Below are 72,089 nucleotides of genomic sequence, written 5' to 3' on the forward strand. Positions count from 1 at the left end.
GCAATGGCTGGATCATAGGGTAGCTCAATTTTTAACTTTTTAAGGGAACTCCACAATGTTTCCCAAAGCGGCTGTACCAACTTGCATTCCCACCAACAGTGTAAGAGGGATCCCCTTTCTCCACATCCTCTTCAACATTTGTTGTTTCCTGCCTTGTCAATTTTTGCCATTCTACCTGGTGTAAGGTGGTATCTCAAGGTGGTTTTGATTTGAATTTCCCTGATGGCTAATGATTTTGAACATTTTTTCATGTGCCTCTTAGCCATTTCTATGTCTTCACTGGAAAAGTGTCTGTTCATATCTTCTGCCCATTTTTTGATTTGATTATTTGTTTCATGTGTATTGAGTTTGAGAAGTTCTTTGTAGATCTTGGATACCAGTCTTTTATCTGTAGTGTCATTTGCAAATATCTTCTCCCATTCCATGGGCTGCCTCTTAATTTTTTTGAAGGATTCCTTGGCTGTGCAGAAGATTTTTATCTTGATGAAGGCCCACAAGTTCATTTTTTCTTTTGTTTCTCTTGCCTTTGGAGATGTGTCATGAAAAGAGTTGCTGTGGCTGATGTCAAAGAGGTTGCAGCCTATGTTCTCCTCCAGGATTTCATCTCCATCTAGGAAATCCTCCATTTCGTCTCACATCTAGGTCTTTCAGCCATTTGGAGTTTATCTTTGTGTATGGTGTGAGAGAGTGGTCAAGTTTCATTCTATTGCATATAGCTGTCCAATTTTCTCAGCACCATTTATTGAAGAGACTGTCTTTTTTCCACTGGATGTTTTTTCCTGCTTTGTCAAAGATTAGTTCCCCAAAGAGCTGATGGTCCATTTCTGGGTTCTCTATTCTGTTCCATTGGTCTATGTGTCTATTTTTGTGCCAGTACCATGCCATCTTGGTGATCACAGCTTTGTAGTACAGCTTGAAATCCGGCATTGTGATGCCCCCAGCTTTGTTTTTCCTTTTCAACAATTCCTTGGCGATTCGGGGCCTTTTCTGGTTCCACACAAATTTAAGGGCTGTTTGTTCCAGTACTTTGAAAAATGTCATTGGTATTTTGATTGGGATGGCATTGAAAGTGTAGATTGCTCGGGGTAGCATAGACATTTTAACTATGTTTATTCTGCTGATCCATGAGCATGGAATATTTTTCCATCTTTTTGTGTCTTCTTCAATGTCTTTCAAGAGTGATTTGTGGTTTTTAGAATATAGATCCTTTATGTCTCTGGTTAAGTTAATTCCGAGAGAACGTATGCGTTTTGGTGCTATTGTAAATGGAATCAATTCCCTAATTTCTCTTCTTCAGTCTCATTGTTCGTGTATAGAAATGCAACTGATTTCTGAGCATTGATTTTGTATCCTACCACATTATTGAATTGCTCTATAACTTCTAGTAGTTTGGGGGTGGATTCTTTGGGTTTTCCATATAATTATCATGATCATCTGCAGAGAGACAGTTTCTACTTCTTCTTGCTGATTTGGATACCTTTTATCCCTTTTGTTGTCTGATTGCCGTGCTGCTAGGACTTCTAGTACTATGTTGAATAATAATGGCAAGCGTGGGCATCCACTGTCGTGTTCTGATCTTAAAGGGAAAGGCTTCCAGCTTTTCCCCATTGAGAATGATATTTGCTGTAGGCTATCCATAGATGGTTTTATGAAATTGAGGAATGTACCCTCTATCCCACACTCTGGAAAGGGTTTTAATCAGGAAAGGATGCTGTATTTTTGTCAAATGCTTTTTCTGCATCAATTGAGAGGATCATATGGTTTTCTTTTTCTGTTGATTGATCTATGACACTGTTAATTGATTTGCGAATGATTGAACCAACCGCTTATACCGGTGATGAATCCACTATCTTGAGTGGATAATGCTTGTAATGTACTGTTGGATCCTATTAGCTAGGATCTTGTTGAGAATTATGGTGTCCATATTCATCAGGGAAATCGGTCTGTTATTCTCCTTTTTGTTGGGGTCTTTGCCTTGTTTAGAGATCAAGATAATACTGGCCTCATAGAATGAGTTTGGTAGTTTTCTTTCTGTTTCTATTTTTGGAAACAGCTTCAGGAAAATAGGTATTATTTCTTTTTTGAATGTTTGGTAGAATTCCCTGGGGAATCCGTCAGGCCCTGGACTCTTGGTTTTTTTTTTGGGGGGGGGGTGATCACCGCTGCAGTCACTTCATAATTAATTGGTCTGTGTAAATAATCAATTTCTTCCTGTTTCAGTCTTGGTAGTTTACAGGTTTCCAGGAAGGCATCCATTTCTTCCAGGTTGTTTAATTTATCGGCATAAATCTGTTGATAAAAGTTTCTAATGATCCTTCCTATTTCATTGGTGTTGGTTATGATCTCACCCCTTTCATTCATAAATTTATTAATTTATAATATAAAAATTAAATTAAAAAAAAAAAGTCTTGCCAGTGGCTTATCGATCTTATTTCTTCTTTCAAAGAACCAACTTCTAGTTCTGTTGATCTGGTCTACTGTGCTCCTGGCTTCTTAATTCATTGATCTCGCTCTTAATCTTGATCACCTGCCTTCTTATGCGTGGGTTAGGCCTATTCTTCTGTTCCAGCTCCAGCTTTCTTGAGGTGAGAATACTAAAAACTGCATTTTTGATTTTCTATTCTCTTGAGTGAGGACTGGATGGCTATGTATTTTCTCTTAGGACCCGCCTTGTGCTTCCCACAGATTTTGGACCAATGTGTTTTCTATTCTCATTGTTCTCCAGAAATTGTTTAAACTGATTTTTAATTTCCTAGTTTACCCAATCGTTTTTAAACTAGGATGGTTCTTAGTTTCCCAAGTGTTTGAGTTTCTTCCAAATTTTTCCTTGTGATTTTTTCAAATTTCTAGCATTGTGGTCTGAGAATATGCGAGGGGAATAATCTCAGTCTTTTGTTATGGGTTAAGACCTGTTTTGCAACTCCAAGTATATGGTCTATTCTTGGAAAAAGTTCCATGTGCATTTGAAAAGAATGTTGTTCTTTGGGGTGCAGGGTTCTATATATACCTATGAGGTTCATCTGGTCCAGTATATCATTCAAGCTCTTGTTTTCCTTGTTGATTTTCTACTTAGGTGATTTGGTTCTATTGCTGAGATCGGAGTGTTGAGGTCCCCCTGCTATTAATGTATTATTATCTATATGTCTTTTTATTTTGAGTAAGGTATTTTATGTATCTAGCTGCCTCCCTGTTGGGGGCATAGATATTTATAATTGCTCATGTCCACTTGCTTGATGCATCCTTTAAGAATAATATAGTGTCCTTCTGTATCTCTCACTACAGTCTTTAGTTTAAAATCTGTCTGATATGAGAATTGCTACCCCAGCTTTCTTTTGAGGTCCATTGGCATGAAAATGGTTTTCCATCCCCTCACTTTCAGTCTGGATGTTATCTTTCGGTTCAAAATGAGTCTCTTGTAGACAGCAAATGGATGGGTCATGTATTTTTATCTAATCCCAATCCTGTGGTGTATTATGAGGGAGCATTTATGCTGTTCACATTGAGAGAGTATTGAGAGATATGATTTTAATGTGTCATATTTCCTGTGAAGTCTTTTTTCTTTTTTCTATAAGATTGTAAGATTTCCTGTTCTGTATACTCTTTGGGCCTTTTACTTTTCATAGAACTCCCCTTAATATCTCCTGTAGGGCTGGTTTGGTGTTTATGAATTCCTTCAGTTTCTGCCGATCCTGGAAGGCCCTTTATTTCTCCATCCTTTCTGAATAAGCAGCCTTGCTGATAAAAGATCCTTGGCTCTGGAGTGCCTGGTGGCACAGCTGTTAAGCGTCTGCTTTCGGCTCAGGGCGTGATCCTGGTGTTATGTGATCGAGCCCCACATCAGGCTCCTCGCTATGAGCCTGCTTCTTCCTCTCCCCTCCCCCTGCTTGTGTTCCCTCTCTCACTGGCTGTCTCTATCTCTGTCAAATAAATAAATAAAATCTAAATAAAAAAAATCCTTGGCTGCATGTTCTTCTCAGATAGTAATTTGACACCCTGCCAACTCTTCCTAGCCTGCCAGGTCTCTGTAGACAGATCTGATGTTATTCTGATATTTTCCTCTGTACATAAGGGCTTCTTCCCCTGCCACTTTCAATACTATCCTTGGATCTACATATTTTCAAAATGCCTATGATGTGACGTGGTGTAGGTCTGTTTCCTCATTGACCTTGGGAGGGGTCCTCTCTGCTTCTTGGACACAAATGTTTGCTTCCTTTGCCAGAGTAGGATGTTCTCTGCTTTTACAATTTGTTCAAAAATATCTCTTCTGGATCTCTCTCCAATTTACCCCTAGGGATGCCAATGATTCTGACATTGGAATGTTTCATTGAGTCAGTAATCTCCTGTAATCTACCTTCCTGAGATTAGATTTTTTGAGCCAAGTTTCCATTTTTACTTTCTCTTCTACCATCCATCCTCCACACTAATTCCGGTTCTTCTGCCTCATATTTCACCCTGGCCATCAGAGCATCTAGTTTAGCCTGCATTTGATTCATACCTTTTTTAATTTCTGCCAGATTCACTCTCATTTCTGTCCTTAGAGATTCTATATTCTCTTTAATATTTTCGTGATATTTTTTCAAGCTCTACACATCATCTTGACCATTGTTACTCTGAACTCCATTTCTGACAATTTGGATTTATATCCATATCCATCAAGTTCTGTGGCAGAGGCCACAGACTCATTATCTTTTCTTTTCTGGGGTGGATTTCTCCTCCTCAACATTCCTGATGAGGAGAGGTTGTGATATGCCACTAGAGCCCAGTTATTGACCAGGACATAGGCAGTGTGCACTTGTTTATAGGGACCTTAGGGATGTCAGCTTCCTGATTTTTCAGCCTGCCTTCTGGGGAGGGTCCTGCCTTGCTGATATTCAGGCAACCCCTGTTTGGGTAGAGATTGCCCTGTCCCCTGCGAGGGGATGGGCATGGGCACAATGTGAGCTGGTATTTCCAGGCTTTTGTTCTCTGGCAGCTTTCCTGGCAGTTTTCTTGTACTCTTCTGAGAGTCAGAGCAGCATGGCCATATCCTAGTCATCTGTCTCCAAGAACCGTGAGATCACAGTTTGCTCTCCATGAGCTTCTTGGCACTTTAACTCTGATTCTTGTGGTGCTGCTAAAAACCCTGCAGCGTTCCTGGGTATGCGCCCACAGCCTGTGTCCCAGCCCTCACTTCAGGGCCAGTGCATCTCTGTCCTTTTGCTTCTAACACCGCCAGCCACCCTGGTTCCACGCAGCTCCTACTTCCCGGTTTAGTCAGGTTCCAGTGATTGCTCAGGAGCTCCGGTTTTCATTCTGGTCACCTTGTGTTCCTGGGCTCATGGTCTCAGTCTGCTCTCTCCCGGGTGCCAGTCCACGAGTCTGACAGCTCCCAGCACAAGTAGCTGACTGCTTATCGGGCGCCTGAACATGAGGCTCCCTCCCCTTCCGTTTATCTTCCTATATCTGTACAGATTCACAGCTCCCCATTTCATATCTCAATACTCAGCGCTGGAGATTTCCGGGCATAGAGATCAAGTGTATCTTTCCTGCATCTCAGGCTGATTCCAGTGGGTTTTCAGGATGGTCTGGTAGATATCCTGCCTTCGACTCAGGGGACCCACTGAGAAAGGGTCTCCTCTCCTCTGCCATCTTTTCCTCCTTGCAGAAGAGTGAGTCGCCTTGGGGCGCCTGGGTGGCACAGCAGTTACATCTACCTTCGGCTCGGGCGTGGTCCCGGGCAGCAGGATCGAGCCCCACATCAGGCTCTTCCGCTATGAGCCTGCTTCTCCTCTCCCATTCCCCTGCCTTGATGTCCCTTTTCGCTGGTGTTTCTCTGTCAAATAAATAAATAAAATCTTAAAAAAAAAAAGAAAGCGGTCAACTTTTCTATTCATATTCACAGTGTTTTGCCTCACTATTTTCTTCATTCTCCAGTTCTTACTCATAGGTATTCAGAATGGTTTGGTAGCTCTCTCACTGAATTCCTGGGACCAGATGAACTTTAGATCTCCTGCTCTCCACCAGTCTTGGACGCCGAAGCTCAGCAGTTCTGTTTTGTATTCACCTCCGTGTTCAGTAGCAAAATTGTTCTCACCCACGCTCATCTGTCTTTGTTGTGTCATGGTTGTTCTAATATCCTAACCCCACTGAAGCCTGAATCTGGCTCATTCAAGGCAGGGCTTTTTGCTCCATCTCTGTCCACCCCAGGGCCTACCACATATTCCTTGTGGTCCAATTGCTAAGACTCTCCCAAACACAAATCCCAGCTCCTGCTCCTCACAAACCTCAATTAATGATCTTAAACCACCACTTTTTTTTTCTAGGTTCATTTTTAGCCAAGCATTCCCCCATCTTGCAAAGATCTCCTAATCTGTCCCATATTTCCTATATTCCACCCCCAAAAATGAAGACTCTGTGACTATAGTTTATTCAGAAGGTGCAGAGTTGCCAGCAGAGACTAAAGTGATTCCAGAAGCAGAAAGAAGTACACTAAGTGACTCAGGTCTGCTGGCTTTTATCCTACAGAGACACTCAAAATTATAGTTAGTACATGCTTGCTAAGGCAAGGGGAGCAGAAGATATTTACATCATCACATCTGTGATTCATTGATTCAGAGCTTTCCTTAGAAGCTTTTATGTAGGTAGGACAGGTTGCAGCAACCGAAACCCTCCAACAAAGATCTTAAAGTATCAGGCTGGCGCTTTGGGCACATAAAAGTGGGCTATTATGCAGGATAGAACATGGATAGTATCCACCACAATTCATCCATAACTACATTCTTGGCTTTTTACATTATGAGTGTAAGAATATGACATCTTAGCCTCCCTTGTCTTTACATATCTCCCAGGGCATACTTTCTACTACCAATTTACTTCATTAGGTTTCAGTCAATGCAAAAATATAAAACATTACTAAAGCATGATAAGCGGAGAAAAAAGATTTTAATGTCTCCATTCTATGTTTGTATAGAGGTATTACCAACGTATATGCACACTGTTGAATTAGGGTCTTTGTTAAATGTTACTACCCATTACATATATACATATTCGAGCCTGGATGCATAAGTGGCTGAAAACAACTAAGTGTGACATCACTTCTAATTTCTAGTTCCCTTTCTTCCCTTTTATCCTTGCTTCCTAAAGCAAACTTCATTTCAATAGTGAAAAATAACCGAAAGTTCTTTGACAAAAGGGATGACAACTTAAATGTTGGAAAAATCCTTTTGTCTTTCATAATCAGATATAAAACATACTGCGGTACAAATATAAGTAGTTAGAATATAATCAGTAGAATGTGAGGTGCACTTTGGAGATGAGGGGAAGAGAATTAGACAGGAATTGGCATGTGATTAGGAATATATTAGCACATACATTATTGTCACTACAGAAAGAAAATAAAAAGACAAAATGGGAGGCAAAGTGCTCATCCTCTTCCAATCTTTAGAGACTGATCTGAGCACACAATCGTAGATGCTGGATGTTTCTGGAAAGATAAATGGCATGTGCTGGATTTTTCCTCCTTCCATGTTAGCAGAAGCTGTACTTTCCAGAGTCCACCTGAAAAAGTTCCCCAAAAAATTCTCAAGAGCTGATGTCCTTCAAAGACATCAGAGGTCTCTCGCTGAACCGTGAAAGGGTCCTTGTTCTTCCACACCTGAGACAGTTGTAGGAAATAAGGAGTCTTGTTATTGCTCCTGTAACTGTTTTGATCTTTCCATTTGTTTAACAAAACTTGTGTTATCTCTATTGTTAACCACCAGGATGGGGTTTTTTCAAGTCAGAATAAAGCTTTGGAAAAAGGCCCATATTGACTCATCCTGGTAGAAAGAGCCTTACAAATGTAGAGATAAACGTGGCTGGGTCCATCTATACACGCAGGTGATTCACCAGCGTGCTGACATTTCCCCATTCTCTTCAAAAGCATACTCTGAACTGATTCATTGACAGATGGATTTTGAAAGAGACTAATGAAATTTTAAGTTTTCCTTTCTGCGTCAAACTAGAGAGAGAGAATGTGTATATGTGTTTTGAGAAAGAAAAATCACAACACACACAAAAAGTTTTTCAATTAATGAAGTTTCTGTGAAGACTGCTTTAAAATTGCCATAGTCTAAACAAACACTCAATGATTATAATTAAAAATTTCTTCCATGGAAAGATAGAGAGACTGCTGAGTCTTTGGAAAGCATCTTCCTCAGATTAAAAGTATCCATTTTCCTTTTTTAATATTTATCCTATGTGGAAAACTAATTAGAACTAATTAAAAGTGAGTACAAGGATACCAAAGCTACGAGTGCCATATTTTGGATAATTTCTAAATGGATTGCAAAATGAGATGCTTTCAAGCTTCCTCTTTAGCAAAGGATCAATGAAATTAGAGAGGACTCAGTTCCAAAGTCAAATCCAAAATAGGTCAAATGAAATTTTGATAGAAAACTTCTTGCATATATATGTCAGTGGGTGAGTATAGATGACCAGTGATATCTTCCAAAATTAGGAGACAGGATGTCAAATTACTAAAAGTGTAGGAAAAAAATGCACACACATACACAGTTTAAATGAAACTGGGAATTTTAGAGTGAACTGCTAATCAAAAGAGTAGAAATAGGTGTATAGTGTGCAGGAAGTGGAGAGACAGTCTTAAAGAATCCATAAGCAGATCTCATCAGTAGCTAAACTAGAATTATGTTTGTTTCATATTTATTCTCAAGGGTGAGAAAAAGAACTCTACTTCGGTGTTTCTATCCATGAGGAAATGTAGGCGGCATTTTTCTGCAGTGGTATAAAGGACCAGGCTCTGTAGGCAGCTAGAGTTCCTGGTAAAGAGATCTCAAGAGACATTTTTGATGAGGATTAAAGAAAGAAAAGGTATGTAAAAGATCTGGATAATGCCCAGCACTACAGCAGGTGGTCTTATATATTTTAGCTTTCCTCCCCTTCCCATTTCTCTCAAAGGTTAGTCTATTTTCGACAGATGATCAGAAGGGATTTGAAAAGAATACCATAAATGTAAATCTTGTTTTGTTTTAATTTATTTGAAACTTAGATACAATAATGTTGTCAGCGGGATTTAACAGGTGGAAAACTAAAAGTAGAACAGCGGTTGGCATATGAAGTAGGCACACTTGCAGCACTGTGTTTCTATCTACGCAGTCATATTCAGTGAATTAATTGAAGTCCATTTGTACACTTGCACTGAACGATAAGTCTCCTAATTGAGAACATAAAGATGTCTCTTGCAGTGTATTTGTGAAGGCGGAGCACTAATATGGGTAATTACAATCATAACGGTTTTTCTTCCTGCTAAATTTAATTAATTATGAAGAATTATATATTTAGGTTTATAAATCAAAACTAGGACTAAAGTTTCAAAATGAAAAATGCAATCCTTGCCACACACTCCCATCATGCATTTATGGTCCACTCACCAAAAGGTAACCACATCCAAAATTTAATCCTATTTTCAGGCTACACCTTAATCTAGCTAGATAATACAGTTTGGATATTAGGATATTTATTGGTTTATCAGTATTAGACATCCTTAATATAGTGAGGGTTTGTTGTCTTATAGTACCATCTCTACAATGGTACTTTTCCTTAATATTGTTACATGCCAATATTTTTGTTAATGTGTCATGGTTTCTGTTGTGATTATATATAATTTATATATACTTATATGGCTTAGTCAAGAATTCTGTTAATGGATGTTTTCTATTATACACACATATAAATATTTTCTTGGCATTAATAAGAACCAATTTTAGTAATTGTTATTTGATTAGTTGTGGATCAGTAGCACTGTGCATTTTTCCCTCTCAGAGCTACACTAAGAACTTTCAAATTCATACCACTTTTTTTTTTCCCAATGTGAAAAAGGTGATCGTAATAATAATCATCAGTAGTTTCATTAACTAACTCTCTGATCCTTTACATCTTAACTGACCACCTTCCTTTTTCCACTGGACCAATAGCTTTTTCAACATACACAGCATTTATTTTTCCAGACTCTTTGCTACTCTGTTGTGTAGGATTCTTTCATTTTTTAGATCCCTATATTAACTACTTTTTAAATTTACTTTATTGTTTTGTTAAAGACAAACTTCTATTAACTTTTTGTTGTTATTTATTAGTCTTATATTTATTTATATTATGTTTAGTTAACCACCATATAGTACATCATTAGAGCTTTTTGTTGTTCTGTTTTGTTTTGTTTTATCATGGCTCAGTTAGATTACCATATAGTACTCATTAGTTTTTGATGTAGTGTTAGTAACCTTTTTAAATGGAGAATGGTATTCATATTTTTGGAAGACTTATGATTTTGAAATTATATTTAACCTTCAATATTAATAATTTGGCAAAGTGAAGAATCTGACATTCAAAATTTTTGTTAAAGTCTGTAGCTGTGGCTCCACTAGAACCCGTGATCACTGAGGAATTTGATGATATCTGATTCAGAAAAGTCTATTGATATAGGAGTACCTTACTTGTGTAACTCTATGGTTATACATGAATTTGCCTTTTGTGATATTCAGCATTGTCATTAAACAAAATTTGACATCTTCATATGTAGAAAATGGAGTCTAGAAATAAAACCCATGTAAGATTCAGAAATTTGAATGAAAAGGTGTCAGAATTGTAGGTCTTCAGAATCAATGATCACAGGGAGTAATGAGCATTATGTACCTGACTTGTGTTCTTGGTTCCATAACTTACCAGCTGTGTGACTTTAAACAAGTAGTCTCACCTTTCTGAACTTGAGTGTCATCAACTGAAAATAAAGATAGAATATCTGCATTGAAAGATTTTTATGCTAAGTGAAGATTAAAAAATCATTTATATCTTCTATTTTTAAGTAGGCGTATACACTTTTCAAATGGGTAATTTTGAATGTTTTTGCAAGATGACTGTCATAAACAATAAACTTCATTGTGATATGGAACTAGTATATTTATGCGCAGCCAATCAATTCTATGAAAAATGAGTACATAGTCAAGGATGTACAAAATGCATTATAAAAACACACAATGTTTCAGCTTAATATACAGAAATGAGTTGTTTAGAAGCTGTCCTTTAGTCTATGGGATATAAAAAAAAAAAGTCTTGCCAGTGGCTTATCGATCTTATTTCTTCTTTCAAAGAACCAACTTCTAGTTCTGTTGATCTGGTCTACTGTGCTCCTGGCTTCTAATTCATTGATCTCTGCTCTAATCTTGATCACCTGCCTTCTTATGCGTGGGTTAGGCCTATTCTTCTGTTCCAGCTCCAGCTTCTTGAGGTGAGAATATAAAAAACTGCATTTTTGATTTTTCTATTCTCTTGAGTGAGGTTTGGATGGCTATGTATTTTCCTCTTAGGACCGCCTTTGCTGTGCCCCACAGATTTTGGACCAATGTGTTTTCATTCTCATTGTTCTCCAGAAATTGTTTAAACTGATTTTTAATTTCCCTGGTTTACCCAATCGTTTTTGAGCAGGATGGTTCTTAGTTTCCAAGTGTTTGAGTTTCTTCCAAATTTTTCCTTGTGATTTTCAATTTCTAAGCATTGTGGTCTGAGAATATGCAGGGAATAATCTCAGTCTTTTGTTATGGGTTAAGACCTGTTTTGCAACCCAGTATATGGTCTATTCTGGAAAAAGTTCCATGTGCATTTGAAAAGAATGTTGTTCTGGGGTGCAGGGTTCTATATATACCTATGAGGTTCATCTGGTCCAGTATATCATTCAAAGCTCTTGTTTCCTTGTTGATTTTCTACTTAGGTGATTTGTCTATTGCTGAGATCGGAGTGTTGAGGTCCCCTGCTATTAATGTATTATTATCTATATGTCTTTTTATTTTGGTTAAGAGTTGGCTTATGTATCTAGCTGCTCCCCTGTTGGGGGCATAGATATTTATAATTGCCATGTCCACTTGTTGGATGCATCCTTTAAGAATAATATAGTGTCCTTCTGTATCTCTCACTACAGTCTTTAGTTTAAAATCTGTCTGATATGAGAATTGCTACCCCAGCTTTCTTTTGAGGTCCATTGGCATGAAAAATGGTTTTCCATCCCCTCACTTTCAGTCTGGATGTATCTTTAGGTTCAAAATGAGTCTCTTGTAGACAGCAAATGGATGGGTCATGTATTTTTATCTAATCTGCAATCCTGTGGTGTATTATGGGAGCATTTATGCTGTTCACATTGAGAGTGAGTATTGAGAGATATGATTTTAATGATGTCATGTTTCCTGTGAAGTCTTTTTTCTTTTTTCTATAGATTGTAAATTTCTGTTCTGTATCACTCTTGGGCCTTTTTACTTTTATAGAACTCCCCTTAATATCTCCTGTAGGGCTGGTTTGGTGTTTATGAATTCCTTCAGTTTCTGCCGATCCTGGAAGGCCCTTATTTCTCCATCCTTTCTGAATGGCAGCCTTGCTGGATAAAAGATCCTTGGCTTCGGGGTGCCTGGGTGGCACAGCGGTTAAGCGTCTGCTTTCGGCTCAGGGCGTGATCCTGGTGTTATGTGATCGAGCCCCACATCAGGCTCCTCCGCTATGAGCCTGCTTCTTCCTCTCCCACTCCCCCTGCTTGTGTTCCCTCTCTCACTGGCTGTCTCTATCTCTGTCAAATAAATAAATAAAATCTTAAAAAAAAAATCCTTGGCTGCATGTTCTTCTCAGATAGAGCTTTGAAAATACCCTGCCAACTCTTCCTAGCCTGCCAGGTCTCTGTAGACAGATCTGATGTTATTCTGATATTTTTCCCTCTGTACATAAGGGTTTTCTTCCCCCTGGCCACTTTCAATACTATATCCTTGGATCTAATATTTTCAAAATGCACTATGATGTGACGTGGTGTAGGTCTGTTCTCATTGACCTTGGGAGGGGTCCTCTCTGCTTCTTGGACACAAATGTTTGTTTCCTTTGCCAGATTAGGGATGTTCTCTGCTACAATTTGTTCAAATATCTCTTCTGGATCTCTCTCTTTCTCCACCCCCTCAGGGATGCCAATGATTCTGACATTGGAATGTTTCATTGAGTCAGTAATCTCCTGTAATCTACCTTCCTGAGATTGAATTTTTTTGAGCCAAGTTTCCATTTTTACTTTCTCTTCTACCATCCCATCCTCCAATTCACTAATTCGTTCTTCTGCCTCATTTACCCTGGCCATCAGAGCATCTAGTTTAGCCTGCATTTGATTCATACCTTTTTTAATTTCTGCCAGATTCACTCTCATTTCTGTCCTTAGAGATTCTATATTCTCTTTAATATTTTCGTTGATATTTTTTTCAAGCCTACACATCATCTTGACCATTGTTACTCTGAACTCCATTTCTGACAATTTGGTTATATCCATATCCATCAGTTCTGTGGCAGAGGCCACAGACTCATTATCTTTTCTTTTCTGGGGTGGATTTCTCCTCCTCAACATTCTGATGAGGAGAGGTTGTGGATATGCCCAGAGCCCAAGTTATTGACCAGGACATAGGCAGTGTGCACTTGTTTTATAGGGACCTTAGGGATGTCAGCTTCCTGATTTTTCAGCCTGCCTTCTGGGGGAGGGTCCTGCCTTGCTGATATTCAGGCAACCCTGTTTGGGTAGAGTTGCCCTGTCCCCTGCGAGGGGGGATGGGCATGGGCACAATGTGAGCTGGTATTTCCAGGCTTTTGTTCTCTGGCAGCTTTCCCTGGCAGTTTTCTGTGTCTCTTCTGAGAGTCAGAGCAGCAGTGGCCATATCCTAGTCTCTGTCTCAGAACCGTGAGATCACAGTTTGCTCTCCACTGAGCTCTCTTGGCCACTTTAACTCTGATTCTGTTGGTGCTGCTAAAAACCCTGCAGCGTCCTGGGATGTGCGCCCCACAGCCTGTGTCCCAGCCCTCACTTCCAGGGCCAGTGCATCTCTGTCCTTTGTGCTTCTAACACCGCCAGCCACCCCTGGTTCCCACGCGCGCTCCTGAGCTCCCGGTTTTAGTCAGGTTCCAGTGATTGCTCAGGAGCTCCGGTTTTCATTCTGGTCACGCGTGTTCCTGGGCTCATGGTCTCAGTCTGCTCTCTCCCGGGTGCCAGTCCACGAGTCCTGACAGCTCCCCAGCACAAGTGGCTACTGCTTACCGGCGCCCGAACGTGGAGGCTCCCTCCCCCTTCCGTTTATCTTCCTATATCTGTACACAGATTCACAGCTCCCCATTTCATATCTCAATACTCAGCGCTGGAGATTTCGCTTGTAGAGATCCAAGTGTATCTTCCTGCATCTCAGGCTGATTCCGTGGGTTTTCAGGATGGTCTGGTAGATATCCTGCTCGACTCAGGGGACCCACTGAGAAAGGGTCTCCTACTCCTCTGCCATCTTTTCTCCTCCTTGCAGAAAGTGGTCACTTGGGGCGCCTGGGTGGCACAGCAGTTAAGCATCTGCCTTCGGCTCGGGGCGTGGTCCCGGCGTTATGGGATCGAGCCCCACATCAGGCTCTTCCGCTATGAGCCTGCTTCTTCCTCTCCCATTCCCCCTGCTTGTGTCCCTTTCTCGCTGGCTGTCTCTCTCTGTCAAATAAATAAATAAAATCTTAAAAAAAAAAAAAGAAAGCGGTCACTTTTCTATTCATAGAGTTTTTGCTACTATTTTCTTCATTCTCCAGTTGCGTTCATAGGTATTCAGAATGGTTTGGTAGCTCTCTCACTGAATTCCTGGGACCAGATGAACTTTAGATCTCCTGCTCTTCCACCATCTTGGAACGCCGAGCTCACAGGTTCGTTTTGTATTCACCCTCCGTGTTCAGTAGCAAAATTGTTCTCACCCACGCTCATCTGTCTTTGTTGTGTCATGGTTGTTCTAATTATCCTAACCCCACTGAAGCCTGAATCTGGCTCATTCAAGGCAGGGCTTTTGCTCCATCTCTTGGTCCACCCCAGGGCCTACCACATATTCCTTGTGGTCCAATTGCTAAGCTCTCCCAAACACAAACCCAGCTCCTTGCTCCTCAGCAAACCTCACTTAATGATCTTAACCACCACTTTTTTTTTTCTAGGTTCATTTTTAGCCAAGCATTCCCATCTTGCAGATCTCCCTAATCTGTCCCATATTTCCCTATATTCCACCCCAAAATGAAGACTCTGTGACTATAGTTTATTCAGAAGGTGCAGAGTTGCCAGCAGAGACTAGAAAGTGATTCCAGGAAGCAAAGAGAAGCAATAATGGGTGACCTCAGGTCATGACTGAGCTTTATCCTACAGAGACACTCAAAAATTATGTTAGTACATGTCTTGCTAAGAGCAAGGAGACAGAAGTATTTACATCATCACATCTGTGATTCATTGTTCAAGGCTTTCCTTAGAAGGCTTTTATGTAGGTAGGACAGGTTGCAGCAACCAGAGGGAAACCCTCCAACAAAGATCTTAAGTATCAGGCTGGGACGTTTGGGCACATAAAAGTGGGCTAATTATGCAAGGTAGAACATGGATAGTATCCACCACAATTCATCCATAACTACATTCTTGGCTTATTTCACATTATGAGTGTAAGAATATGACATCTTAGCCTCTCCCTTGTCTTTACATATCTCCCAGGGCATACTTTCTACTACCAATTTACTTCATTAGGTTTCAGTCAATGCAAAATATAAAACATTACTAAGCATGATAAACGTAAGAAAAAAGATTTTAATGTCTCCATTCTATGTATTGCATAGAGGTATTACCAACGTTATGCTACACTGTTGAATTAGGGTCTTTTGTTATTAATGTTACTACCCATTACATATATACATAGTCTGTAGCCTGAGCTATAAGTGGCTGAAAAACAACTAAGTGTGACATCACTTCTAATTTCTAGTTCCCTTTCTTCCCTTTTATCCTTGCTTCCTAAAGCAAACTTCATTTCAATAGTGAAAAATAACTCGAAGTTCTTTGACAAAAAGGGATGACAACTTAAAATGTTGGAAAATCCTTTGTCTTTCATAATCAGATATAAAACATACTGCGAACAAATATAAGTAGTTAGAATATAATTAGAATGTGAGGTGCACTTTGGAGATGAGGGAAGAGAATTAGACAGGAATCTGGCATGTATTAGGGAATATATTAGCACATACATTAATTGTCACTACAGAAAGAATTAAAAAGTACAAAATGGGGCATAAGTGTCATCCTCTTCCAATTTTTAGAGACTGATCTGAGCACACAATCGTAGATGCTGGATGTTTCTGGAAAGATAAATGCATGTGCTGGATTTTTCCTCCTTCCATGTTAGCAGAAGCTGCATTTCAGAGTCCACCTGAAAAGTTCCCCCACAAAATTTCAGAGCTGATGTCCTTCAAAGACATCAGAGGTCTTCTCTGCTGAACCGTGAAAGGGTCCTTGTTCTTCCACACCTGAGAATGTTGTTAGGAAATAAGGAGTCTTGTTATTGCTCCTGTAACTGTTTGATCTTTCCATTTGTTTAACAAAACTTGTGTTATCTCTATTGTTAACCACAGGATGGGGTTTTTTCAGAGTCAGAATAAAGACTTTGGAAAAAAGGCCCATATTTGACTCATCCTGGTAATAGAAAAGCCTTACAAATGTAGAATAACGTGTGGGTCCCATCTATACACGCAGGTGTTCCACCAGCTGCTGACATTTCCCCCATTCTCTTCAAAAGACACTCTGAACTGATTCACTGACAGATGGATTTTGAAAGAGACAATGAAATTTTTAAGTTTTCCTTTCTGGCAAACTAGAGAGAGAGAATGTGTATATGTGTTTTGGAGAAAGAAAAATCACAACCACACACAAAAAAGTTTTTGCAATTAATGAAGCTTCTCTGTGAAGACTTGCTTTAAATTCTATAGTCTAAACAAACACTCAATGATTATAATTAAAAATTCTTCCATGGAAAGATAGAGGAGACTGCTGAGTCTTTGGAAAGCATCTTCCCTCAGATTAAAATATCCATTTTCCTTTTTTTAATATTTGTCTATGTGGAAAAACTAATTAGAACTAATTAAAGTGAGTACAAGGATACCAAAGCTTACGAGTGCCTATTTTGGATAATTTTAAAATGGATGTGCAAAATGAGATGCTTTCAAACTTCTCCTCTTTAGCAAAGGATCAATGAACAGGAGAGGACTCAGTTTCCAAAGTCAAATCCAAAATAGGTCAAATGAAATTTTGGAAGAGAAAACTCTCTGCATGATAATATGTCATGGGTGAGTATAGATGACCAGTGATATCTTCCAAACAGGAGACAGGATGTCAAATTACTATGCTAGGAAAAAAATGCACACACATACACAGTTTAAATAAACTGGTGGAATTAGATTGAACTGCTAAATCAAAAGAGGTAGTGGTGTTAGTGTGACAGGAGAGCTGGAGAGACAGTCTTAAAATAATCCATAGCAGATCTCATCAGTAGCTAAACTAAATTATGTTTAGTTTCATAATTTTTCCTCAAGGGTGAGAAAAAAGAACTCAGCTCGTGTGTTTCCTATCCATGAGGAAATGTAGGCAGGCATTTTTCAGCAGTGGTTAAAGGACCCAGGCTCTGGAGGCAGCTAGAGCTTCTGGTAAAGAGATCTCAAAGACATTTTTGATGAGGATTAAAGAAGAAAATTTATGTAAAAGATCTGCATAATGCCTAGCACACAGCAGGTGGTCTATATATTTTAGCTTCCTCTCCTTCCCATTCTCTCAAGGTTAGTCTATTCAAATTCGACAGATGATCAATGGGATGTTGAAAGAATACCGATAAAATGTAAATCTTGTTTTGTTTTAATTTTATTTGAAACTTAGATACAAATTTTGTCAGCCAGGGATTTAACAGGTGGAAAACTAAAAGTAGAACGGGTTTGTGGCATATATGAAGTAGGCACACTTGCAGCACTGTGTTTCTATCTCACGCAGTCATATTCAGTGAATTAATTGAAGTCCATTTGTACACTTGCACTGGAAGATAAGTCTCTAATTGAGAACATAAAAGATGTCTCTGGCAGGTATTTGTGAAGGGAGAAGCTACTAATATGGGTAATGTACTAATCATAACTGGGTTTTCTCTTCCTGCTAAATTTAATTTAATTATGAAGAATTATATATTTAGGTTTAAAAATCAAATAGGACTAAAGTTTCAAAATGAAAAATGCAATCCTTTGCCCAACCTCCCCCATCATGCATTTCATGGTCCACTCACCAAAGGTAACCACATCCAAAATTTAATCCTATTTTCAGGCATACACCTTAATCTAGCTAGATAATACGTTTAGCATATTAGGATATTTATTGGTTTATCAGTATTAGACATCACTTAATATAGTGAGGGTTTATTTGTCTTATAGTACCATCTCTACATGGCATTTTCCCAATATTGTTACATGCCAATATTTTTGTTAAATTGTCATGGTTTCTGTTGTGATTTATATATAATTTATATATACTATATGGCTTAGTCAAGAATTCTGTTAATGGATGTTTTCTATTATACACACATATAAATATTTTCTTGGCATTAATAAGAACCAATTTTAGTAATTGTTATTTGATTAGTTGTATCAGTACATGCATTTTTTCCCTCTCAGAGCTACACTAGAACTTTCAAATTCTATACACTTTTTTTTCCCCAGATGCTCAAATAACAGTCATCTATTAGTTTCATTAACTAATCCTCTGGATCCTTTTACATCTTAACTGACCACCTTCCTTTTTCCACTGGACCAATAGCTTTTTCAACATACACAGCATTTATTTTTCAGACTTCTTTGCTACTCTGTTGTGTAGGATTCTTCATTTTTTTAGATCCTATATTAACTACTTTTAGAAATTTACTTTATTGTTTTGTTAAAGCATAACTTCTATTAACTTTTTGTTTTATTTATTTATTTATTTATTTATTTATTTATTTATTTATATTATGTTTAGTTAACCACCATATAGTACATCATTAGTTTTTTGTTGTTCTTGTTTTGTTTTGTTTTTATCATGTTACGTTAGTTACCATATAGTACTTCATTAGTTTTTGATGTAGTGTTAGTAACCTTTTAAATGGAGAATGGTATTCATATTTTTGAAGACTTGTGATTTTGAAATTATATTTAACCTTCAATATTAATAATTTGGCAAAGTGAAGAATCTGACATTCAAAATTTTTGTTAAAAGTCTGTAGCTGTGGCTCCACTAGAACCTGCATCACTTGAGGAATTTGATGATATCTGATTCAGAAAAGTCTATTGATATAGGGTACTTACTTGTGTAACTCTATGGTTATACATGAATTTGCACTTTTGTGATATTCAGCAATTTGTCATTAAACAAAATTTGACATCTTTCATATGTAGAAAATGGAGTCTAGAAATAAAACCACATGTAAGATTCAAAGATACTTTGAATGAAAAAGGTGTCAGAAGCTAGGTCTTCAGAATCAATGATCACAGGAGTAATGAGCATTATGTACCTGACTTGTGTTCTTGGTTCCATAACTTACCAGCTGTGTGACTTTAAACAAAGTAGCTCACCTTTCTGAACTTGAATGTCATCAACTGAAAAATAAAGATAAGAATATCTGCATTGAAAGATTTTTTTTATAGCTTAAGTGAAGATTAAAAAAATCATTTATATCTTCTATTTTAAGTAGGCGTATACACTTTTTTCAAATGGGTAATTTTGAATGTTTTTTGCAAGATGACTTCATAAACAGCTAAACTTCTTGTGATATGGAATAGTATATTTTATGCCAGCCATCAATTCTATGAAAAATGAGTAATTAGTCAAGGATGATAAAATGCATTAATTAAAAACACACAATGTTTCAGCTTAATATACAGAAATGAGTTGCTTGAAGCTGTCCTTTAGTCTATGGGATATTTAAATATACACAGTTTGAAGGTGAAAATAAAAATATTACTAAAGAAAAACAAAGTAAATCAAAATAGAAGGAGCACACTCATTTCTCTCTCATTAAAAACATCAAATAAATGATTAACTTCCTTCCTTTTCATAACTAAATTAATATGTGTAGAAGAACAAAAACAGCAATACATCATATTCCAATCAAAGGGGTAGAAATGAAAGAACACAAATTATGTTGCTCATTATACATGTCAATTATTGGCATTAGACAACCAGTTTTAAAATTATACCTTGCAACCATGACTAGAAATTCCCTTTAACTATGCAAATGTAAGCACACTTAATTCTGTTTTCCTAATAGGCAATCTAACATATCAGGCTTTTCCTCTCTCTCTCTCTCTCTCTCTCTTTATAATTTAAGCCCACCTAGTGTATTTCCTGAGTATTCATCTCACTTTATCAACAAAGATTAAAGACTTACACTAGCTGGTAATCCCATTATCTTGCACGATAAAAGTAAAAGTATCTTTGGTCACTGCCCGCAGAACTCAAGGGATTTACCATGAGTGTATACAAAATCCAATTAATTCTCAGTTTTCTTAGCAGTCATGTAGATCATTACCTTATTCACTTGAGTGCTTATGTTTACCACTATTTTACCAGGAGGTTTTCTACAATATAAAATGCACTTGATTTTGTTCAAACTAAAATTATTTAGAGTGGGATTGGTTGAAAATATTTTAAAGATGAAGAACAGTAGATCATCCCCCCCCCCTTTTTTTAAATAAATGGGTTGGAGTCATGTATTACTTGAGAAGGCTCCTTTCAAGGTCTGATCTATTTCTTCAGGACAAATTCAAAATTTACATTTGGAGGTAAAAACATTCTCCCAACCCTTATCACAAGCCCCCTTAAACACACACACACACACACACACACACACACACACACACACACCACATTTGACAAATGAAATCTGGCTGTAAGGACCAGAAACATTTGAACCAATAATCAGAAATTTGCTTTGCTTATCAAAGTCATAATGTTATTGTGATATTTAGGTAATGAGACAGTATCTCATGAAACATTTATTAAACTTCCTAAATTGTCATTATTATTACTTTACTAGTAATATTCACAACTGATTTTAAATTTTTTTCATTGTTTTGGGAAGATAAAATTGTTCGATGTGAATTTCTCATGGAATATTAGCTATAGTGTTGTAGGATAATTTATGGTATTGTGTAGGAGTAAATACAAGTTAAAAATAGACTTATTTTCAGCTGTTGAAAATGAAAGATTTGCCTTCTCTTATTTCTTTCAGAATTTCTTTCTCTGTCCTTTTCAAATGAATATAAATATTTTTAATGATTAAATAAGCCTCTAGCCAGTCTCAAAACTCTGTATTTCCTCAAGGAGCTGAGAGCCTTCTCTTTGAAATGTAATCACCAAGGAAAGTAATGCTGTATCTCCTGGTTTCCTGGGAGGAGATGGGCCTAATTTCAGCTGTCATTTGACTCCAAATTGCAAAACCTACTTTATTTATTGAACGGATTGTGTCCACTTAGTTATATAAAACAGTGAGATTTCTTTTGTCTTTGCAATCTCTTGAGCAGATTGCTTATCCAAGAATGCGCCTCTTCGCATTCTGGTTTAATGCTTAGTCAATAATAAAATTGTTTCATCTTCTACCTTTGTGGAGGGTTTTCTCCAATAGGGAGAAAATTTTGGCCTTAATTATATTTCTTCAACGAATTGATGCCCTTCAACTTCTTGAGTGTCTGCATGACACCCCTTTCAAGCTCACGATCTCAAAGATCTTGGGACAAAATCTTGTTGACTATTTTCTGCCTTTGAATACTGTGGCAGTCACGTGAACAATGGATTCTGAGCAGTGATAGAAAGAATCCAGTTCAACAAAACAACCTTCAAGACTGGAAGGTTCTTTTTTTTTTTTTTTTTTTTTAGATTTTACTTTTTTATTTATTTGACAGAGAGACACAACCAGCAAGAGAGGGAACACAAGTTGGGGGAGTGGGAGAGGAAGAAGCAGGCTCCCAGTGGAGGCACCTGATGCAGCGCTGGATCCCAGAACGCTGGGATAACACCCTGAGCCAAGGCAGATGCTTAACAACTGAGCCACCCAGGTGCCTGCAAAACTGGAAGATTCTTGTCAAAAACTCTTCAAATAAATATAAGCAATCTTACTTTCTCCAGAAGTATAAACAAAAAAAATTTGCACCAGACACATGTTAAAAATGGCAAGACAGATTTCATTCAAGCTACTGTAGTAGGGGAGAGAAACTTCAGTATAGAAATAAACTCAATTCTGAATGCAGCAAGACAGATGGCATTTAGAACCAGCAAGCAAAGTGAGGGGGTCAGTGGTTGGGAAATTACTAGGAGGAACTTGATTAGACATCATGGGTGGGGAAATTCTTGCTAAATGGACCTCACAAGATTCTCACAGTCTTCTTGTTAAAGCCAGCCAAGGAATGAGCTGAAGATGAAGCTTGGTTGTAAAGAAGCCTGACTGCAATTTGATAAGGGAAAGAGTCCTCATCATAGTTCATACCAATGATTAACATAGTTGTTGCTTAATATTTTGGTTGAAAAGTAGAAAGGAAAAAAAATACATCAGCGAGTGCCTTAGGCATATCCTTTAAACATCTATTGTAGTTGAATCTTAATATATAAGACTTTTATTTTTTACTTTTTAAACAAACAAGCAAACAAACATATTCAGTACTGTGCGTTCAGTAAATATTTATTGCAAGTTGCCATATGAAACAAGGCTTTGTGCTAGATGTACAGCTCAGAGGGTTAAATGTATCCACTAACTTATTATTCCAATACAATAACTTAATATGATGAAAATCTGTATAATTATTTTAAAATTCAGAGAACTGAAACCCAGAGAGGATAAGTAACCTCCCCAGCATAGCACAAGTTATTTAACTAAATTGCATTATTTTTCTGCCAAAGGATTGTAAAAGATGGTTTACATAGAGACTACCAAATTAGGCTCTGTGAAGTAGTGGAAAAAAGTGAAAAAATCAGAATTCTCTTAAGGAACTTCTTAGAAAAACAAACAAAACAATAAAAAATAAGGGGGGGGTGCCTGGGTGGCACAGCGGTTAAGCGTCTGCCTTCGGCTCAGGGCGTGATCCCGGCGTTATGGGATCGAGCCCCACATCAGGCTCCTCTGCTATGAGCCTGCTTCTTCCTCTCCCACTCCCCCTGCTTGTGTTCCCTCTCTCGCTGGCTGTCTCTATCTCTGTCGAATAAATAAATAAAATCTTTAAAAAAAAAATAAGGGGAAAAAAGCCCTGTGAAAAATGAAAACAAAAATCGGGAGATAAAGATCAAAGCGTGCCGTTGCACAGCCTTTGTCTTCACAACAGCTCCAGGATAAGTTGTCAAGTGACCTTAACAATTTGTGACCTTAAAATAAGTGAGAAAAAAATTGTGTTAAATGCATTTTCTGTTTACACCCACTCTTTAATTTGCATGTACTTTGAATATAAGTTTCTGGTGTGTGTTTTGGTGAAGGGACAGAGTTTCATTTATACCTGGTAATTTTACATTGGGTAATGGACCCTTAATTTAAATTAGCTCCTCTATTTTCATAATGTAGGTTTTCTCCAATGTGTCTTCTAAGAATTTTATAGTTTTGCATTTTACATTTAGGTCTGCAGTCCATTTTGATTTAGTTTTTACAAAGGGTCTAAAATCTGTCTAGATTTATTTTTTACATGAAGATGTCCAGGTGTTCCAGTAAAATTTGTTGAAGAGACTATCTTTGCCCCATTGTATTTTCTCCTTTGTCAAAGATCAGTTGCCTCTATTGATATAAAGTCTATTTCTGAGCTATTTTGTTTCATTGGTTTGTTCACCTATTCTCTGACAATATCACCCTGTCTTGATTACTATAATGTTAAAGTAAGTCTTCAAGTCAGATAGTGCCCGTTCTCTAACTTTGCTCTTCTTCAATATTGTGTTGACTATTCCAGGATTTTGCATCTCCATATGCACTTTAGAATCAGTTTTCAGTATCCACAAAAGAAGTTGCTGATATTTTGGTTGCTCTTACATAGAATCTATCGATCAACTTGGAAAGGACTGATAATGATATGTATCTTTCTATTCATGAACATGGAATATCTCTCCATTTATTCAGTTCTTTGATTTTGTTCACCATTTTATAGTTTTCTTTATCTGTAAGTTCTATACCTTATACATATTTTGAATGATATATACCTAAGTATTTCATTTGTCTGGGTACTAATATAAATGGTATTGTGCTTATTCAAATTTCACTCACTCATTGTTGGTATAAAAAAAAGCAGTTGACTTTTGTATAATAACCTCGTGTATGGCAACTTTACTGTAATCACTTATTAGTTCCAATTTTTTGGTTGATTCAGATTTTCTACATTGATGATCATGCCATCTACAAAGACACACAGTTTTATTTCTTCCTTTCCAATACGTATACCTTTTATCTCCTTTTTCTTATCAAGTTATCTAGAAATTCCAGTACAATGTTGAAAAGCAATAATGAGAGGGGACATCCTTGCCTTACAGTAGATCTTAGTGGAAATGCTTTAAGTTTCTCATCATTAAGCAGAACATTAGCTGTAGGTTTGTTTTTTTTTTTTTTTAATTTTTATTTATTTATTTGAGAGAGAGAGGGAGAGTGAGCACAAATAGAGAGTGAGCACCAGTGGGAGGAGAAGCAGAGGGAGAGGGAGAAGCAGACTCCCCGCTGAACAGGGAACCAGAGGTGGGACTTGATCTGAGAACCCTGAGATCATGACCTCAGCCAAAGGCAGATGCTTAACGGCCTGAGCCACTCAGGCATTCCAGCTGTAGATTTTTTGTGGAAAGTATTTATCAAGTGGAGAAAGCCCTTATTCCTAGTTTAATGAGAGTTTTTATCATGAATGGCTATTGGAATTTATCAAGTGCCTTTTCTGCATCTATTAATATGACTATGTGTTTTTTCTACTTTAGCCAGTTGATGCCATAGTTTACATTAATTGATTTCAAATATTAAACCAATCTTGCATACCTGAGCTAAATCCCACTTGGTAGTGGTATATAAATCTTTGTATTTAGTGCTGGATGCAGCTTGCTAATACTTTATTGAGGACTTTTGCACCTATGCTTATGAAAGATATTAGTCTGTAGTACTCTTTTCTTGTAGTATCTTTGCCTTGCTTCTGGTATTAGGGTATCCCACCCTCAAAGAGTGAGTTAGGAAGTATTCCCTCTGCTTCTATTTTCTGGAAGAGATGATAGAGAATTGATATAATATTTGGTAGAATTCACTAATGAATGTATCTGAGCCCAGTATTTTCTGTTCTGGAAGATTTTAAATTATAAATTCAATTTCTTTAATACACATGAGCCATAAGCCTATTCATCTTGTCTATTTCTTCTTGTGGGATTTTTGCAGATTGTGTCTTTCAAAGAATTGGCTTATTTCATCTATGTTATCAAGTTTGTGGGCATAAAGTTTTCATAGTATCCTTTGATTATCTTTTTAATGTTTTGGGAACAACAGTGAAATCTTCTCCCTCATTTTTGATATTACTAATTTGTAATATTACTAATTACCATCCCTTTTTTTTGCACATTTATTTTGAAAACCAGAGAAAGAAGACTTTTTCTACCCCTACCCACAAATGTCTCTATGAATTTATCAGAAGTCCTCTGTATTTTTTCCCAATACAGCTACTGCTTTTTATACTTCTATTTAAAACTTAGTACAGTTCAATGGCCTGATCTAAGAAGCTAGAAAGTTTTATTTAGTTTCTTGAAGCATGGACTTAATTCAACTAAATCAACAACCATCCATTCATACCATCCTAGACATGATTCTAAGTGTAGAAGGAGATATAAAGATTGAAAAATACAAGGTATAAACTGCCATGACACTGCCCACGGAGATGCAGCATGATTCGGGAGAAGGACAAGGCACAGACAGGTTAGCTTGCGAAAGAGAGCATGGGTGCAGGGGCCGACCACCAGGCCCACCACCCAGAGTGCAATTGCCCTGAACAGCTGCATCTCTCATATTTATTGGCAATAAACAATCAAAGACAATCAAGGGAATGATCTGTATTACATCCTAGTGAATAGTAGTACATCACGGGGAAGGTCATGGGATTAGATGATGTAATGTTCAGCAAGCAAGGCCTATTCTTAAACATGTTTCTATGGACCCCGCCGGCTATTGTCAAGAGCAATCAAGTTTTGGTTGGGTCAGTGTTCTGCCCTTTAGCTGACCATTCATTATCTGAGGGCAGCGTTCCACCCTGAGTGAGCTGGGCATTCCCAACTGCTGGGCGAGTCAGGTGTTCCTGGCTGCTGGGCAAGCCGGGCATTCCCAACTGCTGTGCTCTGATGTTTACACTAAAGCCGGCAAGGTCACAAACATGTTTTCCTGTTATATCCTTAGCATAAGCTCTCAGTCAGTGGCTGCTGCAATAAACTATCAAGGATCTCACATGGAAAGAGGATCAATTAGCAATTATAGTGCATGAATAAAAGAATAAGAACCATGAGAAGATGGTAGCCAGCTTCCAAGATGGCACCCAGCTTTCCTGCCTCCTGTTCTTCAAAACCTTGTTCTAGGAAAAGAATATCTATCCCTTCAGATGACTGCAGCCCTGGCTGATACCTAAATGCAACCTTGTGAAAGAAGTTGAGCTATGACCCCTGAGCTAAGTCGCCTGAGTATCCCTGACTCTTGGAATTATGTGAACTAATGCATGTTTGTTTTAAGCTGCTGAGTTTTGTGTTTATGTGGTATGCAATTGCAGGAAACTAATACAAACAAGTACACATTTAAGGAAAATAAGATTCAGAGATGTATGATATTGTTTCTGTGTGGAAATGTTAAGGAAATGGAACACACTGTCACAGAGTTGGTACGCTTTAGAAATGGTTTTAAAGAATGGATTCAGTTTGGATGATGGCTTGTCAGTGAAGACACTCTTAGGAATTGAGGAAAGTGGACCTAAAGGTACAAAGACAGAAGAAGTGTATTCCTGAGTATCCAATAGTGCTCTAAATACCTGGGTTCTGGGTACTTTCAGGGAGCTACATGATGAAATGTGCCCATTCATCTACTGAACAGTTCAGGAACTAAAATGTTGTTTGATAGCCAGGGAGTGGGGCGTTTCATTGACTTATCTATTCTCTGGCAATACCACCCTGTCTTGATTACTGTAACTTTAAAGTAAGTCTCAAGTCAGATATGAAATAATTATTTTCTATTTTTAAGCAAAAGATTTATAAATTAAGCTATGCTTTAGAAAGATTCACAGGGCAGTGGTGAGTTTTGGTCTTTGACCTGTGCCTGGGTATATTCTAAGGGCTAGTTATGACAGAGGATTCTCACTGCTGAGTTTAGGTCAGTGGGAGATGTGGGCAAGTAAAAACTTACCAGGCAGTTCACATGTGCTGTAACAGAGGAATACAGGAGTTAAGAAAAGTGTACTGTTTTGTGCATATCTTGAGGTAATAAATAAATGAAGAATAAGCAACTTCAAGTGGTAAAGAGGAGAAAGTGAGAAAGTATATAAGTCATTTGCATGCCCCAACAGAGTCAAGTTTTTATACATGTATAAAAAATTTAATCTTTATAACCAGGTTCAGCAACTGATGCTGATACTTTTTAATGTCAATTCACAGGTGAGAAAAATGATGCAGGTATTTTAGTCACACAGCTGGCAAGAGATCGAGCTGGGATTCAAATCAAGATCTATCTAATAATGCTTTTCTTAACGCTTTACACTCTCTGATGCCAGAAGGCTATGTTCGTCAGTAGTCACTGTAATTGGAAGTCAAGTTTGCCAAGCAAGACTGAATCAGATAAGACTTTGCTTTGCTTTCTAACTGAGAGCTAGATTGTCTGTGTTGGGGCTGATACTCCTACTCAATTAAGTTGACACCATATGATCTCTTTGGTAGAAATTCATTATCTCAGTTGAGTGACTGAATCCAACACTTTCTCATGACCTAGGATCCATCATTTTGATTTGGTTTTGTTTGGTTTGGTTTGATAGCTTTGCACAGACACTACTTAAAATAAGCACCTTACAAATGTTATTTTCACTTTGTGGAGTCACAGAAATTAATGTAGGAAAGAGAATACTGACTAGTAAAATGTTAAGGTTGAAGTAATTAAAATAATTTAGTGAATGGGGATGTTCTCCATTAGACATGAAGAGACTGAAAGTTTTACTGGGTCCTGAGCTCTAAATGAATTATAATATAATAACCTACATTAATCAAAAGAAAAGATAATATAAATATATTTTCTATTGTTTTTATGAATAAAGAATTGATTTTTACAGTGTTTTATTATTCTCCTAGTTGTTGTGTTTTTACTTTCTTACACAATAAAAAAGTAAGCGAAGAATTTTAAAATTGTAGTATTAATGCATCATATTTCCCAAGAGATTTGTATCTCTAAATATGTTTGCTTACGTGTTGGACAGGATGTATTTTCTCTTCCCCTGAGGCACGGACATTTTGCTTTGGGAAAAACAGTTAATTTTTTGGTGTCCATCAGTATGGCAACCCCAGCACTGGACTTCCTTTCATTGTCCTCTCCTTCTCCATCATTTTTACATTTCACTCTCATCTCTTTCTTCTTCATACCAAATGTAGTGTTCTCAGATTTTCTTGGGATTGATTGAGAGAATCTGACCTGGCACATGAATTCTGAGACAGAGTACTTTCATAATGAACTGAAAGAGGGATTTTCAAAGTCCTTAGCCTGTAACTATATCCTCAGTGTCACTTTCTATCTGAATGTGGTCTTCGATTTGAGGTGAGTAGGAGCATCTGGCTAAAAAGAGCCTCAGGGGATCATGTGGCCACAAATAACTTATAATTAAATTTTCAGAAGTTGCCCATTTTAAATCTTCATCTATATGTTCTTTTTATGTCCAAATCTTTTTTATAATGCAACAGAAAATGAGAATCTGAGCAAATATGCTACTCACCTTCCCTTATCAAGGAGCAATGATGCGTGCCCATTTCTGAAAGTTGTTGGGAAAACCAGTGCTCACCACACTGCTATATGGTAGTTCCTGGCTTTGCCCTCAGAGTCCATCAAATCAAGTCCTGGGTAAACAAAAACTGCAAATTACAACATGAGCCTGAAACTGCAACTATCTCATAACCCTCTGACCCAGAAAACATCCCCAAATTATTAACCACTGATAACGAAAATTAGAATTTTCTCATTATTTTCCTCTTTTCTGCTCTCTTTCTCTTACACACACATATGCACAAATACACACACACACACACACACACACACACAATTTATAAGGTCTTCAAGACCCTGTGGCTTGAAGATAAGGTATAGCAATATATCTTATTTCTTAATTTTAAGAATTTTCAGGAGCACCTGGGTGGCTCAGTCCATTAATCAACTGACTCTTGATTTTGGCTCAGGTAATAATCTTGGGGTCATGAGATTGAGCCCTGCATCAGGCTCTGTCCTCAGATCAGAGTCTGTTTGAGCTTCTCTCCCCTCCTTCTCCCTCCTTCTCTGCTCATCCCCCTGCTTGTGCACTTTCTCTCTCTCTTTAAAATAAATAAAATCTTTAAAAAAATAAATTTCAAATTACTAACATTGTCATTATCATTTGCAAAATGTAAACATCAGATGTTCCTTGAAACCATACCTTAATAAAAGTAAAAATATTTCTGGAATGTTGAATGATTATAAAAGAAGTAAAAATATTTCTGGAATGTTGAATGACTATAAAAGATTACCTGAATATTCTTCTATCGTTGATATTATCCTAATAATAAATAATAACAGTAAACTTCAGTTATTGAACATTTATTTTTAACCAGGTACTGTGTGCAAGGGAAATTCCCAAAGTTTATACACATATTGTAAATTATTGAAGTCATAAATGGTTGAAATTTATGACTGTCCCAGCAGAAACGTAATCTTACACAGTTGAGCTAATGCCCTGTAGTTAATTTGGTGGAATACATTTAAAGTGATTGAATGATTGAATTTACTACTTACATGATCAAAATTGATTCCCATCAAAATGGTTAACCAGTAGCCTTGTAGTGACACTGGCAAAAATAGTTTTATTCAGTTGCTCTTATCCTGTAAATTCTATCTACCACCTAATTTACTCTTCATAACAAATCCATGAGGTAAATAGTAGTGTGTGTGTGTGTGTGTGTGTGTGTGTCTGAGTCAGTCTCAGAGAAGTGATGTAACTCATGCATAAAAGTCTGTCCTTCCATTAAACTCCTACACTGGATTCTTTCAAAATCCTTGATAACAATTTTCCTTAGTCATGCTGGTATCACTCAGGTGTGAGGTAAGCAGCACTGGTGTGGGGTAGTCAGCTCCAGCCAACTCAGGAAAGAATGAGGCACTTCTATATGTGACTACACATGTTTTTTGTATTCTACTTACACTCATCCATTCATTTGTTAACTCTCCCATTCTTTTGATTAATATTGACAGAATGCCTTTTATGTGTCTGACACCATTAGCTTCTGGGGCTATGATGATGTATAACCCTTATCTCAGGTTGATTAAAGTTGAGAGAGTGAGAGAGAAAAACATGCATATAATTAAAGTAGTGAGCAAAACACCCTGATAATAATAAGCCCATGGTCAAGAGTAAAATCCCCCAAACTGATGAGATCTCCTCAGTGCAGGTTTGTCTAGGCTATATTCTGAAGGAAGACTCAGATTGTAAAAGGCTTCTAGATGTAGACAGAACAGTGTGCAGTAGCCAATGGGAAGAGAGACTATGGTACGGTCTGCCCTGTATGTTCTTGCTGTACACCTGACTATAGTTAGATGTGAGGACAGAGGGGTGATAATATCAGACATTTATTTGAGACAGATCATTCTGGTTAAAGCATGAATAATGGATCAGAGCATGGAAATACTAGAGTCACATGAAAATTAGAAGGACTTGAGGTAATTTGCTTAGGAAATGATGGTGAGCCAAACCAAGGTAGTGGTAATGTAAATAAGAGAAGGTGGAGAATGTACAAAAACAGAAGTTATAATCACTAACATAAAAAATAGTGGTGATTTGAATAAAGGATCAGGCAAGACTAGACTAGATATCAGTTTCCAGATTGTGGGAATGAACTCATGATGATGAGTAAAAAGAATGAGGGGTTGTGTGGAGTATGTAATGTTGGACTACTTAATTATCCCGTCTGAGTTCCATGTCCTCTTCAGCAGAGAATTAAATACAATAGCTATTTCACAGGGCTGTTGTGAGGAAGAGATGAAGTAATACATATTAACACTTATGAGTTCCAAAAAGCCATAAATAGCATGCAAATTTAATATTGCCAGTAACATGTGGATGATATCCTTTATCATTCAGAGTGCTGTGTTTGTTTTGTTTGGTCAGAAAAAAAAATCTTAAAAAAAATCTCTTTGTTGTAGTTCTTTGTTTTCTTTTATTGCAATGGAGGTGTAATGGTTAATATTTCATTTATATCTGGGGTCCTAATTTTCAAGCAAATACCCACATGATAAAAGGAAGGAAAATATGCCATAATCTTGGGTTGTTTAATAATACCCCAGCTGTTACTAAAATTATGCTATTCAATGAACAAATAAATGAATCTGATCCCTGCTTCTGGGCCTTTCTCCAAATGTTCTCAAGACTCAAGCTTCCCCAAATTAGGTAAACCTGGGAAGATGGTAACTAATAAGGTCAGCATTCACCTTGGGGAGAATTTCTACAAACAGCCTTGCCATTCTCCAAGGCATCTGGGGCTGGAATGTTTGGTGGCTTCTATTCAACTGTCACTTGTACATCACTGACATTTCTCTACTTTCCTCTATTTGTTTATTATGTTGATTCGTTAGTTCATGCCTCCGGTTTCCCACCTGTGCATTACTACAGATATTTTTTCAAATGTATCTTTATTTTAAAATTATGATTCTCAACCCTATAAAAATTAATGCTTTCTTATATAACACATTTTAATTGATAGTCTAAACTATAATAGAACCATAATATAACTTGCCTTCACATATACATAATTTTAAAATTAAAATCAAAACAATGTCCTATCTTTGATAGGAATATGATTAAATATATATTTCAACGTGTAAATATTTAGTCAAAACTATACTAAAAGGCATGATAAAGTGATCAAATACCATGATTCCATTATCTTATATTGGTCACTCAGATAATCACAGCTGGTGATGGAATTTCCAAAAATAGTGGACATCTATTGGTAAAGTTATGAATAAACTAATGGATATTCTTTTCTCAATTTATAGAGTGTCTATTCCTGAAAGTCTAGGCCAGTTATCAAAAACATTTTTGTGTACATATGTAATATAGAGTAAGGTTCTAAGTTCAAATAATTATAAGCTGGCTTTCATGTACATAAATTTCCAGGAGGACGTAGAAAAAGTTGTGTATGTGGAAAGACTGTTAGATATTCATTTTTTAAAAAGTTATTTCTTCTTTTGGGGAACATAGCTAGACCTGTTCCTTAGTCTCATGTGCAGTCTAGCCAAAGGAATAAAGCAGAAATGAGGTGTGCTATTTTTAGTCAAGTCTTTTAAGAAAGCTACCTCTGTCTTTTCAGTCATATTTCCTGTAAGAAATAAATGATATGTTCAAACTGAGTAATTTAAGGAGTTTAATAATGTCATTGTATAACTGAAAGCAGGATATAAGATGCCATAAAGGATGGTGCAACTCCCACGGCTGGTAGGAGGGAGGTCACTGGTCTTTCTAAGCCTGAAAGGGTGTGAAGAGGATACATGTACCAGAAACATGTCCAGAGAGAGCTGTGTAAAGGGAGCCTCCTGCCAAGAGATATAAGTTGAGTTGTAGACACAGTCAGCTGACAGCAACCTCACTGGGATAGGAATAAACAATTCAAACTTTCTTTCCACTCTCCTTCTCCTTGCTTGCTCATGTTTCTAACTGGTTAAACCCATTTGAAATCCAGTGGTTGGGGAGGCCTATTGGTGCAGACCAGTCTCTTAGAGCACAGAGAAGCATGGAGAAGGACAAATAATAGATAAAGGAGGCAAGAAAAAAAAAAAAAAGATAACCAGCACATCCCACCAAATCCTCTTTCCTCTCTACCTTGTTGGCTGGAATCAATAATGGTTGCTCTGGGGTAGTGGTTCTAAAATTGTTGTTCCCATAATAGTAGCCTTGTCAGTTGGGGAAATTCTTAGAAATGTAAATTCTCCAGCCCCACCACAGAACTACTTAATATGAAATCCTGGGGATGGGACACAGAATTTGTCATTTAAACAAGCCCTACAAAGGGGTGCCTGGGTGGCTCAGTCAGGCGACTGAGTCTTGATTTCAGCTCAGGTTGTGATGTTATGGTTTTGAGATCAAGCCCCACACTGAGCCTTACATTAGGCTCTGCACTCAGTGGGGACTCTGCTTCTCTTTCTCTCCCTCTGCCCCTCCCCCTGCTCATGCTCTCTCTATTTAAAATAAATAAATCTTTAAAAAATAAAAATAAACATGTCCTACAAAAAATAAAAAGAAATAAAATAAACAAGCTCTACAGGAGACCCCAAAACAAGCTAAAGTTTGAGAACTACAACTCTAGAAAAGTTGGAGCCACATGTTGAAAGGAGTCTGAAGGAAAGTAAATCATCATCCAAGGATCCTCCTTCTTAGGTAGTCCTGTGACGTATTGTGTTGAGCCACTGCACACTTTGATATCCATAGTTTTTAGAGTCTACTCCCAAACTAAATAATCAAGAGGGAGGCAAAGATATTCTTTGTCTTATTTGGGATTTACCCTCAGATTGCTAAACACTGAGAATTCCTATCACGAACCAATACTGCAAGAGCAAGCTCTAAATCTCAGCTGGTGGGACTGAGACTACTTTCCTTGGTAAGCATTTGTTTTAGTGACTGAGCAGAAAAGTCTGTAAAGATTTTAGCTGAGATAGTTTATAGAAGGCTTGCCAGAAAGTTTCAGATTATAATTAATTTGTCTATCCACTAGCCTGCCTTCATCTCTCCCATTGCAATGGAAGAAATATGCCTGCTTTTTCTATTTGGTAATTCTCTGGACCCATGCTAGACTCTTGACTACTAAAAGATTTACATTTTAAAGATATATTGTCTTTCCTGTATGACAAGTTAGATGGCCAAACCCCAAGTCAAAAGAAAGGGATATGTACTTTGCCTACTCTACTGGGAAGTACAACAAAGTCATATTACCAAAGATATAAATGTATTATCTAATTACAGGAAAGAATGTGGAATTGGAAATAATAATTCAATCTTTCCAATGTATTATAATGTAAACAGCACGTTTACAGGCTGAACAAAATGACCCAAGAGTATCATCAGGGTCATTCATAAAACCCCAAATGGCAGGTGCCTGGGTGGCTCCGTCAGTTAAGCATCTACCTTCAGCTCAGGTCATGATCCCAGAGTCCAGGATCAAGCCCCACATTGGGCTCCCTGCTCAGCTGTTCTCCTCTGCCTGTTGCTCCCCCTGCTTGTGCTCTCTCTCTCTCTCTCTTTCTCCTTTTCTCTCTCTCTCTGTCAAATAAATAAAATTCTTAAAGAAAAACCCAAATGGCTAAATTCACTGGTGAAATGCTCATCCATACCTTATTTGAACTCATATACTACATTGTTTACAGTTGACCACCCCTTACTTCTTGAAAATCCTTGTTCTTCAGGAGTCTTGAACACCAAACCTCTTTAGTTATTCTACTACCCTACTAGTTCTCATTCTCAGTCACTTTTGGTATCCACATTCTCTATATGCTCTCCTACAATCACATGGCTTTAAGAGCTATGATATTGTAATGACTTCACAATGCACATCTCCAGCTCCATCCTTATGCTCCAGAAAGGAGACCAACTTCTTACATGGCATCTCTACCCATTGCCTAATAAGGATCTGATCTTCAACATGGGGGAAAACAAAACTCCTGTTTCCCCACTTTAATAAACTGTTGATTGCCTTTTCACTTTGGTTACTGGCACCATTATCTACTCAACTGTTCAAGCCCAAACCTAGGCATCCTCCATTCCCTGTTTTCTTCCTGTCATTCCCACTTCCAATCCATTAAGCCCAGCACCACTCTCCAACTATTTCTTGGAGTTGGACCATTTCTCATCACCCACTACTGCCATCTCAGCTCCTGCATCTCTGCTAGGTGCATGTGGGGTCTATAGTAATCAGAACTTTAGTCTGAAGACCAGTTGTTCTTACCTCTTCCTGGAACACTTCCTCAGTGATCTGTATGTGGCTAGCTCCTTTACCACAGGATTTAATTCTTCATTTTTCAAAGACCTTCCTTGATCACTCTGTTGAAGTAGCATCCCATCTACCCCAATGGCACTTTTAACCATCTGACATTTTTATTTATTTAATTGTTTTCTTGTTGATCACCTACCATTTTTCACTATATGATAAACTTGATGATGGCATGGAATATTTTATTTTACTGCTACCTCCTCTACTCCCACTAATTAAATCAGAAACTAACAAATTATAGGTGGAAAATAAATAGCTATTGAATGAACCAAATAAGAATTTGTGTTGCTATTTTAAACATCTCCACCCTATGTGGGAATGCTGGCTGAACTGGCCAGAGTCTCAAAGCAAAAGGATGGAGACAGCTAGGTTTTCTGTTTTCCAAGTAAGTCTTAGCTATGCTGGCATATGAAGCAAATTTTGGATTGAGATAACATCTCATGGCACTGTAATGATGTAATTTGTATACATTATCAGGTAAACCTTTAATTTTTCTAAAAAATTAATAATATCGTGTGTATTAAAAAATTCCAACTTCTTGGTGGTAATGCATAGGTTTAAAATTTTAAATAAGTGAGCCAGAATTTAAGAAAACAGTATTTGGCTCAGCAAAAATCCTCAGTGTTGACTGTAATCTCACAAAGTGTGAAGTTGTAAATTGGCCAAAAGACCAATGTGTTTTGGAAGTGGCATACTGTGGTGATTAGCATGCCAATCAAATCAGCAGGGAAGAAAGATGCAGCTTGATTGGTTTATTATCATAAAAATTGTTTAATATGTATGGAGGTGCTGTGTCCATTAGAGACTGTGTGTCTGCACGTGAAAATAAGAATAAACAAAGTCACTATCACTAACAAGTTTGTGAACAACAGTAGGTTAAAAAGAAAATAAAAACAGAAATACATTCTCTTGAAGTGTTGCTCTTTTCCACCCATCTGAAAATTAAACATATCATTTGATCATTATTATTTTCTGGCAAAGAAGGAAACACAGATTTATTGAGTACCTCCTATGTGCCGAATTTTAGAAAACTGACCATTTGTGGTATTATTCTATTTATCAGACAGTTAGCAAGTGTGGTAGCTAGTAACTCAACTCAGGCTTGCTTGCAAATATCTGCATCACTGGTAGCAAACTGCAATCATTATCATGTATTATTACGAACCTGGCACTATGCTAAGGATTATACATGTATGACTTAATTTAATCCTTATTATGACCACAGGAAATATGTTCTACTACTCTCCTCAGAAAATTAAGATTTTGCAATCAAGTACCTTGCCCAAGGTCACAGAGATCCAGAATTCAATCCCCGGTCAGTGTGAAACCAAGGACTAGAGCATATTGCCTCAAAGACTTGCTGCTCCTTCTACAAACATACCCTGACAGTGACTAACAGCTCTGTCCAATTTTGGTCATTTCCGTTTAGGTCTAGTTTTCAGTGCTTCCTGCATTCAGGTCTCCAATAAATAGAATGGATTTATGAAATCACATGAAATGGGCCAGATCAGGGATGTGGAATTAGTTGGTGTAGTAAGAAGAGAATAGAAGGGGTCGCCTGGGTGGTGCAGCCAGTTAAGCATCTGACTCTTGGTTTCAGCTCAGGTGGTGATATTAGGGTTGTGGGATCAAGCCCCACATCAGGCTACACGTTCAGTGCAGTCTGCTTGAGATTGTCTCTTCCCCTCACCTCTGTGCTCTCTCTTTCTCTAAAATAAATAAACATCTTAAAAAAAAAAAAGATAGAAGGATGAAGCTGCTGAGAATGTGCTACAACACAAAAAGAATTTGCCAAAGCTCTACGATGAGTGTTGAGCTACTTAAAACTCCAAAATTCACTGTTTTCTATAATTTATAAAAATAACATATTGCAAAATGTCTGTTGGATAGATCCATTTCAATCCTGAGCAGATAGTATGAGACATACACACAATATTTTCCTTCTCTTCAAACTTGTACTCACAAGAGATCAAAACTAAGTCATGTTGTAATGAGTGTAAACAGAAAAAATTAAAACTTCAAATGAATACTTTCAAATTAATGTTAAAAATATTAGTCAGAATGATTTTCCATTTCAGATGAGATATTAGGAATAAGGGAGCAGTGAGTCTAATGAGGGCCCAGGGAAGAGGATATAGCATGTTTTAAAAATATCTGAGCATGGAGTTCCCAAACCTTGATTCTGAATATGATTTATCAAATTTATAGAGCATTTGTCTCAGGAGTACTCATTCAGTACAATTAAAACCACTTCAAAATCCTAAGCAATTCTATCCATCCATTATAAACGTATGCCCAACATTATTTTTCTTAATCTGATGGATACAAAATTAAAGACAAGTCTTATCTCACTAGACATTTGAAATTAGGTGACAGAGGCAATGTACATAAATGAAACAGTTAAGGATATACCAGAAGACTTTGAGGTAGGTGATTGAAAATTCAATCACAAGTAGTAGTTAGTGTTATAAAACAGTGTTCCTAATACAAATAATTCACTATTTAATCAACACACACATATTTCATCTTTTCTCTGGCTTGTTGAATATTCTATAATCTATGTCTACCAGAACATATAGTTAATATGCTGTATCAAAACAATTACTCTTCAAATTAAAATTGTTATGATCCTAAAACTTATAAAGTTTAAATGTAGCCTCAGAATGCCTTCAATATGTAAATATCTTCCTCAGAGCTAGTCTGACTTTTGTTTCCATTGTGGTGAGAGCCAAATTTTTAGATAAGATGATTTTCATGAAAGGTTGAGAATTGTTGACATAGTATTTTTATCTGCTAAGCCTACAAACAAAGGAAGTAATAGGTCACTGTTAAATATAACTATTAAGAACTGAGTCTCAGCTCTGTTGAATAACTTGATGGAGGTCATAGATATACCAATGGTAGAGGAGGTTCTTGAACCCACATCTGTCCAATACTGTGTACATTCCAGTATGCACACTTCATATACCATTTCCCCACCAACAGAAGGGTAGGATATGGATAGGCCGAGAGAAGAGGAAGAACCACTCATGAAATAGCAGATAAGCAATACTTCTGAGGTAGAAATCGCCATGACAGATAGGAGAGACAGGAAGACATGTTTGAGTACAATAGCAAGTCATGGCAAGGAAGAGAAGAAGATGTTTGATTAATCTCATCCATGGAAGGCCCTGACATTTTGGATATTTGGAACAGGACTGGATTTGTTCTGATAAGGAAAAACAAAAACATAAAATGTTTTACTCTTTTACCATAATGATGACAAGATAAAGGTGTGAACTGCAAAAATGCATTGGGAGAATGCTTACATAACAGCTTGGATGAGAAAGCGACAAGTGTTGCAGAGCTCAGTCTTTGAGGCAGGAGCTAAAATGAGGCTTATTTAAGGACAAGAGTAAAGGAAAAAGCGAAACTTGAAGGATCCACGGGACCTGAAGATTGATTGACCATTAGGAGAAAGAAAAGGTTAAGTAAGAGCCCTATTTGAGAGTAGGAGCTTGGCATTCTGAAAGAATGATGTGGTCACTAATGAAAAAGTGTCCCCTCTAAAAAGATTCAGTCCACACACACATACAAAAAAAAATTATTTAATTTTTCCATGAACAGATGCAGAGAAGCAGTGAGTCAGTGTTAACCAGTAATTCTTGTGAAGGAATCCAGCCTTTGATATATATTGGGACATTTTCTCTTAATTCCTGAATTGCTGTTGATCATAAGTGCCATATTCTGAACCATTGATTCAGTTTTGCAAAATAACTTGACTTTTGGAATAAAGGCAATATACAAGATATCAGTATCATTATTACCACAATTTTAAATACATTTCTTATAAATAATTGATGGCTGTTATTTATTCATCATTGAATTAGAAATTCATATTGAAGCTAAGTGAGCATCTGAAAAGAGAATTTCTATTCTTATGTCAGCTGAAGTATTTGGAAAATCATAAGAGCTTATGACTGACTGATTGTCTTAATATTCATAAAATGGCCAAACTGTGTTTTATATCCTCTAGAAGATTACATTAAAAATGTAACAGCAACATTAACAAAGCAACTAACATAAAGCATTCACTTTCTTGTGGGTGAAATCAGTTGTCAAAGAAATAGCAAGTCATAGTTAGACTTAAAAAAAATTATCAGGGCCCAAATACTTATTTTTCAATAATTACCTTTTTCAAATTACTGCATGCATCCTGAAGACACAAAGCAGATGTACATTCTTCATTATTTATTAGGAATTTGGTCCAAATCTGTATCTAAACTCCAAAACTGTTTAATAAGATCAAACATTATAGAGAACAATTCTGTTCTCAATCTTTTATCCCTTTTAACTCTAAGGTATAGAGGGCAGCCAGACTTGATATCCTTTCTTCTGAACCATTTGCTAATGCTACCTGCAATGCCTCCCCATGACCTAAGCAACAGGAAGGTACCCAAGACCTCTTCCTGAGGTGCTTGAACATGTTATCTAAAAGCATGAGCCATGGAGTTAGGAAGTACAGGAAAGAATTGTGGTCTCTCAATCAATTTCCTGAATGACTTTGAAAAAGTCACTTAAACCTCATTTTTCTCATTTGCAAAATGGAGCTAATTAAAGTACCAGAGTGCTAGAGGGTTTTGGGTCCAGCCAATGGTGTACCTATGGAAGCCCAGGACTTAGAACTATTAGCATTAGTATTATCTTAAAGATGTATTTTTTTATTCTGCATATGCATATAGCTGCATATGAGCTTTCTGCCAACTAAGTTAAAGGCCTGACTGTTCTTACCCTATTCTTTCTCATCTCTAGCAAGGGTTGTCTTGGCATTCCTGACCTGCTAACTCTAACAGAATGGAAAGAAAAAAAAAATCCCTTTGACAAGAAAGAGAACGCTATCTAAACCTGATTCTATACGGTGAGAACTCTTTGAGGGGTGACTACTGAGTATCCCAAAGCCCTTGATCTTATAAGAATTCTTCCTTCTGAGGGCAGGGGGGTAAAATGGGACAGGTTTACAGTTTGAATAAACACCCTGTAGTTACAGTGCATCCAGCACTGAGTGGAAATTCAGTTGTGATTTGTCTTTGACATCACTTTTCCAGGGCAAAAATGGTCCCCAAGAAACAGGTCTGAATGATTGAGTACAGGTAAAAAGTATTTGGGAAGTACAGAACAGAGGTTCCCAAACTTTAATGTGCATAAGAATTGCCAAGAGAGCTCTATGTAGCAGTTTTTACTGCCCAATCCCAAGAGACCCTGATGCATGAGGTTAACACCTATAAATTTGCATATGCAAACATAGGTTGGTTAACACCCTTTGAGAACCACTAATTGAAGGACAAAATGACCGGGCAAATGCTCTAGAATGACCCATTCTCCACTCTTTCTGTTTCAGTAGTCTACCAATGCTTCTACATAATATATCAGACACTTGATATTAATTTAGAAAAGTAAATGAGGGGAAAAATATTCTTATTTTAGAAAAATATTTTAGGGTAACAACAATCATAAAAGCAATAGCTATTATTCTTTTTGTGTCAGCCTCTTTTTATACATGAAATCTTATACAACAGTCTCTAAAGAAGGTATTAAGGAACATTTTTTGAAAGGCAAATATTGAGATGCAGACAACTTCAGTATTTCGTTCAAACTTACATAGCAAATTGGGGCTCCTGCGTGGCTTAGTCGTTAAGCGTCTGCCTTCGGCTCAGGGCGTGATCCCGGCGTTCTGGGATCGAGCCCCACATCAGGCTCCTCCACTGGGAGCCTGCTTCTTCCTCTCCCACTCCCCCTGCTTGTGTTCCCTCTCTCGCTGGCTTTCTCTCTGTGTGTCAAATAAATAAAATCTTTTAAAAAAAAAGTTACACAGCAAATAAACAGTGGAGCCAAGATTCAGATTCATGCTTTTCTGATGTTAAAACCTACCCTTTCCAAACTGAATAGTTATAAGGAGTCATACTAGACACGGGGTTAGGACAGAGGAAATCAAACATTAAACAATCAGGGTTGTACACCACATCTCACTAAAGGTTCCAGTATCTGCCCTTCACAGACATTCTTGTTTCTCCAAAATTCCCATGAATAGATGTCATAACCTTCAGAAGGAACACAACTCACTTTTCTGATTAGCGTGTGTGTGTGTGGCACTGGACACTTTATAAATAGTTATTCCACATCTATTTGTTTCTGGATGTGTGGTATGTATGCGCGTGTATATGTGTGTGTGCACAACTTTTTTGGGTAAGGTATTAAAAAATTCATAAGATATTTTATTCAGTTGTTTAAATCCAATATTCATGTGTTGCCAAATATATGTGTATTTGACAGTGTGTAGAAAGACCCATGAACGTTTCTTTCAACTCTTCCTCTAGCTGTTTTGAGAGTGTGAAGTCAAGTCATTAAATTGTGCTTTCTTTCCCCATGCCTAAATTCCTTTAGATTCCTGTTTAAATACAGGTACCATGTCTATAACTATTTTTTCAGGATAGTGGCTGGCACATAAGTGACTAAATTTTTGACCGAGTGGACAAATAACTGTCTTAGCACTGGTAAAGCATACAATGAATGAAATTAGGTTAGTTATTTCTTTACCAAAAAAAAATATCAAGGGCTACTTTATACTTTTGTTGAAAATCTCCATGAGGTACCTGGTTGGCTCAGTCAGTTAAGTATTTGACTCTTGATTTCAGCTCTGGTCATGATCTAAGGGTGGTGAGATCCAGCTCCACTGAGTGTGGAGCCTGCTAAAGATTCTCTCTCCCTCTCCCTCTGCTGTTCCCCTTAACTCACTCTCTCTCTCTCTCACAAGAAAAAAAGAACATCTCCAACGTGGCATTACATGTACCAAAGAAGGAGAAGGAAGAGGTAAGTAAGGAGATAAAAAAGAGAAGAGAGGGGAACAGGGAAAAAAGAATTCATATTAAAACATTTGTTGTAATTAGTAATTAGTAGGGACCTATAAAATAAAAAGCATATTAAAAATAAAAGCTTGGTACAGTGCTACACAAAATGATCTCTTTTTTTGATGATAGACGTAGTAGTACTACCTTTTTCCTTTCAGCTTTATTGAAATATAATTGACATATAGCACTGTATAAATTTAAAGTGTAGACTGTGTTGATTTAATACACTTATATATTGCAAAATGATTACCACCATAATATCAGCTAACACTTCCATCACATCACACAATTACTGTTTCTTTTTTGTGGTGAGAACATTTAAGATCTACTCTCTTAGCAACTTTGAAGTATATAATACAATATTATTAACTATAATCACCATTCTGTACATTATATCTCCAGAATTTATTCACCTTATAACTGGAAGTTTGTGCCGCATGATGAATATCTCCCCATTTCTTCCAATCCCCACTCCTGGAAACCACCATTCTACTCTCTTTTTCTATCATTTTGGCTTTTTTAGAGTACAAATATAGACGAGATCACATTGTATTTGTCTTTCTCTGTCCACTTATTTGGCTTAGCACAATGCCCTCCAGGTTAATCTATACTGTTGCAAATTACAGAATTCCTTTATTTTTAAAGACTGATTAAATAATATTTCATATATTATCCATGTATAAAATATTCATATTCATCCATTCATCCATCAATGCACATTTAAGTTGTCTTCATACCTTGGCTACTATGAATAACGCTGCAATGAACACAGAAATACAGATACTTCTTCAAGATAATGATCTTGTTTCCTTTTCATATAGCTCCCAAAAAAGTGGGATTGCTGAATCCTATGGTAGTTCTATTTTTATTTTGTAAGGAACCTCCATACTGTTTTCCATAGTCTCTGTACAAGTTCACAATCCCCAGAACAGTACACAAGAGTTCTCTTTTATACAATCCCCAATAGGACATGTTATCTCTTGTCTTGTCTTGATGTCTAATAGGTATGAGATGGTATCTCATTTCCTGATGATTCATGACATCAAGTACCTATTCATGTACTAGTCGGTCATTTGTATGTCTTCTTTGGAAAATTCCTTTCTCTCCCCATGTTTTAACCAATTATTTGTTTTTTTTGCTATTGGTTTATGTAAGTTCTTTATATATTTTGGATATTAACTCCTTACCAGATATATGGTTTGCTAAACAACAAGATATCATCTCATATCTGTTAGAATGGCTATTCTATTCTATTCTAACAGTATCAGAAAAATAATACAAAAACAAAATGAGAACTTCAGCAAAGAAAGAGAAAATGTGAAAAAAGAATCAAACAGAAATTCTGAATCTAAAGCATTCAACAAATGAAATGAAAAATGCAACAGAGAGCAACAGGAGTAGAACATCTAGGTGAGAACATTTGAAGAAGCAGTTACCTCTTTCAGACTTTATGGACCAACTTCAGTAAAGGAAGACTTTACTTTCACCTACAGGTGGGGCATGCTGGAGCATGCTTTGATGCTGGGTCTAGTGGTGCAGGGCATCCAAATGTAGGGGTACTGGAACTAATGGGGCTTTATGTCTCTTCAACTCAGGCTGCTGGGGTCCACAGCAATGACAACTGTTGATGAGCACTGTAGAATTTCTGTAATAACTACAAAAGCTGTTGGGGTCCTCAGTGGCACCTCCAGGTCCAGCAGCTAAGGACCAGGTCAGGCAACAGTGGTGGCTGGAGCCAGTGGTATGCAGACGTTTAAGTGCAGGGTCCAGTTACAGGTTCCTATGTGGCAGAGGCCAGGTGCAAACACACATGGAGGGATCCATGCAGACTGCAGAACCAGGGTCAATTACATGCTTACTGGCTGATGCAGCATCCCTACCTGTCAGTGTTTTCTCCTGTGACTGTATAGTCTTCCCCCAGGCATGAGCATTGCAGTGGAGGCCGGTGGTAGGGTCAGGCCAGGGGGGTGTAGGAATACAGGTGAAAGGACTAGCTGCAAATGAATATAGTTGTTCAGGCCAGTGACATAAGACAGGGCCTGATCCAAGCCCAAAAGCACCTGCCCTGGTTATCAGCCTGCTCTACTGTGACTGAACATTCTCCCTCCAGGTGGAGGGGAGAATTCTCCCCCCTCCAGTACCATGGAGACCAGCAAAGGGCATCAGGATGGCATCATGAAGTGTATAGCTGGAAAGGCCAGGCCCAAGAACATACACGGTGACAGGGGTCAACTTCAGGAGCCTAGCCTGGATTCTTCCAATTGTGCAACTGCAAAGGCTTGAGCTGGCTGCCGATGCACTTCCAGTCTTCAATGGGAATCGAGACAGGAAGCAGAGAAGATCTCAAGTGGCAGAAGTCAGTGAACACAAATACCTGTGAGGTAAGAAACTGGTGAAACATGCAGGGGGGCTACAGTGGTTGAGCTGGGTGAAAGTTTTTTCAGTGGTGAATCTGTTGGATTCACTTGGAGAGCAGGTCACTGTGAACTGTGATACATCCCACTGTTTGGCTGCCATTGGTAGCTCCCCTTTTTTTTTCTCATTCCTTGCCATCTTTATACATCTCAGCTTTGCCATTCTAGGTGGGGTAAAACTGAATTGAAACCTTCGTGTGTTGCCTGGAAAAGCTGGGGAAACTGGTCACTCACCCTACACTTCTTTTCCTGATAAAGTGAATTATTTATAGCTGGTAAGTTTCCTCATGGTGCTAAGCAAGCCAGCTTTTGGGATGATGCAAGGGAATGAAGCTGTCTTCCTTTTCTTCTTATGTGTTTATCTCCTAGGTTTTTTTGTTTTTTTTTTTTTCCTCTGTGTGGCTAAAATTTCTTGAGTGGACTCCACAGGTCTCACAGATCTATTTGCTCATGGATAGCTGTCTAATTGTTAATCTTTTGGAAGGATGATGGCTGGGTCCCTATATCATCATGTCAATGACATCACTCCACAAAATGAGTTTTGAGTTAAGATAATGATGGTTTGATACCCAACTCATTGAGTGTTTACCTTGGGCAACTATCTTAGCTTTTCATACATCTTCCATTTCATTTATTTTAATTAAAAATATGGAAATATTGCTCTCACATAGATTGTTGTGAAAGTTAATGAGATAATTACTACAGAGCCTGGGAAAGTTCACAAGCTTGGTACCTGGCTGATGATGATGATGATGATGATGATGATGATTTTTAAATATTCAGCCTCATACTCATTCCCATTCTCATCCTGTAGTTCTTGGGCTAACTCTGTCCATCCATGTTCCTGACCTAGGTTCTCCTGGCTGACCTCCTACTTCTAATATTATCTGTTTTCAATTCCGGGTAGAACTATTTTAAAACATAAATCTGATCATGGTAGTTCTGTGCTTAAGGAAAGGAGCTATCATTGTGTCACTCACTACTTTGAACACCGGTAATCATAAAGCATGCTCAGCATAGCCACATAATAGCCCTTGTTCATTACCAGCCTAGAAAGAAAAAATTTCCATTTTTATATTGAGAGATGATGATATCAAAATTTAGATAAATTAAGCACATATTACCATGGGAATGGCAGAAGTGAGATAATAAAAATGTGGAACTTAACTAGCGATTACAGAATAAAGCTCAAATTCCTAAGAAATATGTAGAAGGTGTCTCTCAATCTGTCCCTCACTTTATAATTACCACCCCCTCTAGCCACTCAGGGCCCTGGGATAAGTCCAAGTGTGTCTGTACTCTTGCAAATGCTGCTTTTCCTGTAACCATGTCCCTCTAACCCTTTTACCTGAATACCACCTATTTATTCTTTTAAGATCCAGCTCTGGGCACTTGGGTGGCTCAGCCAGTTAAGTGTCTGCCTTCAGCTCAGGTCATGATCCTGGGATCCTGGGATTGAGTCCTGCATCCAGGCTCCCTGCTCAGTGGGGAGTCTGCTTCTCCCTCTCCTTCTGCCCCTCCCCCCACTCATGCTCTCTCTTTCTCTCTGTCTCTCTCAAATAAATAAAGAAAATCTTAAAAAAAAAAAAAAGATCAAGCTTTAAGAGACACCCCTTTTTGAAGTTTCCCTGAAATCACACAGAATTCTTTCTGGCTAGAAATATATAGATATATCTAGATATATCTCATAGGTTGTATATATAGAACTCACAATTGTTCTAACTAAAACTACAATTGTGGGTTTATGTCTCTGCCCCCCCCCCCATGAGACTTTGTGCTTTGTGACCCCAGAGACAAGAATAGTGACCAAACTTGAGAGTATCTCAATAAAGGTATGATTAGGAATCAACATATGAATACATGAAAACTGCAGAAAAATAAACTAGGCACAGAGTTCTACTGAAATTTACCCAGATTCCTAACATAAAATCTGGAACTTGGAATTTCTAATTGAGAGATGCACTTACAAAGAGTAATCTAAAAGATAAGATAAAGTAATTCAATGAGAACAGGCATTATTTTGTTACAGTTGTAATACAACTTTAATTCATAGCTTCATTTCATAGATGACTAATTATTATATCATAAGTTTCTCCAAATATTATAAAGCAACTAATTTAAAAAATGATTCCACAAATTCCTAATTTAAGAAATACTTTTATGAGCTATATTTATAACTAAACATTATAACAGGGGCACCTGGGTGGCTCAGTCAGTTAAGCATCTGCCTTCAGCTCAGGTCATGATCTCCGGGTCCTAGGATGGAGCCCCACATCAGGCTCTCTGTTCAGTGGTGAGTCTGCTTCTCCCTCTGTGATCTCTCTCTCTTCATTGTCTCTCTCAAATAAATAAGTAAAAATCTTTAGAAAAACAAAAAATAAACACTATAACAAAGTAAACTAAACTGTAGCTAAAGGAAATATAAGTATAAAGTATATTCATAAACACAGATGAAAAATATATGAAATGAGTAATAGAGATTATCAATAGTTCATGGAAGCGGGTTTAGGAGAAGGGAAAGCTCAGAACTTGGAAAGGCTGAGGAAGAAACGCTTATAGAAATGAATCTGACACTGTTGGTCACTTCTTAAAACTTCTAGGGGTACCTGGCTGGCTCAGTTGAAAGAGCATGTGGCTCTTGATCTTGGGGTTCTGAGTTCAAGCCCCACATTGGATGTACAGATTACTTAAAAAATAAAATCTTAAAAAAGAAATTCTAAGAACACTTCTTACTCCTCTTTTTTAAATGTAAATTGTTTGAAAGACCCTAGAATCTGCCACTCTGCCCTCACTGGACTTTACCTTCACCTGGTGTATATGGTATACCTCCTAAACATTTCATCCTCATAGTTAAAAATCAATTTATCCAGTCAGCAAGGAATAACAAGTGAATTAAGTGTTTCTTTCTTCTCAACAAAAGTAGGTCAATCTTCCTCGTCTAAAGGATACTGAGTAGATCAAACACCAAGGGCAAGAACTAATCTCTATAGATGCAGGTTGAGTTAGGAGAATAGACTTAAATAATGTTTAAGAAAATTGACTGTTTTCCTCCAAAATCATTTCTGTGCTAAATGGAAATGCATACATGTTAATAAATATACATATACATACATATTAATAAATACTTTTTCATCTGCCGATTCATACTTAGTGGTCCATGTATCCTAAACATCAAAATTAAATCCGTAATTTTCATTAATAAAGAATTCATGTTTTCAGATTAAGTTTAATTTGACAGCATACCTTTATCTGAGTGTTATTTGCCAATACTGGGTTCTTTTTGGATATAATGAGAGATCTCCACATGGTAGTCTGCTGGGGAAGTGATTTGGCTCTCAGTGACAGGGAGAAAGTAAATGAGCTGGGTCAATGGAACAGGAAGTAGTCAAAGACTCAGCTTGACAGGGTATTAATCGGAAGGCTTGTTTTCCCCTCATGCCAACTTATAATGATGATGTGGTAACTGATGGATTTATATTTTAATATCATTCTCTTTTTTTACCCTTCACTATTTTTCTTTCTATTCATGATGTCTTCGTGCAGAATTCCCATACAATGTGCTTCACTATAATATGATATTTTGGTTACTAGTACTTCTTGAGTCAATAGGACAAAATTGAATTAGGAACATTAAAGCAGGATAAATTAAAGAGGAAAAATTAAATACTCTTGTCTATGTCAAGCAAGAAGTGGTTTTCTAAAATAAGAAAGAACTAAAGATATATAATAATATGGGAAGTAAGAAATAGAGAGAAAAAAGAAGGCAGTCATTTAATGTTGGTTCAAATAAGTGAGTTAGTATGCTTGTCCCAGGGGCAGTTAAACACAATGAAGCTTGAAATAGACCATGATCCTTACTGCTAAAATGCGAGCACACATTCCTATCCCCTTTAATCACAGAAACCAATAATGTTCTCCTACGTTAGTCTTAATAGACCTCTTAGCAAAGTTATATAATCAAAACTCATGTTGCAGTTATTTGGAGAGAGAGAATCATAAGAAGCTGATGCAGATATTGTTGATATTGGAGTTATTTGCCAAAAACTGATATGGAGTTTTCATACCATCTCTGCAACAAGTGTTGTTAATGAGGCTTGACATATGTGGAGAGAAAATTCCTCTATCTGAAAAACATAGCATTACAAATAGTATATCAGCCAGTATTGCATGTACCAGGGAATTTGATGCTCTCACTCTTAGTATAGTATCACTGCAGTGGTGGTGAGATTCTAGACCATAGGTATTATTTCACACACTCATGTCCTCACATTTAGACCACATCAGTAAATACAAGGCATCGAAATCCTCACTGTTGCTCATTAGCCATCACAGACATCATGAATTAGGCACATTACTCTTCTCTGTGGGTCAAATTTAACCCTTTAAGTTTTGATAACAGAGCATCCACTATAAGCTGTTTGGATGTGGTAGTGAAATAAAATGTATTTGCTACTTATAGCCTACAGTAATGACTCCTTGAGGTCAAGCACTATTGTCTTTAATCCTTATGTTGAGCTTCCCAGAAATGATGATGGTGATGATCATGACAATGATCCTGCTGCTGATGATAATAGCATAATTCAGTCAACATCTATTTCATAACAGGTATTAAGATAAGCTGAAAGAATTACAAAAATAATGTATGGTTTTTTGCCCTTATGGCATTATGAATCTTACCAAACAGAAATAATATATATGCATTTTGATTATTTGAAATATTATAAGGCAATATTTTTCAAGTGACCAAAGAGACAGAAAGTCATAATACTTACTGTAAGGCACATAATCCTAGTCTAAGAAAACATCAAACAGTACCTTGAATTAAACATACACATTCCTAGAAACTCACAACTACCAAAACTGACACATGAAGAAATAGAAAATCTAAATTGAGATATAACAAGTAATATCAAATTGATAATTTTCAAACCTTCCAGACCTAGATGGCTTTATTGGCAATTTTAGCAAATTTCAAGATGAATTAATACCAATTCTTCAGAAATACCTCCAAAGAATAGAAAAAGAGGGCTTACTTCCCAACTCATTCTATGAATGAGTATTAGTATTACTCTGATACCAATATCGGAGAAAGATATCACAAGAAAAGAAAACTATCAACAGATATTTCTTATATCCTCTACAAAATATTAATAACCATAATTCAGGCAACATATTAAAATATGCAAGTGATCAAACAATATTTATTCCAAGTACACAAGGTTGATTTAACATCTAAAAATCAATCATTATCACAAACTATATTAATATAATAAAGAACAAGTATAAAACCATAATCAATAATGAAGGAAAAACATTTGACAAAATCTGACACTCAACAAACTGAAAATAGAGGGGAACTGTCGCAACCTGATAAAAGGCATCTATGGAAAATATACAGATAATATTATACTTAGTGGTCAAAGTATGAGGATTTTCTCCATAGATGGGCATTCTCAATACTTTTATTCAACATCATACCGGAGGTCCCATCCAGAGCAATTAGGCAAGAAAAAAAAGTTCAGATTAGAAATAAACAAGAAAATTCTCTATTCACAAATGTCATGATCTGTATAAAGAAAATTCTTTTTAAAGGTCCTTTAAAAAACTATTAGAACCAATAAATGAGTCCAGAATGGTGGCAAAATACAAGATAAGCAGAAGATTCTCATAAACAGAATAAACCAAAATTATCAAATCTTAACAATTCAAAGTTATTAATATATGTAAACACACACACACACACACACAAATTTATTATGATTCAGTGGAGTTAAACTGGGGGATTCAACATTAGTTTAATATTAACTACTCAAATAATTTGCAAGTTACCATATTAAGAGACTTAAAGAAAAAAAATCATATGATCATCTTAATATAAGTAGAAAACAACATTTGAACAAAATTCAACACACATTCAAGACCCTCTCCCCGCAGTACAAACTATGAATAGCAAGGACATTTTCAACCTGATTTTTTAAGATGTCATCTATAAAAAAAAAAGTAACTATCAACTAAAATCATGATTTTCCACTCAGGTCAGGGATAAGGCAAGAATCTGTATTCTTGCCTCTTTATTTCAACATTAGTGGTTCTAGTCAGTTTAATAAGGTATGACAAAATACAAAAAAAAACATTCAGATAGAAAAACAAGAACTGAAACTCTATTCAGAGATGACAGATTGTCCAAGTAGAAAATACTAAGGATACTAAGGAACTCACCAAAAAGCTACTAGATACGATAAGTAAGTTTAGGTGGCTGGGTTGGTTAAGTGTCTGCCTTTTGGCTCAGGTCATGATCCCAGGGTCCTGGGATGGAGCCCCGTGTTGGGCTCCCTGCTCAGCAAGGAATCTGTTTCTCCCCTGCCTCTCCCCACCACTTGTGCTCTCTTTTTCACTCTCTCTCTGTCTGAAATAAATAAATAAAATCTTAGAAAAAAAATAAGTGAGCTTAGCAGATGCATGAATTTCCTGCATTGCATAGCAAATTATCCCAAAGTTAGTAGCTTAAAAAACAAACATTTATTGCACCCCAGTTGACTTTAGATTAGGAGTGCAGGCACAGTTTAACGGGGTTTTCTGTATAGGGCTTCACAAGAATGCAAAGAGTCATCAGTGCTGGATTCTCATCTAGGGAAATACCCACTTCCCCATTCATGTAATTGTTCACAGCATTCCATTCTTGTCAGTTGAAGGATTTGTGGCAGCTTGCTTCTTCTAAACTAGCAAGGGAGAGAGAGACAAGATGAGTCAGCTGTCAAAAGACAGTCTTAAATAATAAGCATAATCATGGGAGTGACACCCATCATTTTGCCATACCCTACTGTTTAAAAGCAAGTTGTAAGTCCCACCCATGCCAGAAAACCAAGTCAACTCAAGAATCTTTAACATGACAACTTATGAAAGGAACTAATTTCTTGATATATACAACATCTTTGAATCTTTAAAGTCTTCTCAAGAATTTTCCCTGACCTGCTGCAGATGATTGTGATGGGTAAGAATCTGGGTGTCCCCAAGCATTTTGGGCCCTAGATGAAGGACACCTGCTGCCCAGAAGAAAAGATCTGCTAGTTGCTAAAGCTCCTGGGTTTCAAGGACACCTTCATTAATGACTTTGACTGCTACCTGACTGAAATTGGTGACGTCTGTGCCTGTGTCAAATCTGCCAGGTAACCTTTGCCTTCAAATGGTGGAGGATGGTGCCTAAGTCCCAGGTCTAAGACTGCCAGCCCTGCCCCAGAGTGAATGGCCCATTAATCACCATTCAACAGCGTTCTGAGTCACTGCCTATTTGGAAGGCACCACATCCCTTCCTTATCCCATCCACTCTTGTCCCTCAGTATCTGGAGAGGGGCAGATGCCTCCAGCTTGAACCCCTTGGAAAACTGTCTTCGGCTGAGCAGTGGTTACTAAATATCCATTAAAATTGTAGCTGTTCTGAATGCAAAAAAAAAAAAAAAGTTTTCTCAAGAATCTTAAAAATGACAACTTACGAAATGAGCTAAAAAGAAATGGATAAACTGAGCAGTCTTGCATCTATCAAAGGTATTGAATTTGTAGTTAAATCTTTCCCCAAAGAAAACTCCAGGACCAAATAGAGTCACTGGAAAATTCTACCAAATATCTAAGAAAGGAATAATACTCATCCTACACAAATTCTTTCAGAAAATACAGAAAAAATTACATTTTCCAACATTTTATAAGGCCAGAATAAACAGAATACTAAAATTAGAAAACAGCATTATAAGATAACTTCAGACCAATATTCTTCATTAATATGGATGCAAAGTAATCTTAACACAATACTGAAAACAAAATGTAGACATTTACAAAAGTGATAATACATAATAACCACAGAGAATTTACCCCAAGAATGCAAGAGTTCAAATTGCAAAACTAAAACAATTTAATATAAGCAAACTAAAAAAAAAAAAAGAGCATCTCAATAATTGAAGTACAAAAAAAAAAAAAAAAATTTGATGAAAGCCAGAACCACATCATTACAAAAATCTTCAGCAAATTAGGAATAGAAGACAATTTCCTTGACGTGATAAAAGGCATGTACAGAAACTTCCCTCTGACTTCATACTCAATAAATGAAACATTAAATATTCTGCCTTAAAGATGAGAATAAGAGCAAGGATATCTGCTCTCACCACTTTTATTTCACATTTTTACTAAAGGTTCTACTGTAGATCGAAGAAGAAAACGGTCTTTATTTTCATATAACTTGATTGCACTCATAAAAATCCAGAAGAAGTGGACAAATAACCGATAGAACTAAGTTAATTTAGCAAGATTGTAGAATACAGTGAGAATAAAAAACATCAACTGCATTTCTAATATTAGCAACAATGTTTTAGAAAATGAAATTATATTTATTTTTAAAAAGCATAAAAACATTAAATATTGAGGAATAATTCTAATAAAACTCCACTAGGCCTCTGCATTAAAAACTATGAAACATTGTTGAGAGAAACTTTAAAAGGGCTTAAATTTCTCTTGGCATTGTTTCATATATATATTTGAAACATGGCATATATAATATATATAGAAAAATATATATACACACACAGAGTCTTCTGATCTGTAAACATGGCATATATATATATACACACACACACGCATATATTACACACAATATATATATATGAAACATGGCGTATATATGTGTGTAGATAGATAGATAGATAGATAGATAGATGATAGATATCTCAGTACAACAAAAGGAAAAAAATCAAAGTAAGAAATTATGAGTTCCTGAGGTTAGTCAGTTACTATTCTATAGTTCTTTGGTTTCAGTGATTATTTCATAGTTTTATTTCTATTACTTCCACAACTGGTAACCCTACTTGAAGTCTGTCCCAACTTAACCTCCATGGTCATCTTCTCAAAAACATTCCCAGAATGAATTCTGTCAGAAAGAATCCAAATCAGTGAGAAACAGGATTTCCTGATCTGGAGTTATTCCTCTCTTTCCACCTCACCCGTTTCTTTTACTATATACTCATATATACTTAACTCCTTGATTTTCTTGCTATATTCTGTGCTGCCCCACTTTCTCACTCCTCCCAATCAGCGTTATCAGTGCCAATTTCATTCTGTTTCCCTAGCACAGTTCCCAGAACCTAATAAATGGGTTCTCTATGTAAAACTATCTGCCAGACAAAGCAGCTTCTGGGATGTGGGTGATATTGTATCTTCTGATCCTTGCTATCATGTCCTACTTTAGTGTTATGCATATAGGCAACAAAACTGACCAGATCCAAGTTTGTACCTGCCCGTTTCCCTTTTTTTATTTTTTTGGTTCTGAGCTTTTGGAGTATGAAATCCAGCCTTTGTTTCCACTGATAAACCAATATTCCACTGTTTATTATCAGCAGCCACTTACTTCTAGATTTTCCTCTAAACATCTGGAAATTGGCTCCCAGGATAAAAATATAGAGCAGAGAGTTAGGGGGAAAACAGTGAAATAGGGCTTTTATGCAATTTACAATTATAGAAAAGTACTAAGACATGGGATAAATTTCAACTGCATGAAATTCTTTTTCCTGCCAGAAATTTCTTCACTCAAATTTTACCCTTTGCTACCATGTCAAACTGCTTTTCAAATCTAAGGTTCAGATGCCTTTTCTTCCAGGAAGGCTTTATTATTATTATTATTATTATTATTATTATTATTACTATTTTTATTTTTATTTCTCTAGATTAGGTTGGGTGCCCTTCATAGTCACAAAGCTGTGCCTTATGATCAGAATCTCATCTCATTCCATTATAATTGCTTTCTTGTCTGCCTTCCTCACAGGACTGTGAGGTTCTCTGGGGCAGGGATGCTGCCCTCTTTATCTCTATATTCCACTGCCCGCCACAGAGCCTGGTGCATAAAGGGACTCAGTAGAGCTGTGTACTAAGTTAGTGTTCGAAATAGTAATGATTGCAGACTTTCTGATTGCTAGAACAGAATTTTCACACACTTCCTGGGAGTTATAAAAATAATCAGGCTTGGGTCATCACTGGCATGCCTAACACTCAGAAAAAGATTTTACAAAACAGCCATGATGCACATATCCAAAAAAGTAGCTATCTAGGAAAAGCATTTTCTCACTTGTAAGATTTTCAGGGTCATCCTACAAGTCAATTTATATGCATTTCTAATTAGGTTTTCTAATAAAAAGTAGATGATTTTTGAGCTTCTGCTCTTATTTTTAAATGCATCGATTGCATTAATATCTTGAGATGGCCCTCCTATGTAATCCCAGGTAATGCGATGATCTATTGCTTCCAGTTATGATGTTTAAATATGTAATTACAAATATTGAAAAAGAACTAAAACTCTGAATACCACACTATATTTATTTCAAATTCCCCTGTTTGTCTCATTTCAAGGATTATACCGCTTAAAGGCTTATAAATAGTCTTTCCTCATTTCCTCTGCTAAGGTCTTTGTACTTGTCAACATCTGAATTTCTTCCAATAGCATTTCAATAGATGTGTTCTTCTTAATTTGTTCTTCTTTGCATATTTAGGCTTTCTGATATGAATTTACCATTCCTATATCCAGCCACTTTACTGTGTCAGAGACAAAGCCAGGAATATTGAATGTGCTTCATAGGATAAACATTTAGGAAAATATTGTTTGCATAAAACTTTATTTTATGATGGGGATGCCAAGATTTTATTTTCTTCTTTCTGTAGTTTTCCCCCAGACTCACCTGCAGAACTTCCTATTGAAAAACCAATTAAAGGGAAACAGAAATGAATGCAAATAAACATGGGGGTTGCTGTAACAAAGTGTCATAGACTTATAACCATGGAAATTTATTTCTCACAGTTTTTTGAAAAAATTTGTTATTTATTTATTTTATTTGATAGAGAGAGAGAGCAGGAGGAGGGGCAGAGGGAGAGAACCTCAAGCAGGTCCATGCCCACCATGGAGCCCAATGCAGGGCTCCATCTCACAACCATGAGATCATGACCAGAACCAAAACAAAAAGTCAGATGCTTCACTGACTGAGCCACCCATGTGCCCATATTTCTCACAGTTTTGGAGTCTGGACTTCCAAGATCAAGGCCCAGGTAGATTCAGTGTCTAGTGAAGACCTGCTTCCTAATTGGTAGATGACAGCTTTTTCCACATAACCTCACATGGCCTAAGCAACAAGGGAGTTCTCTGAGGCCTCCTTTATAAAGGCACTAATCTCAACATGAGGGCACCACTCTCATGAATGAATCACCTTCCAAAGTGTTCACCTCCAAATACTATCACTTTGGGTATTGGGTTTCAACATAGGAACCTGGGGGAAGACAAAAACATTTAGTCTATAGCAACTGGTAACTATGATTGTACATTGATCCAGAATCAAACTCTCCAATTTTGCAAGATGATTCATACTTGATTGTCATCATCCAATCAGTAAATTATATGCTGAAAATAACCAATAACTGATGAGGTATAAGGCAATTTCTGTTAATTTGTTTTGCTTTTGCCTCACTCTGCTTTATTTGAAAATATTGTACAAACAATATACCTATTAAAAACTTGAAAATTGGGGGGGAAAGTGCCTTTTTATGTAAAATATCTATAAATCTGTCATATACAATCACTATTAATGCTAATTGTAGAATATTTCATGTGTGTGTATATATATATATATATATATATAGTATAGATATATATGGTAATGGTATTACATTGAGGAAGAAGCAGGCTTCCAGCAGAGGAGCCTGATGTGGGGCTCGATCCCAGAACTCCAGGATCACGCCCTGAGCCGAAGGCAGATGCTTAACCGCTGTGCCACCCAGGCACCCCTACAAACTACTTTTTAATCAATTAACTTTAGGAACTTTTATGTGCTATTAAAATACTTGACTGAAGAATCATTATTTGGCATTTAGATTTTTCATAAAAAGATTGTGATAATAAATAAATACACACGTCTATCTTGTTCTGTAGTAATGTAGTATATATTCCTAGATATGAAATTAACACATCACAGATTAAGAACACATTAAAGATTATTGGTAAATACTGGTAAATGGATTTCAAGAACTAATATGACTGCCTCTGGTCTATCTTTATTTAAGCTTATGAGTCAATTCTTGCTTGTCCTGGTCATTGCTTCTGAGAAGCATGATAATTTCAATAAGAAGACATCATGAGGGGCACGTGGGTGGCTCAGATCGTTAAACATCTGCCTCAGGTCATGTTCCTGGGCTTCTGGGATCGAGCCCCAAGTCGGGCTCCCTGCTTCTCCCTTTCCTTCTGCAGTTCCCCCAGCTTGAGCTCTTTTGCTCTATCAAATAAATAAATAAAATCTTAAAAAAAAAAAAAAAAGAAGAAGGCATCATGACCCACTTTCTACCCTCATTCACTTGAATCATGTTGTAGGATATCAGAAAACTACTGACAATAGCCTTGGCTGGACAGAGGTTTGCAAGGACCACATGATTCTTGAGAGGACAGCATTGGTACTGGATGTACTAGACAATGCAGTGGTAAGGATGCAAACAGGCCTGAGTTCTCATAGTTGTAATATGCAATGTAACATGTAATATGTAATGTAATATGTAATGAGGTAACTTAACTTCAGCGAGTCTTGGAGTTCCCATTCATGAAATGGAAATTCATCCCTCACTCATTGATTCATTCATTCACACAATCATTTATTAAAAAATATGTGTTACATTGCTTGTATGTTCCAGGCACTATTTAGGTGCTAGGAATGGAGTAGTGAAAAAACACTCAAATGCCTTGCACTCATGGAGGTTACACTGCATTGGCAGAGATAAACAAAGAAAGATAAACAAATAAAAAATAGTTTGACATGAAGAAAAATTTAAGATTGAAGAGGTAACAAGGCCCAGGGTACTTTTATCCACAGTGTTGAGGGAAGATGGTTCTGAAGGGTAGGAGTTACGTGAATGGGGCAAGGAAATGAGGCTATAGGCATATCCAGAGTATCTGATGTGCCCACATCTGGATATCAGTTTTGCTTTAGTATGGGTTGCCAATAGAAAAAGCTCTTGTAGAAAAATGATATTCACTCATACCACAGGCCTTATGAGAGGCTCAACTTAAACTGGTTGAATTTTCTCTGTAGGAATTTATTTTCCTTTCTCTGCTTGTGTCCCCAATTTCTGGGAAAGAAAGTAAATGAGCCAAATGGAGAAAATCACTGAGAATCCAGCTTATTCTCCCTTTAAATATATTAAAAAATAAGATATCAGGGGGTGCCTGGGTGGCACTGTCCTTAAGCGTCTGCCTTCAGCTCAGGGTGTGATCCCGGCGTTCTGGGATCGAGCCCCAGAGGCTTCTCCGCTGGGAGCCTGCTTCTTCTCTCCCACTCCCCCTGCTTGTGTGCCCTCTCTCACTGGCTGTCTCTGTCTGTTAAATAAATAAAATCTTAAAAAAAAAAAAGTAAATATCAGGATTCAATACGGACTGATGGACTCATAGCACAGAAGGCAAGACATGGGGTGGATTTAGGCTCCAAAGCTTGTTTGTCAGAATTGGGTTTGTTCACTGCTGAGGATAGGGCCTAGACTAAGTGATCTCTCCTTTTGTAACTTTATTTCCGTTACCTACAGAACGGTGTCAATAACCACCACTTTTCATGGTTGCTGTGGAGATTAAAGAAAATACTGAGTGCTGACACACGGTAAATGATCAAAGATTGTTAGCTGCTGTTATTGTCGCTAGGAATAAATTGGCCTAAGTCCATATTTCTCATTTTAATTCCTCCCGAGTTCCTTTTTAGTCATGTGGAGAATAGGTTTTGAGGCCTTGGACACCGGTCCAGAGCAACCACCTCATTTTACCTTTGAGAACACGGTTTACAGGGGATGGCCATGACCAGTTGGGGGCCTGAAGGTCTCCTTCTTCTTGCCACAGCCACCAGAGACTATCACATTCCTGGGTGTCCCTTATCTCTTGTAATTATACCTTCACTTGGCATTCCTACCTAACAACTCCCCAAATGTTAAATGCTTAATTTCTAGTGAAAACACTGCAGTTTGCTCAAGCTGACAGCTTCACCTCTGCATATGGTTTCTGTCAGTATTCTTAAGAATTTCTTTCTTGCTGCCTTTTGATCCTAATTATGGCCAGCTGTAAACTAATTAACCTCTGCAGGTGTGTCCCAGGAGGTTAGAGTGCCCGGCAGCCAGGGCAGCAGCACCCCTGCAGCTGGGAATAGATGATAACACAGCATATTGATTCGCCAGGCCTGCTAACCACATGGTAATTTCCTCACAGTCTCCTTGCTGCCTGAGATAACAAAAGCAATCAAGAGAAAGGCTTTTGTGATGGGGAATAGCTTAAATGTTCTTATTGTTTTACCTTTTTTCCACAGGCTAGTGTCTAACCAGAGTAAACTGTGAATGAATGAAAGAATTAATTGATAAATGAGTGAATGAATGAATATACGTGAGTGGATAAAACACCGCACAGCCATGGCATAACATGAAGTAATCCACTCAGAGGTATTGGTTTTGTGTTGTCCACTATGTTGCAAGGGTTTTGCTTGGTCCCAGGGGCTCGGTGCTGGGAGGAGGGATAGAAGGTTAAGGATGAGCTGCAACCCTCAAGGAAGATGAAATCTAGTTAGTGGGATAAGGGAGTCATTCCACTTAAAACTTCCAAATTTACATTTTAAGACTTCTTTTGTATTTTATGTTTTTGTTTTGATCTGTCTTTCTCTCTCTCTCTCTCTCTCTCACACACACACACACACACACGCACACACACTATAATGTACTATAATATATATTTATATAGACATATTAACTTTCCTTTTCTTTTTTAATTTGTATTTCTCCCCTACCAGCTATTTCTAGGAAAAACCATGTCTTTTGCAACATTGTATCTCCAGTGATTTTACTGGGATATGTTCCATAAGAGGCACTTGATTTGTATCACTGATTAAAGAACAACAACAAAAAATTCTTCTCAGCTGAATACAAAACATGAACCGAAATTTCAAAGTTATTAGAATGAGAAGCATCTTGGGACAAACTCCCAAAGAATAAGAGTCTAACTACATCTCTTTCCTTGAGGAAATGAATATCATTTTTTGCCCTCAGTTTCCATGGTATTTAAATCAAGGGCATGTCCTTCTTGTCCCTTTCCCATCTTGGAAGAATGAGGAAATTGAAGGGATGATTTAGAAAGTTCTTACCTCAGTAAGCCCCAAATTCCCTCAGATATCACTCAATCTTCCTGTCTGCAACATGAGACAAATGTAATCCCAGATGAGTGACATGAGTCCTGCAAGATCACGAGGCTACATGGCAAATAAACTTCTTGAATCTAAGTTTCCTTGTGGTATTCAGAAACTAGAACCTAATAATAGTGTATAACTATTAGTTAAACTTTAATAAATGATGAGAAGTTGTTTTCTTGCTTTGGTTGGGCATATTGGCTCTATATTAGCTTGACTGTGAATATTATTTCAAAAGAAATTTTCATATGAAAAGATCATTAAGAAGATTTTAATCTTGTGATTCATTTTTATAAGGCTAGCCTTTCAGACTCATTCTCTTAGATATGTTCTACAAAATTGATGCCACCAAATGTTTTAATTGTATACAGTCCATGACTAATTGTCTCAAATATCTACTAAAATATAGAAATAGGACTTTTTATACATACACACACACACATATATCAAAGGGGATAGTAAAGTATATAAATAATTTATCACATGTATTTTAAAGGAATGCAATCCATCTAGCAGAGTTCACAATCCCTCATTACTCCTCAATGTTTGTCCATGACTATTTAATAATCCTGCATCAGGATTCCTTTCCAGGCTGATTCTAACACATACTTTCACACTCAGCAGTTCCCCCAAAAACTAGGTTTCCCAAGAACATAGGTCTCCGGGATGTTATTGAATATATTACAAAGTCAGAAATACCAAATCAGTTTAAGACATGTTGGATTAGAGAAATTTAAACATATATTTTTTTCTGTCATATTATTAGATCTTTAGTCTGATTATTGGTATTGCACACCCTCATCGAGGGTACAATTTCCAAACTTACTTGACCAGTATTCTCATTTTCCTGGCATACCTAATAGCACTTCTTGTTTAAAAAAAAAAAAAAAAAAAAAAAAAAAAAACTAAAGGGGGAAAGGCTGTCCCAAATACCCCTATAGTGTTCAGGTTATCTGAAGGTCTAATATTCTAATTCAAATTTACAGAATTTATTTTGTACAACTTATATTTGCAATGACAGTGACACTCCTATACATTGCCTTCCTTATCATGAGCATGGAGGATTCTAATGTCACTCCCTGAATGAAGAACTATATCTTATTTAAATCTCTTGCAAATCTTAGGAGAAACCTTATAACATATTCCTTCTCTGCAACTTTGCTATACTATGTAATTTCTCAGACTTCCTTAGTTGTCTTCTTCTTCTTCTTCCTCTTCCTCCTTTTCCTCTTCCTCCTCCATCTCCTCCGTCTTTGTCTTCTTTTCCATGGCAAGAAGAGTGAAGAAGACTGAAGGATGGTGCATCCCCATCAGCAGCTTCACTTCCCTGTACTTTTTAACCAATTACTTTAGCCCACCATCCTTCTTACACTTACCCCTTGGCACATTGCTAAACCTCTCCCAGCCTGATTTGCATATATTGCCTCTGTTGACTCCCTGAGGGCTACAATGAGGATTTTGATATTTGATAAAACTTGCTTCCTGGTAAAGGCTGCTTTTCATCTAAGAAGGCAGGGAATTAGTAAAATTCCAGACTATACTGGACTTTTTCATGTTATATACAAAACCAAGAGCCAAAGCCTTAACTAAATAATTTTTTCTCTGTGAAAGATTATTTTCAAGCATTCTCTTCTCATATTTTGCAATCATGTGAGGTGTTTTTAAAAATCTTATATTTTATGCTACTGGAAGGAAAATGTACTTCTGAGTGATTGTATTAATATAAATAAGTGTTTAATTACTTAAGAATAAGTATGGAAAGAAATCTTGGTTTTAATCATTAAATGTTGTTAATTAAATGTAATTTTATTATTTCTAGGCATATTATTAATGCCAAGTGTTATAAAAAAATTCAGTGAACAAAAGCCTCACAAATATTGTTTTAATATGTACACCTGTTTTCTTTAATTAACATGAATTCACATGCAAATTGTTTTTCAAGTTTTGTTGTTTTACTTTGCTTCCTAGGTTGGGTAAATATCCCCTTTGCTGTCCTTTTTATCTTATTAATTTGCTTAGTAAACTCTTTTGTATATAAAATACTAAAATAAAGCTCAGACTATCCTCAAATGTAATTTATTCTGTTGCTCAGAAGCACAGTATTTGTGTTCTGCTCAACCAAAAAGGATAATTAAATCTCTGATAAAATGGTGTCCTTAGGTATTCCTCAAACTGAATACAGGGAAAACTTGGATATAGGGACAAGAAACGGAAGAATTCAAGGACATATTTTAATTTTATTGAATTTATATCAAATCTTACTGAACTTAGACTGAGCATGCCTTGTGCAAGCAGAGGTCTTAAAAACTGATTCTTTGACAGTCCTCTCTGTTCATATATCTTATTAAATTGTGCTGTAATTCTTTGATTTGCATATATCTCTGATTCCAGTAGATTGGGCTGCTGGAAGATAGAGTCAGACCAGAAGAGATTCTTAGGAAAAGTTTGTGATGAATATTTAAATAAATGAGGAATACTTTTAATTGGAACTTGCAACCAAACATGTCCCTATGAGTCCTCCAAATTTGCCATTTTATATATATATATATACATATATATATATATATGTATATATATATATATACATACACACATTCAGAATCATCCTGTAAGCAATATGTGTGTGTGTGTGTGTGTGTGTGTGTGTGTGTTTGTAGGTAGATACATATGCAAATATATTCTGTGTATATATATATATAATTCATATATAATTATGTATATGTTCATATTCAGTGTATTATGTATCTATTTATATGTATCTATCTATTATTAAGGAATTATTTTCAATTGAAATAAGGCATAAGGGATAAAAGGAAGTTGGATGAGAGTAAGAGAAATTCTGAAAACCAAAAACTCAAGAATTGTGCAAAACTACTGAATCTGCATTCTCAAAAGAACTTACTGAAAGACAATTTTCCTACATTAAGTTTCTAGGAATACTTAATATTTCAAACATAAAAGACTCACTTGAGCCTCAATATGAACATAAAATCAGACTTTCAATTTATTATTGTCAATTAAATTGAAAGAATCAAAATGTAAATGAGTAACATTTTTCAATGACCCATATGTCAAAGCCAAAACCAAAGACATATCTTCATAGAAAAAGATATTCTGACCAATTAACTCATTTTACCGTGCTTCACGTAAATAGGGAGGAACCTGGAAGCTGCAGGACCTTGATCAGTTAATGTGACTGTATAGTACTGGGCCACCAACCCATGTCCAGACTAGTTTATTTACAGTTACTGTGTGACTGGTATTCTACAAGGTTTAGTTGAACACACAAAGAGGATAAAGCTTTGTCCTTGAATTACTTGAAACTTCAGAGACAATATACCTTGATGTAAATATTTAAGAGAAAATATTTGTAAACCATATATCTTATAAGAGATTAATATCTATAAATAGAGAGAACTATTAAAACTCAACAACAAAAACACAATCAAAATTCAAAAATGGGCAAAGGACTTGAATAGACACTTCGCTGAAGAAGATATATACAAACAGTCAATAAGCACATGAAAAGATGCTCAACATCACTAATCGTTAGGGAAATGCAAATCTAAAACTACAATGAGATACCTCTTCACACTATTAGGATGGTAAGGACTTAGAGAAATTGGAACCCTTCTGTACTGTTGATGGAAATGTAAATTGACATGGCCTCTCTGGAACATAGTGTGTCAGCTCCTCAAAAAATTAAAAACGGGGGTCAACTGGGTGGATCAGTCAGTTAAGTGTCCCGCTCTTGGTTTTGGCTCAGATCATGATCTCAGGGACATGAGATCAAGTCCTGTGTCAGGCTCCACTCTCAGTGCAGAGTCTGCTTGAGATTCTGTTTCCCTTTCCTTTTCCCTCCTCCCCCTCCCCACTCTCAAATAAATAAATAAATAAATCTTTAAAAAATTAAAAATGAAATTGCCATATGATGCAACAATCCCACTTTTGGGTCTTCACCCAAAGAACCAAAAGCAAAGTCTCAAAGAGATATCTGTACATCCATGTTCATAGCAACATTATTCACAATAGCTAAAACGTGGAAGCAACCCAATGTCAACCAAAGGATGAATGGATAAGCAAAATGTGGTAAATATATACAATGGGTTATTATTCAGCATTTTTAAAAAAGGAAAGAAATTCTGACATTTGCTACAACATGGATGAAACTTGAGGCTATTAGGCTGAGTGAAATAAGCCAGTCGCAAAAAAAGACACATACTATATGAATCCACATGTATGAGCTTCTTACAGTAGTCAAAATTATAGAGAAAGAAATCATAATTGTAGTTCCCAGGGGCTAGGGAAAAGAGAATGGAAAGTTATTTTTTAATGGTTATGGAGTTTCAGTTTTAAAAGATGAAAAAAGTTCTGTATATGGAGGCTGGTGATGGTTGCACAACATTATAAATGCATTTAATATCACTGAACTATACCGTTTAAAATGATTAAGATGGTTTATGTTATGTGTATTTTACTGCAATAAAAAAATGGCTGTTCCATTTAGTTAAACCCAATAGCAAGTGTTCAATAAATTTTAGCAATCATTATTAACACACTATCTAGAGAGACTGATTTCACTTATCAAATAATTAGAATATGAACCGATATTTTTACATAAGAAAAGAGGCAAAGATATTAAATATTCTAAGTATTAACTGACATGAGGTACATATTAGTTATATCAAATAGTAAGAACACATTCAGCAAGAGCAGCACTTTTAAGCTTAACTGTGCACCTGGATCACCTGGGGTGTTTCTAGAATGTGGATTCTTACCTCGTAGGGGTGGGTAGGGTTTGGGATTCTGCATCTCATACCAGTTCCCAAGGGACACCGATGCTGCTCTTGCAGGCCCACACTGAACATTAGGACCCTGAGAGACAGTCAAAGAGAAAAGTAAGAAAGTGACCCTGAATTATTTGGAGAAAGATGAGCACAACCTGAGGGCAGCCAGACACCCTTTCTTTGCCAAAATGGAGGAATAGAAAGGAAATGGAGAAAGAAGATAGACAAGGAAAACCTGGTGGATCCGGGAGAACTGTCATTTTAATGGCCATGGGCAAACGGAAGAGGTTAGCTCACCTTGGGCAGAGTGCATTATGATTCACTGTCTGGAAACAGAGGTGAACCGGGGTTTTATGGAGTTTGAGGTTTCTTTTTCTAAGAAGGGTGGCTCTTTCAAAGAAAAACAAACTGTACATATTAAATTAGAAAACAAACTGTACATGTGATGTATATATATCACAATAAAATTAGAATGAGAAAAAACAAATTTACGAAACTTGAAAGCTGTGTATCTTGAATATCACAATATCAAAAATATAACATAATTTGAGATTAAACCACATAAATCCTCAACAGATTAATTTTTAACCTACAACCATTCCAGTAGCATAGGACACGTGGAAAAGTGTAATGGAGAGAGAGTTGAAGTAGACAAATGGCAGCCGTTTTAAACTTCTGTAGGCAATATATCTTACTATTGCAAACTTTATTGGATATATGGCCTTGTTAATACAGAGATAAGTAAAGAGTTTATGCAGATGAGGGTCTGGAAGTTTAAGCTTCATGACTTAAACAGATATGTGCTCCATCTTGGGCTTCTGTATTTTGCCCTCCCCACATGTCCCCCAATCCAGATGAAGATGTGTACCAGGGGACAACTGGAAAAAGCAGAGTACTAGGTCTGATGTTTGTGGCAATATTGTAAATGACCAGAGACAACTCTATTAAATGTGCAGAGACCATAACTGGAGCAAAGCTTCATTGTGGATTGACTATTTAAAAGAGAACACAGGGAAAGAAGAGATGAACTAAAATGCAAGGTAAAGTGAATTGGAGAAACCAGGAAGAGATGATAAGGTGATTCCCAGCATGGAGTTAAATTACCTTGCTCTTTTCTTTTTCTTTTTCTTTTTTTTTTTTTTTTTTTTTTTTGCCTTTTAAAATATGATTTTTTTTTCTACTGACTTATTTTTTTTAAGATTTTATTTTTAAGTAATCTCTATACCCAACGTGGGGCTTGAACTCACAACCCTAAGATGAAGAGTCACATATTCTACAACTGAACCAGCCAGATGCCCCTCTACTAACTTATTTAATGATTGAATGAAATAATGAAATTGCCAATATAAAGGAAACTGTTGGCAAAATTACTGGCAAAAGCAGCTTCTCCAATTATCATGAAAGCTAAATACCTACATATATCTCAGTAATTTTGTTTATTCTGTACTTTTTTTTTTACCCCCTAAAAGATAAACTCTATCTTTAATATGGCTTAACGTGATGTCCTTACATAAGAGTTGTCAACTGTGTGTGTGCGCCTTTGTGTAAAAAAAAAAAAAAAAGAATGAAGCATAAGATGGGTAATCCTCTGTGGTTTAGCTCAGTTTCTCGACTACAGTATCTAGACACACTGGTTGCCATGAATCATCATGAGTTGTGTCATAAATAATTTTAGTCCTCTGTGGTTTAGCTCAGTTTCTTGACTACAGTAGACACACTGGTTGCCATGAATCATCATGAGTTGTGTCATAAATAATTTGTTACCAATAATTATTTAAGTACCAAAGCTTGGGAATAATTTTGCTTTGAGTGTGAGAGGTTATTTCCATTGTGATACTATCATTCACCTGCATTTAAATATAGTGACTTTAATGAAGAAGAAAGAGTTGAATTTAGAAATATTGTGCATAACTCTTTGAGTATAGCTCTGGGTAGATCATATGTGCTAATTGAGCACATGAACATAATTCCTTACATGAGCAATCAGGCAGTAGCAGAATGTCCCTAACCATTTTCCAGAAACTTAGGGGATTTAGAAACTGAGTTTGGTAAACCAACCCAAAGAATTTGGGAGATATTTTTTAAATGGGAATTTACCATACAAAGGTTATCAATTTTTAAAAAGCTGTCATATTTCAGTCCTTTACATCTCTGACTTTCTCAGCTTTCAAAGGCAATCATCTCAAGTACCACTCCAGTCAAACCTGAGGTTGCTAGACGATGTCTCCATGAGTCCAGCAGAGTACGGATGACTTTTTATGAGTCCCACCTCACTTCTGTTAACATTTCCTTAGGGAGTCGACTGTTGTTACTGTCAGACTTTTTGGCATGCCTGTCTTGCTACTGATGAATAGGACAAGGAGGTTACACAGTCTACTTAAAAAACAACAAGCAAGGAGAGTGTTTGGGCATGCATATCATGTTAAGTCTTGCTTTATTCTCAGCTCTCCTTACGGTTCCTTTTCCCCAAACCACCGATTATTTAATCCACTTCTGAAATGTCTACTCCATGTATGCAGTGTTTTGAAAGAATCCCTCCATAGATATTTAGTGAGAATCTATCATAGGCCCTAAGCTAGCTGTTCAGTATTCTGGAGGATAGTTAACATGTTGGCAACAAGGAGTTTGCAGTCTAATGGAAGAGACAGGTACATAACAGATAATTCTAATCCAGTATGGCAATAGCAATTCTTGTGCTACCTGTAGGGTTTGCTGTGAGCACAATGTACCATCCAGACATGGACAGCTCAGTGAGAACCAACCCAAAAAGAGGTGACAGGAACATAACAAAGCTATTGTAGTTACAGAATGGGGACAAGGAAGAAAGTGGAAGAAAGTGTATATGGAGAGGTTGATTGTGACAAGAACATACCAGCCATATCAACCATGTAAAAGACTTGGGAATTTATTCAAAGGTAGTGGAAATTTTTTGAAAAAATTTAGGTGGAAGAATTGATATGCTTCACAAACCTGATAATTTTATCCAGTTAGAATTATATTGCATTGGTCCAGAGAAAAGGATGTGGGAAGTTGGTTTAGAGGTAGTAGCCAAGGTGTTGGTGAGAAATGGATATATTCTGTATAAATTTGGGGAAAAGAACCACAGGATTATGTACTAGATTGGATGTGGAAGAAAGAAAACATTGAAAAATCAAGTAAGAATAGCAAAGTTATGGCTTAAATCGCTAAGAGAATAATGATACTACTTACTGATATGGTGGATGGTTGATAACAAGAAAGAATTCAGTGTTTTACATAATAAAGCCTGAGATGGCTATAAGTCATCCAAGTGAGAAAGATACAGCCAATTACTCATTATTCGCAGCAGTACGTCCTATCATCTTTCCACAAACACTGAATTAGCGATTCAGAACCCATCGCCCCTAGGGGAAATACAAGGTTAGTTTCCTGCCAGACCCTGGTCATATTTTCATCAACAAATCAATATATGACCTTATGTTTTACGTGCTATGTGTTTCTACTCAAAAGCACATCATAGTTTTCTTGTACTAGAGAGCACTTCAGCACTACTTTTGGAGGTCATTTTAAACAGTGAAATCACAAACAAAAATTATAAAAATGTCAAAAACATGGCACTAAATATACTGCAAAAGGGGAACTTATTTACAGTATAAGAGCTGAAACAAGAAAACAGAGCATTGCTTGTTTGACCTCAACTAGGAATGTGTGTCCATGAATGACCACGAAAGTGCCCAAGTACCGATCACAGGGTTCGAAATAAATTCTAATGAGTAGGTTAGTTCATAAGCACAGATGCCACAGAAATGAAGATTAACTTTATTCAAGTCTAGAGCTCAAAAAAGTCTGGGAAGATTAATCTTTCGGAGCCATCAAGAAAATGATGTTGGGGCGCCTGGGTGGCGCAGTTGTTAAAGCATCTGCCTTCAGCTCAGGGCGTGATCCCAGCATTCTGGGATCGGAGCCCCACATCAGGCTCCTCTGCTAGGAGCCTGCTTCTTCCTCTCCCACCCCCCTGCTTGTGTTCCCTCTCTCGCTGGCTGTCTCTGTCAAATAAATAAATAAAATCTTTAAAAAAATAAAATGATGTTATTTCTAATTCTAGGAAGGGAGAAGATTACTTAGAAAAACTAGAAACAGGAAGTCCCAAAACCAAAATCTGAGGAACTCTAATGTTTAACCTGAGAAAAGTCAACATTTAGAGGCAAGTAGAAGAAGGGAAGGTAGAGCCAACAGAGAACATTAAGATAGAGGGGGAAGAAAGAGAATGTGGCAGCTTAGAGAAAAGGTTATTGTAAAATGGAGAGCACACTCCTATGTCAAGTGCTGATAATGATGCTAAACAATGAAAGAAGCAGGTCAACTGTCTAAAAGAGGTCTTGATGAGTAATGGTAAGTCTTGATAAAGTAAACTATTTCAGGTGGTTCATGGTCTGATCTTCAGGAGGCATGTAATTCCTCGAGGAAATTGCATGCTATTTTTGGCTGGTCCCATTTGAGTCGAGCTCACAGATAGGAAATTATGGTTGGTTTCAGTTGCTTTATATGAGTTACTAGAGGAAGTCTGTATGTTGCTTGCAAGTGCTCCCATAAAGTATAAATAATGTGGACAGAGGCGATGATGACAGCTGGGACCCCCCCAAGAAAGTGAGAATTCAGGGTCTGTATTCAGAACACAACAGAAGCTCTGATGTAGAGAAGGGGAGGAGCTCTTCTACTGTAAGCGGAAGGCAGTGAGAGCAAGGGTGCAGGTTCAAGAGGATGGTAGACTCTGGCTCCTGAGTTTCTCCTGAAGTCTCAAAGAATAAAGGGAAAAAAAGTCAATTGGGGGGGGGGAAGGAAGGCAATCCTATCCTTTCCATCTTTAGGAAGAATATTTTAAATTGAACAAGTCAAGCATTCTGGATTTCAAAGGCAAGTTGAATTCCTCCTTTATGCTTCTTGTCCTATTCTAGTTTCCATTCAACCAATGCCTGCCTCAACCTACTACACAGTTATATGAAGATATTAAAAGAGATAATGCACAGAGGATGGTCAAATACAGGGCTTTATACATAGTAGGTACTTAATAAAACTTAGCTTCTATTCTTCTTTGATTTTATTTGTTTTTTTTTAATATTTTATTTATTTATTTGACAGAGAGAGAGAGCACAAGCAGGGGTAGCGGCATGCAGAGGGAGAGGGAGAAGCAGGACCCCCCACTGAGCGTGAGCTCAATGTGGGACTGGATTCCAGGAGCCTGAGATCATGACCTGAGCTGAAGGCAGACACTTAACCCACTGAGCCACGTAGGTGCCCCATTTGTTCTTTTCTAACATAATGTGCTTCCTTCTTCGTTGACTTTCTAATTTTCTAACTTCCTTCCTTCCTATCAGCCATCCTCCATGGAGTAGAATACTTTTCCCATACCCCAGCCCTATTTGAGGTTGGGATATTAATACTTGCAGAATCCACAAAGGCAACCAACCCATCAGAAGCTTTAAAACTCTTCATTTTGTAATTCCTACTTCTGTACTCCAGTTGTTTTTCCAGGCCCTCCCACTGCTTCCCTACAAGTTAGATAATAGAAGGGGACACAAGCTACTATGTCTGCATCTTCCATGTAGTGTGCTCTGTGCCAAACTCCACAAATACACCTCACTATACCAACCACCACTTTCTCCAAATATTCCATCCCCCAAAATGTCTGGTTAATTCTAAATAAGGTCTGTTGCATATGTTGATATTTTTCAGACTTTATTGACCAATTTATGTCTAAAACACTCCCAACAACTAGAAAATAAAGCCTAGTCTTAAGCTGGATTTAAAAAAAAAAAGAGCTTCCTAAAACAACTAGTAATTTATTTTAAATGCATTTACGTCATAACTATGTTAGAACATAAAAACCTTTGGGTAAAGGAAATGTGATAACATTTGCAAGAACATTTCAGGATTGAATACTTACATCAGCTAAGATATAGATAGAGCCTAGGAGAGTGGAAAGATCCAGACGTAAGGGGTAATGCACCTGGCCTGAGTCCTAGCTCTGCCACATACAGGCTGCATGACTTGGGAGGAGTCATTGATACTTCATAAGTTGTTACCTACCTTGAAATTTGAACTGAAATATTTACTTAATTAGGGATATTTTTGAGTTTTAGGGAGATCAAGAACACATATGAAAGTGCTTTGGAATCAGTTATGTTAATGAAATGGAAGTTATTATCAGTCACAAAAAAAACCTAACTACTCAATTTCTAATTTAACAGTTTACTTAATTAATTTTTTTCCAACTGGGATCAATTAGATATAATGCAGAAAAACTATAAAAATCTTGACCTGAAAACAGGACCCTGCATTTTAATCTCATACTTGCCATTCTACTAGCTGTAAATCTTTTCAAAGTTACCGAGCCTCTCTGAGATCCAGTTCCTCAACATAAAATGAGGATCATATCTATTACAGAAATATGGTTTGTGGATGAGTTATACTTTATAACTAGCAAACATGTTCCCAGCAGGGAAACAGATACATTGAACTCAGTTTAAAAAATTGCCACTAGTACCGAGAAGATAACTTTCTCTTCACCTTTCAGCAACTTATGTGAGATACTATGGATGCCTGATAAAAGTAGAGTTTTGTCAGAAGATTTACAACAAAGAGAAAGAGAATCAACATTGGTTTGGTGGCTCTTATTTGCCAGGCATACAATAATTGCTTTCCATATATTATTTCATTCTTTTATTTTGTAAAACCTCCCATAAAAGAGTGAGCACTCTAATTTGACATATGAAGAAACTAAGACCCGAAGAGATTCATTACATTATCTAGAGACACCGAGCTACTGAATGGATGAGCAAAGATTATAATTCAAGTTTGTTTGACATTACTAATCCATGCTTTTTCTAATATACTTCCCATATTTTCTGGACAATAGAGATGCTCTTCATTATTTGCTCTCTATTATCTAAACTAGTCCACCACTGTACGGAAAGGTAATTCCACAATTTTAAGTGACATACACAGTGCCAGGTATGTCTTAGTAATAATATTAAAGATGTTATTTATTAACACCCTCAACAAATAATTAATGGATATCTGAATATATTAGTATTCAATTTGGTTGTGAATAACAGAAAAGCTAACACTCAGTGGCTTAGATATGGGGGATTTGTTTATTCTTTTCAAGTTAGAGAGCCTTGAGGTGAGCAGTCAACATCTGCTATAGCTCTGTCCTGGTGGTCTATTTATCATGTCTTCAGAGTGTGTATCTTGATCACCAGCTCATGAATGCAAGATAGATGTTAGACTTCTGAATTTGCATTTAACACTGAAGAAAGGGCAGAGAGAGACAAAAGTAATGTGTCATGATTTGGCTAAAATTAACAGCACCAGAAACAACAGATGTTAACAAGGATGCAGAGAAAGGGGAACCCTCTTACACTGTTGGTGGGAATGTAAACTGATGCAGCTACTCTGGAAAACAGTATGGAGGCTCTTCAGAAAGTTAAAAATAGAACTACCCTACAATTCAGCAATTGCACTGCTAAGTATTTTCCCAAAGGATACAAAATACCGAATCAAAGGGGCACATGCACCCAGATGTTTATAGTAGTGTTATCAACAATAGCCAAATTATGGAAAGAGCCCAAATGCCCGTCGAGTGATGAATGAATAAAAAAGATATGGTATACATATACAATGGAATATTACTCAGCCATCAAAAAAATGAAATATTGTCATTTGCAATTATG

This window comes from Ursus maritimus, unplaced genomic scaffold (assembly GCF_017311325.1).
Source record: "Ursus maritimus isolate PB19 unplaced genomic scaffold, ASM1731132v1 scaffold_1, whole genome shotgun sequence".
NCBI classification, from domain to species: Eukaryota; Metazoa; Chordata; class Mammalia; order Carnivora; family Ursidae; genus Ursus; species Ursus maritimus.